The sequence below is a fragment of the Labrus bergylta genome, chromosome 5 (assembly GCF_963930695.1).
Source record: "Labrus bergylta chromosome 5, fLabBer1.1, whole genome shotgun sequence".
Classification (NCBI taxonomy): Eukaryota; Metazoa; Chordata; class Actinopteri; order Labriformes; family Labridae; genus Labrus; species Labrus bergylta.
In genome coordinates, this window is record NC_089199.1 from 25,133,149 (window position 1) to 25,200,078 (window position 66,930).

Genomic DNA, 66,930 nt, shown 5'->3' on the forward strand with positions numbered 1-66,930 from the left:
TCTCCATCGTCTTTGTTCTCCTCTCTTGATTTTTCCTCTTCCATCTCTGCCGCCTCTCTCCTCACATCTTTGTTCCCCTCCATCTTTCTTCATCTCCTTTTCCTGTATTTTCCCTTAATCCTCCCCTCCTTTATCCTGGTTCCTCCTTTAATCTCCATCTTTCCCCCATTCACCTTCTTTCCTTCACCACCCTTCTACTTTCCTTTGTCTCCTCTCTGCGGCTCTTTATACTCCACCCTGATTGGCTCAGGTGAGTTCAATCACCTCCTGCAGCCGGAAGGGAGAGAGAGCCATACCTATTCATCCGGTCTCATTTCATATTGTTGGGTTCTTATGACAAGTCCATTAATGTTCCTGTGATGATGATCTCTTCACGTCTGACCGTGGTGCAGGCAGAATGAATGTCAATGAACACTCAGAGGAAACGCACAGAGAGAGCCCTGCAGTCATTCAGACTGCTGTGAAAAGTCATTTTAAAGTCACACAAACACAGAGACACACACACAGACAGACACACACACAGAGACAGACACACACACACAGAGACACAGACACACAGAGACAGACACACACACACACACACACACAGACACACACACACACAGAGACACACACCTCAATAGCTCCGGGTCTCAGGTGAAGGTAATAAATCTCTGGTTGTCTCTCTGCGGAGGAGACAGGTGATGTATGAGACTCTGCAGGGAGGACGAGTTTGAGGTCAGATGAATTACAATGAAGTGTAAAATCCTGCAGTTCTTCGAGTGTCCACTAGAGGCTGGCTGCTGAAGCACAGGAAGTCACATACAAACCCATTCTAAAAAGTCTGTTTTTACAGCAGAGATTAACATGTTTACAGCCTGGTTCAAAAAACACCACCCGTACACACTGTACGGGTGGTGAATGTTTTGATGACTCATCAGTTTTGATTTGATGAAGGATAAGAGTTATTCACAATAAGGCGTGTAGCTGACCTGATTGACAGGTGGGTGAGGTGTAACGGTTTGTCAGGAGGTTTAAAACCCGCCTCAGCTCCAGCTCTCAGCCTGTCGTTAGGTTGACTGAAAGTTAGACTGAGACAGCATTTCCAGCATGGAGACCGCCATCGATGGGACTCCAGCGCCCCCCTGCAGGAACAGACGGGTGACGTCACTCAGGCTTCAAACATTCATACTTACAAGCCTTGAATCAGGCCACGCCCCCCGATCAATAGGGGGATAAATCTGACTATCGTGTTTTGTGTCGTCAGCTTGAGATGTAAAGAAATGGAAATCTTTTAAAAACAGCAAAGATAAGTTTATTGTTTCACGTAAACAAAACGAGAGTTAAAAACAGTTTACAGCTCTCAGTATTTACAGGAAGAAGGCGTCAAAACGTCGACATGCAGACATGAACCTTCAGGACGACAGACTGCAGCGCACGAGCTGCTCCTGCTTCATCACACAGACATGAAATCAACACAATCGAACATCTGAGGACGTTTACAATCCTTACATTCATCTCTAACTGGAGTCAGAGGGCGGGGCTTAAAACGTGACCAAACACTTCTGGAGATGAAGAGAGAGACTGTGCCGAGTTTAAATCACACCTCTGATTGTTCTGTTTCTCCTCTCTCTTCGTTAAACTGGACCTTTAATAATCAGGAATATTTGGACAATAAAGATGAGAGTAAACGTTAAAACCCGGCTCAGATTCTTCCCCCGTTTAGATTGGGTTTTAAAGGATGTTAGCTTCTTTAATCTGGAAATATTTAAAGGCGTATGTTCGATTTCTCTCCGAGTGTCTTTGAAAACATCCAGACGTTTGATTTCACTCTGATTTCCCCGGATCACAACAACATCTCTGTGATTTTCTTGAGATCTCGACGTATTTATCTCAGTATATCGACGCTAACGCTAACGAGTCGACTTCTCACGATCTTAAGAAAACGATTGAAATGAACTCATTATCAGAGGACAGAGCGATTAAACCCGACATTACAAGATAAATACGATAGAAGAAAGTCGTCATCGCCGGACAACAGAGTGAAATAAATGTTTGTCCTCTTTGACGAAAGAGCAGACGAGCTGTTTCTCCATAAAGTTAAATGTTAAAGGTCACATATTTAAAGTCCTCTTCCCCATGTTCCTCTAACTCTAATATGTGTCTCTAGTCCGTCTACAAACCCCCCAATGATGAGAAAAGTCCATCCTCTCCATCTTCTGCCTGCTCCACTTTTCAGAACATGTGCTCAAACAGGCTGTTTGGAGATTTTCCCTTCATGACATCACAAAGGGCAGTAACCCCTCCCCCAGGTGGGTGACACTCCCACAGCTAGGGGTTTGTTCTGCTCTCTGAGTCTGCCTTCTCACCATAAACAATAGGAGCGAGAAAGCCAGAGACACCCGAGCCCTTCCAGAAAGGGGGCGTGGTCAGACACCGCTCATTTACATATTTAAAGGTACAGACACAGAGACAGCCTGTTCTGAGCAGGGCTGAAATAGAGGGGTTTATAGACATAATCAAATACAGGATCAGAGTGGATTTAGAACAAGAAACTTCACACACATGTTTTGAGGAGCTCTGACACTTATTTACACTGAAGAGGAGGAAAATATGTGACCTTTAACCTTTAGTAGACGTTAATGAATCAAAACACTGAGCCGAGCTTTAGCAGAGTCTCCGTCCTCTTTATAACACTTCACATGAACCCTGATGTCCCTCAGGTTAAAGAGATATTACAGTAAATAACATTCTTATATTTCTCTGAGTGTAAACACATAAAACCATCTTTATAAACATTTCAATCACAGCCTCACTCAAATATAAATTATAATATTTCCCTTTAATGTCCTTTCTGTGCTTCTCCTCACATATCAACAAAGATCTTTTATTCACAAACTGATGAACCACCTCTTCATTATTTATACACTTTAGACTCGTCTATATCTTTAAGTGATATTTCACCTGGATGCAAAGATCTCTACCAACGTTTATTCAAAGATCTGCAGAGCTGTTCAAACCCTCAAAGATCTTTTCTGTTTGGTCCGTCTCCGTTCTGGACGCCCCTCGGTTTGTCAGATATGAGAGCAGTTATCAGGTCAAACCAACAGGTGTTGCAGCGATGGAAGCGGGCAAGAGAACTGGTTCAGACAGAAGTGATTGTACCCGACCTAAAAAGCCTCTGCATGTTTCTAATAAACTCCACGAGCAGAAACGTGCTCAAACTAGGATCAATATTGGAGATGCTTTTGAAAAATGGAGAGAGGTTAGAACGCAGAAAGGTTTACAGACCGATGCAGAGCTGGTCTGTAAACACACAGCTGTTTAGAATTTAGACTGCAGTACCCATTTTAAACACTAGGTGTCATAGTTACATACTGCTCCTTTAATTAGTGTTTGAAACTATTTCACATAAAGAAAAGAGGTTGATGATATTTTTGGGCTTTTTCTGAGCGGAGAGAGTCAGAAACCGGGGGAGAGAAAGAGAGAGAGAGGGAGAGAGAGAGAGAGAGAGAGGCGATTAATATGCAGGAAAGGAGCCACGGGTCGGAGAAGCGCCCTCTTGTAGGACAAACCTCTACGCTACAGACGCCCATGAGTCGACAGTTTTTGACAGTTTTAGAGACAGCTGCTTCAAAATGTTCCATCCAAGTGAAATATGACTTTATCTGGATAAATACACATCTATAAACTCTGCACGCTGATACAGGATAAAACACATAAACAGGAGTGTTGCCACGGCAACAGTGAGTGAGTAACAGGTTGAGTGATACTGTGCAACAGAGCTGCTCTAATACAGCGTTGATTCGTACATTCATTAAGTCTCAAAGTTAAATGCTACGGCTGTGTGTGACTGTGTGCATGTTGTTCAATCTGTAAATAAAGTTTGAATTAAGTCCAGGTGAGGCTTTCAGGTGTGAAAAGCTGTTTTTCAGGTGTTTTTCTGGTGTGAACAGCTGTTTTTCAGGTGTTTTTCAGGTGTGATCTGGAGCAGGATCCTCTGGAGTGTGAGTCTCTCTGCAGCAGCAGGATGATTGCGATTAATGAGGCTGATCTCAGGTCAGGACCTGGACTCTGCTGACGTGTCCTTCAGGTGAACTCCTGATTTCAAACAGCTGCTGGAGCAGTGAGCTGCAGCTTTGACCACTGACCTCTGACCCCTAACAGTGGAGCATAGAGCGGTTCGTCTGCAGAGGACTCATTAAAGGTGAAACTTAAAGATGTCTCTGATCATGCAGCTCTGACGGGTTTCCTTCTCATTACTCGTTTTTTAAGCAACCTACTTCTCCCTGCAGCTGGGGGAGGCTAACAAAGAACAGTGGTCCCACATTTCTCCTTTACACGTCATGTTTCAGTCTGGGGGGTTTGTGCGTCCTCTGAAGGACTTTAATGACATCTGAGAGCGGCTCGTCCAGCACTCCTCGGTATAAATAGAAGATTTCTATTGAAACAGAGTCATCGCGCCGCAGACAGAATAAAGATCGATTTTCTGAGTCTGTGGTCGAGCAGCTCGAGTTCCTTCATGACATTCCAACACTCCTCTCCATCTGCAGTGAAGCGTGTTTCAGTTTGGTTTAAAGGCTCGTGTATTTATGAGTCCACTCCTGGCAGCGTGAACGTACTTCCTGTTGCATTAGTTCTGATTTAGAGAAATGTGACGACAACATTTGGGCTTCCCACCCTAAGCGTGACATCACAGCAACATGGCCGCTGGGGGAATATATTCAAGTAACAACAAACCAAAATATGAATATAACACGTGTGCTAAAATCATAACCTGTTTTAACAAAGACGAGCGGGACTGAAACAGTCGGGTGAAATAGAAAGGGCACGTCACCTTGTGGTCTCCGTAGTTCTCCGTCTTCCCCTCTAAGAGTTTTTAAAATCAAAGTGATCTCTGATCTGCGTCCCCCTCTCTGACCGGACCTCAGACCTGGCTCTCTCTAGACCTCAGACCGTGCTCTTTCTAGACCTCAGACCAGGCTCTTTCTACACCTCAGACCGAGCTCTCTCTAGACCTCAGACCGGGCTCTTTCTAGACCTCAGACCGAGCTCTTTCTAGACCTCAGACCGGGCTCTTTCCAGACCTCAGACCGAGTTCTCTCTAGACCTCAGATCCTCATACCGGGCTCTTTCTAGACCTCAGATCGGGCTCTCTCTAGACCTCAGACTGGGCTCTTTCTAGACCTCAGACCGAGCTCTCTCTAGACCTCAGACCGGGCTCTTTCTAGACCTCAGACCAAGCTCTCTCTAGACCTCAGACCCTCAGACTGGGCTCGCTCTAGACCTCAGACCGGGCTCTCTCTAGACCTCAGACTGGGCTCGCTCTAGACCTCAGACCGGGCTCTCTCTAGACCTCAGACCAAGCTCTCTCTAGACCTCAGACCAGGCTCTCTCTAGACCTCAGACCGGGCTCTCTCTAGACCTCAGACTGGGCTCTTTCTAGACCTCAGACCGGGCTCTCTCTAGACCTCAGACCGAGTTCTCTCTAGACCTCAGATCCTCATACCGGGCTCTCTCTAGACCTCAGACCAAGCTCTCTCTAGACCTCAGACCGGGCTCTCTCTAGACCTCAGGCCGGGCTCTCTCTAGACCTCAGACCCTCAGACTGGGCTCTCTCTAGACCTCAGACCGGGCTCTCTCTAGACCTCAGACCGGGCTCTCTCTAGACCTCAGACTGGGCTCGCTCTAGACCTCAGACCGGGCTCTCTCTAGACCTCAGACCAAGCTCTCTCTAGACCTCAGACCAGGCTCTCTCTAGACCTCAGACCGGGCTCTCTCTAGACCTCAGACCGGGCTCTCTCTAGACCTCAGACTGGGCTCTCACTAGACCTCAGACCGGGCTCTTTCTAGACCTCAGACCAGGCTCTTTCTACACCTCAGACCGAGCTCTTTCTAGACCTCAGACCGGGCTCTTTCCAGACCTCAGACCGAGCTCTCTCTAGACCTCAGATCCTCATACCGGCTCTTTCTAGACCTCAGACCGGGCTCTCTCTAGACCTCAGACCGGGCTCTTTCTAGACCTCAGACCGAGCTCTCTCTAGGCCTCAGACCCTCAGACTGGGCTCTCTCTAGACCTCAGACCAAGCTCTCTCTAGACCTCAGACCGGGCTCTCTCTAGACCTCAGGCCGGGCTCTCTCTAGACCTCAGGCCAGGCTCTCACTAGACCTCAGACCGGGCTCTTTCTAGACCTCAGACCAGGCTCTTTCTACACCTCAGACCGAGCTCTCTCTAGACCTCAGACCGGGCTCTTTCTAGACCTCAGACCGAGCTCTCTCTAGACCTCAGACCCTCAGACTGGGCTCGCTCTAGACCTCAGGCCAGGCTCTCTCTAGACCTCAGACCCTCAGACTGGGCTCGCTCTAGACCTCAGACCGGGCTCTCTCTAGACCTCAGACCGAGCTCTCTCTAGACCTCAGACCCTCAGACTGGGCTCGCTCTAGACCTCAGACCGGGCTCTCTCTAGACCTCAGACCGGGCTCTCTCTAGACCTCAGACTGGGCTCGCTCTAGACCTCAGACCGGGCTCTCTCTAGATCTCAGACCGAGCTCTCTCTAGACCTCAGACCCTCAGACTGGGCTCGCTCTAGACCTCAGACCGGGCTCTCTCTAGACCTCAGACTGGGCTCGCTCTAGACCTCAGACCGGGCTCTCTCTAGACCTCAGACCAAGCTCTCTCTAGACCTCAGACCGGGCTCTCTCTAGACCTCAGGCCGGGCTCTCTCTAGACCTCAGGCCAGGCTCTCACTAGACCTCAGACCGGGCTCTTTCTAGACCTCAGACCAGGCTCTTTCTACACCTCAGACCGAGCTCTCTCTAGACCTCAGACCGGGCTCTTTCTAGACCTCAGACCGAGCTCTTTCTAGACCTCAGACCGGGCTCTTTCCAGACCTCAGACCGAGCTCTCTCTAGACCTCAGATCCTCATACCGGCTCTTTCTAGACCTCAGACCGGGCTCTCTCTAGACCTCAGACCGGGCTCTTTCTAGACCTCAGACCGAGCTCTCTCTAGACCTCAGACCGGGCTCTTTCTAGACCTCAGACCAAGCTCTCTCTAGACCTCAGACCCTCAGACTGGGCTCGCTCTAGACCTCAGACCGGGCTCTCTCTAGACCTCAGACTGGGCTCGCTCTAGACCTCAGACCGGGCTCTCTCTAGACCTCAGACCGGGCTCTCTCTAGACCTCAGACCAAGCTCTCTCTAGACCTCAGACCGGGCTCTCTCTAGACCTCAGACCGGGCTCTCTCTAGACCTCAGACCGGGCTCTCTCTAGACCTCAGACTGGGCTCTCTCTAGACCTCAGACCGGGCTCTCTCTAGACCTCAGACCAAGCTCTCTCTAGACCTCAGGCCAGGCTCTCTCTAGACCTCAGACCCTCAGACTGGGCTCGCTCTAGACCTCAGACCGGGCTCTCTCTAGACCTCAGACCGAGCTCTCTCTAGACCTCAGACCCTCAGACTGGGCTCGCTCTAGACCTCAGACCGGGCTCTCTCTAGACCTCAGACCGAGCTCTCTCTAGACCTCAGACCTTCAGACTGGGCTCGCTCTAGACCTCAGACCGGGCTCTCTCTAGACCTCAGACCGGGCTCTCTCTAGACCTCAGACCAAGCTCTCTCTAGACCTCAGACCGGGCTCTCTCTAGACCTCAGACCGGGCTCTCTCTAGACCTCAGACCGGGCTCTCTCTAGACCTCAGACCGGGCTCTCTCTAGACCTCAGACCAAGCTCTCTCTAGACCTCAGGCCAGGCTCTCTCTAGACCTCAGACCCTCAGACTGGGCTCGCTCTAGACCTCAGACCGGGCTCTCTCTAGACCTCAGACCGAGCTCTCTCTAGACCTCAGACCCTCAGACTGGGCTCGCTCTAGACCTCAGACCGGGCTCTCTCTAGACCTCAGACCGGGCTCTCTCTAGACCTCAGACCGGGCTCGCTCTAGACCTCAGACCGGGCTCTCTCTAGACCTCAGACCGAGCTCTCTCTAGACCTCAGACCCTCAGACTGGGCTCGCTCTAGACCTCAGGCCAGGCTCTCTCTAGACCTCAGGCCAGGCTCTCACTAGACCTCAGACCGGGCTCTCACTAGACCTCAGACCAAGCTCTCTCTAGACCTCAGACCGGGCTCTCTCTAGACCTCAGACCCTCAGACTGGGCTCGCTCTAGACCTCAGGCCAGGCTCTCTCTAGACCTCAGACCAAGCTCTCTCTAGACCTCAGACCGGGCTCTCTCTAGACCTCAGACCATCAGACCGGTCCTCCCTCATGCAGAGTCCCTCCCTGACTGTCCCCTCCTCCTGCAGGATGAGGACTCTGTTTACGTCTTATTTCTGTGACCTCACGGCGCCGTGCGACCTCTCAGGTGAACGCCGTCTCTCTCTGCATCAGTCTGTGCTCTCTGCAGCTCTCTGAGGTTCTTTTAAAGACACAGCGTCTGAGGCTCGTTCGGGTTCACTGCTCGTTCACGTCACTTTGGATTTGCTGAGTCAGAAAAACGCAAATGTGTGTCAGAGCGGGTAGCGCCGCAGCCGAGCGCCGAGGGCAGAAACACAGAGGTCACGTGAACACACAGAACGACTGATTTATTCATGAGACTAAATGTGGTTCAGTTTACGAGGAGGAGAAAAGGTTTGTGTTTGTGAGGAGAGTTTTTTCTGTCCTGAAGGACGCCTCAGTGGAGATGAGAAACACAACAAAGATATCCTGCTGCTCCAGAGATCACAAACACACCGAGAGATGATCACCCAGTGACCTCAAAGTCAAATCCTTTGGGCTGAAATCAAAACGTTTCTCAGATTTCTGCAGAACATTTCAGGGAAGTTTAATGTGCTCACGTTGTGAATGAGATTCTTTTCAGAGTAAAGTAACTAAAAATGGACTGTTTGTTAAAGCAGTTTGATCACTGATTCAGAACTTTGAAGACTCTATTTACATTTTGAACAATATAAATCATTTGACAGTCCTAATTTTAATTCATTAAATGGTTCCCGCGTTCTGAACTTGTTCTCACATTTTAGAGAAAAAAATAAATCAAACATTTAAAAAAACGCAGGACTAAATAAATCTATTTGTGATCCGTGACCACTTCCTGTTTCTGTGGTAACCTTCCATCTGCCAGAAGGTTCTTACTGTATTTCAAAATAAAAGCAGGGTTGTATCCAAACAGGAAGTTATGAAAACTCAGCGAAGACAATACTGATAACATTTCAAAATAAAAGCATGACAAAAACGGTTCCAAATGCAAACTAATGGAATTTATGTTAACGCTCCACGACTAAATAAAAAAAACACATTGAATAAAAAAGGTGTTTCCTGTTTTGCATACCTGCGCTGCGTATTTGGTTTGTGAGCTTCTGCTGGTCGTTTACATCCGACACGTCGACACCGAATATTTACAGAATATTTTACTGACCGATAAAAACTAGTTTTTAGAAACAGCTCGAGAGCTCGATGTCCTCACAAATACAGAGGCACCAACTGTGTGTGTGTGTGTGTGTGTGTGCGTGTGTGTGTGTCCATGTGTGTCTGTGTGTGTGTGTGTGTGTGTGTGTCTGTGTGTGTGTTTAGTACAGTGTATGTGTGTGTCTGTGTGTATGTGGCTACAATGCCCTCAGTTAACTGTTTCACAGATGTCATTACATCAGCATATTAATAATAATATTGGCGTATAGTACAGTGTGTGTGTGTGTAGTACAGTGTGTGTGTGTGTGTGTGTAGTACAGTGTGTGTGTAGTACAGTGTGTGTGTGTGTTTGTAGTACAGTGTGTGTGTGTGTGTGTGTGTGTGTAGTACAGTGTGTGTAGTAGAGTGTGCGTGTGTAGTGCTGTGAGTGTGTGTGTGTGTGTATGTAGTACAGTGTGTTTGTGTAGTACTGTGTGTGTGTGTGTGTGTGTGTGTGTGTGTGTGTGTGCGTGTAGTACTGTGTGTGTGTGTGTGTGTGTGTGTGTGTAGTACTGTGTGTGTGTGTGTGTGTGTGTGTGTGTGTGTGTGCGTGTAGTACTGTGTGTGTGTGTGTGTGTGTGTGTGTGTGTGTAGTACTGTGTGTGTGTGTGTGTAGTACTGTGTGTGTGTGTGTAGTACTGTGTGTGTGTGTGTAGTACTGTGTGTGTGTGTGTGTGTGTGTGTAGTACTGTGTGTGTGTGTGTAGTACTGTGTGTGTGTGTGTGTGTGTAGTACTGTGTGTGTGTGTTTACTCATTAAGGCATAATAAGACATTAATAACGTGTTTACATATCATACACAGGAGGGGGCGCTGTGCCACATTAAAGGTTCATTCATCATAAAACATCTTTGTGTTCGTCAGAAATCAGACTTCACGTCTTTATGACTGAGAAAAACATTTCTCATCATGTGTGACATTTACAGCCCGCAGCAGTCGAAGCTGTCTGACAAATCAGAAACTTACATCGAAATAAACGCCGATTTAGATTCTCTTGCAATGTTTGACCACAAGGGGGCTCCAAAAACAACCTGCACCTCGTGGTGGTGTGTTCAGCACCATTAAGTAAAACCTTTTGTGGTCGCACGCTAATATTAATCTGAGGCCGTGCAGCAGAGGAAGACTTCTCAAGCTAATGTTTTTGTTAGGGGAGGTACACACCGAGCCCACCGTCAGGGGGCGGGGCCTGCCAGGGCTGGTCAGAGAGAGTCGACGCACAGAAGTCCTTTCTCATGTAGCGTCAGTAAGTTGACGAAGAATTATGAACGAGTGTTCAAACGCCGCTGTTTGTGTATCCTCGAGTTCTCGCCTCTCCCACACTAACCAATCAGCAACGAGCTGTTTGGCGTTTGAACTGAGTTAGACTTTTGGCTCGACAGCGGCGGACAGAAGAGGACGCAGCAGTCGGTTTTCGTCGCACTTCGCTCGTGGTCGTCAGGGTGGCCTCTAGGGTAAAATAACGTAGATATCAAAGTAAACGTTAAAATAAACTTTGAAATCAAACGTCAGTCCTCGTTTTGTAGATCGATGACGTTTTTATTTCACGAGATGAAGTCTTGGACTTTCTCCACTCAAAAGAAACCGAAACAAAGAGCTTAAAGACGCTAAAAAGCTTCTTTTTAAAAACTCGTTGTTTCGTTTTTTTATTGCACAGATCAGATCGCAGAAACTGAAAGTCCATCTCTCTCAGGAAGGTTTAACCATGTTTGTATTTTCAGATGCTGTAGCTCATAAACGTCACACCGGAGTGAAATATCTCGTTCTGAATGTTTATCCGTGTGTGAGCGACCAGCACACGTCAACGTTTCTCTGTGTCGATGTCCCGATAAAGACGCTTTCTAGACTTATTCACAGCAGCAGGTGGAGTATGTCATCACATTAATCTAACAGCTACGTAAGGAGCGTGACAGATCATTTCAACATTTGACTTCATAAATAAAGTTTTTTCTGCAGCAGCGTGCAGCGCCGTCGCACACAATGTGCTTCAACACTTTCATAATATATTCAAACTGTGATATAGTGTTTATCTCATTAGTGTGCTCTGTTCCCACGCTGCCACATTCTTACCTCTCTTCTTCTTCTTCTTCTTCTGCCTCTTTAAGTCAGTCTGTGATTGGTCAGAATAAATATCCTCACACTCGCTCCAGCAGACTTGCGCTCGACACGTGCTCCTCCAGTCGGCACAAACGGGGGACTTGCATCGCTTTGCGTCCCCCATGGTTACAGCTTGCTCAGAGGGCGGCTGCAAAGTGAAAGTAGAGGACGCTTAGATGACTCCGTGTGCAGCATTTAAAGAAGAAGAAGAAGAAGAAGAAGCAGCAGCAGGAGGAGGGTTCCTGCTCGGTCCGGCCTGGGTTTGATTCCTTGTCTCTGAGTGTTCAACCTGAAACTCCCCACCGCCCTCCCCGCCCTCCCTTCCCTCGTCCTCCCCCGTCGCCAGCTGCTTCATCCTCAGGTTGATGGAGCCATAAGTCCTCTTGGGTCGGACGAACGCCGCCCTGCGTCGGTACATCTCGCCCCTGCAGATGGACACCATGAGCAGCACGGACAGGAACATCCCGCCCAGCGTCAGCAGGCCCAGCCCCGCGATGATGCACTTGTCCAGGTGCGCGCCCAGCTGGGCGTAGTACATCTCCAGCTTCTCCATCTGACGCGCAGACACCGAGTTGGGGTCCACTTTGGCCTCTCGGGGGATGGTGTAGGCGATGACCACGAGGACGATCCCGCTCACCAGGAACACTAGGGCGAAGATGAAGCCATAGTCTGCAGAGTGATCGTCGGCGGGGTTATACTCGGTGAAGTCCTGACTTTCCTCCTGACCGCCGCCACCGCCATCCTCCTCATCGTATGAGCGTGGAGAGAGCTCCTGACGCTGCTCCACCTGAGAAAAGAAAACAATTTTTTTTTTACACCTTCACCGTAACATCTGAAAATCAGACACACTGCGTCAACAGACAGAAGCAACGAGGCTCCACCCTCTCCAGATGTGGTCGTTTCTGCAACAAGATGGTGGCAGCTTGATGTCAAACGTGAGGCTTCAAATCAATCGATCACAAACCCATTGGGGACGCCAGCTTCTTACGAACAATCTGGCACCATAAAAAAAATCTGAGATCGTGAAACCAAACCACTGACCGAAAATAAAAAAGTAAAAAGTAAAATCATCGCTGTGTCTCGTTTACCTTGCTGTTCGCTGAAGTAGAAGGCGGACATCCTGCAGACACGGTCGCCCCCTGCTGGTAGTCGTACTCTTCGTCCTGCTGGTAGGAGGCGTTCTCGAACCCGCGGACTGAGCATCCCGCTGCGCTCGCTGTCCAGGAGGACGAGGGCGGAGTCGGAGACACGCCCCGCCCGCCTACCCCGCCCCGCAGCTCTCTGAGCTCTACGGCGTTAAAAGACGACTCCATGGACGTCGGCTCGCTGTGCTCATGTCTTCACCATCGCTCCTGTCGACATCATCACTGACCACAGAAGAAGAGACGACAGGAAGTGTGAAACTTCATAAAACACAGTTAAAGAGTCTGCGCACGAAACATTCCTCTCTGTTCACAAACGTGTTTAAATCTGTGAGCCGAGGTTATCCTTCCACCTTGACAGGTGCGGCACGTCAAGATGCTGATTGGACAGCAGGATTGTTGCACAGGTGTGCCCGAGGCTGGTCACAATAAATGGACAGTTTTATCACACAGCACAAAGACACACATGACTACGACGCTTGTTTTATATTTTTGGGTGATTTTTTTGCGTTTAAAGGATCGGACAGCTGAAGGGGAACAGGAGACGTGAGGAGGAGAGGGACGAGGTCATACATGGGGGGCGCATCATAACCGCTAGGCTATTGGCCCAAGTTTTGAGGGAGCGTGCAATTGGCATGCTGACTGCAGGCATGTCCACAATCTGTTCACTCTGTTAGTGTTGATATTTAGGTCGAGTCCAGCTCACCTTGGTATTTACTTATTCCCACATTTTGCTCCTCTCATCTCGATGATCGCTGTCACTTTCTGTTGAGCCCAATGAAAGATACAGTCAGATCCTAAATCCTAAACACACACACACACACACACACACACACACACACACACACACACACACACACACACACACACACACACACACACACACATACACACACGGTGCAAGGTGCGTCAAAAACAGGTAAGAGGAGACAGGTGTCTGTATCTCCTCTCCAATAATTAAATACCTGCAGCCAATCCAGCGCTACCTTATTATTCTATTGAGCATGAAAGCATTTATTTAGCAGAGAATCACCTGTCAGTGTTCCTGTTTCAGGTGAACACCTCCTCACAGCTCCGGGCGTGATCTTCACTCATGCACATTAAGGACTCAGGTCAAACAGCAGCCTCTGTGTGTGTGTGTGTGTGTGTGTGTGTGTGTGTGTGTGTGTGTGTGTGTGTGTGTGTGTGTGTGTGTGTGTGTGTGTGTGTGTGTGTGTGTGTGTGTGTGTGTGTGTTATCAAAGCATGTTTACAGCTGTAGTTTTCATTACCTAAGCCTTAAATCTGTCCTGCTGTCACAGTTCATCTTCACCACGTCATCATGTTTGAGTTAGCCACTAATCAACCCGGAAACATCCCGTTTTTATCTGCTTTTAGAGCCCGTTTCTCTGCACGACCTCCTGGCTGTGAGGCTGCACAACTGACACAGTTTTTTATCCGAACATGACGCCTGATGGCCGGCAGAGAGTCTGGGAGACTGCCGGCCATCAGAACCGTGACCTTGTGATGCGCAAAACTGCCCAAACACGGAGCACAAGGCTGCCCCGTGAGTGTGTGTGTGTGTGTGTGTGTGTGTGTGTGTGTGTGTGTGTGTGTGTGTGTGTGTGTGTGTGTGTGTGTGTGTGTGTGTGTGTGCGTAAGCGAGATAATATCAGCCGGGACTGATAAGCAGCACACCGTCTGACATGTTATTCATTACCCGGACCAGACGGCTGATAACCCGGACTCAGACCGGAGGGATAACCCGGGTCAAACAGGATGATCTGTGGGTCATATTTAGGCTAAATACGCGCCTGTTTCTCCAGCGGAAAACACCGGGGAGGATGTAGTATCCAGGCAGGCAGCATCCACCCCTCCACCCCGCGAAATGACGAGTAAACACGGCCCCGATCAGCGTCGATAATCTGCGGGGTGATCGATGAGAGGAGGGCAGGGGAGGGATCGGAGGGACAACCGGGTCTTACCTGGAGAGGGAGCCGCGCGGCCGGGCAGGAGTCAGGAGGACATCCGGAGAGATGGAGGCTGCTGGAGGAGGATGAGGAGGATGAGGATGAGAGAGAGCGCGAGAGGGAGAGACTGAAACTGAGCATGCGCAGAAAGCATGGGTTCTCTGCTGGTGTCAGTGGAGCGGGTGGTGATGGAGCTGATGGAGACACATCAGAGAGGTGAAGAAAATAAATAAATAAAGTTTATTTTAAACATCACCAATGACAATAATGAGATGATTTTTTTTATTTTCTGGAAAGTAAAATGATTAAAAACATTTTTTAATTTAATTAAAGACAGACGGACAGAAACATTGTCTCCCCCCGCCCCCTCCTCTCTAGAGTCGATGCTCACGCAGGTTGCCATGTGGTGGACACTGAAGCTTCAGTGTTTAGCCAGCTCTGCATCGGTCTGTAAACTTTTCTGCGTTCTAACCTCTCTCCATTTTTCAAAAGCATCTCCAATATTGATCCTAGTTTGAGCACGTTTCTGCTCGTGGAGCTTATTAGAAACATGCAGAGGCTTTTTAGGTCGGGTACAATCACTTCTATCTGAACCAGTTCTCTTTCTCTGAATGTTAATCGTTGGGGTGTTTGCAGCGTGTTTGCCCTTGTAGGCCGCTGCAGGAAGCCGATTCTTGGACTGTTTTAATGACCAAAGGACGGAGGAACTCACAACAGAAACCCTGAGGCAGAGATTGTGTCGTCAGGCAGTTTTCACTGACTTCCTTTCCCTCTGCTGCTCCTCTCTGAGCTCAGGAAACATCGTCCGTCTGTGAGATGACAACCCGCGTAAAATCATCAGCCCGTGAAAATGTAGAATAATCAGGCGTCACGGCGGCGGTGATCATTTTTCTTCAGCCTCTGGTAGATTATCTGCGCTCACCTTGTGCAGCCGTGAGGTCAGAGGAAACGTTTCAGAGGCTTTTCTCTCCTCACACAGGCGTCCTAAATACAGAGCCGGGCTAATTTTAGAGCTTTGTGTTACTGGAGGGAGAGAGGATCATGTGTTCAGGAGGATGTCAAGCTTTATGGGTTTCTTTTATTCCTCTCAGATACAGCAGCAGTCGACTACAAGTCTTTTTACATGAGAATATTAAACTGAAACGGAGACAAACCGACTGCAGGCAGATTTTAAAATGTAAAGGCATTAGTCATTGTGTCGTGTATGAGAGAGAACATTTGTCTTTTTTGAACAACTGAAGGATGGAGCATTGGTACATGTCGTTATAAGAAAATACCACATGAACTGCCCAAGCAGCAACCTCCAATGCTGAAGTGTAAAATCCTGCAGTTCCTCGAGTGTCCACTAGAGGCTGGCTGCAGAAGCACAGGAAGTCACATACACACCCATTCTAAAAAGCCTGTTTTTACAGCAGAGATTAACATGTTTACAGCCTGGTTCAAAAAAACAAATAGGTCTGATTATCTCATTTCTCGATCGACACACACTGTACAAGGGGTGGATGTTTTGATGACTCATCAGTTTTGATTTGACGAAGGATAAGAGTTATTCACAATAAGGCGTGTAGCTGACCTGATTGACAGGCGGGCGCGGTGTAACTGTTCATCAGGAGTTTTAAAACCCGCCTCAGCTCCAGCTCTCAGTCTGTCGTTAGGTTGACTGAAAGTTAGACTGAGACAGCATTTCCAGCATGGAGACCGCCATCGATGGGACTCCAGCGCCCCCTGCAAGAACAGACGGGTGACGTCACTCAGGGTCCTACAGTCTTCGGATATAACTGAGACTCTTCATTGGTTGTCAGTTTACACGGGACTTTTGCAACACGTCTGCCGGGAAAGATCCCCACATGTGAAACAGATGTTGTGACGCCGCTTATAAATGATCAGCTGATATTCTCAGTCAACAGGAAACAGTTTTATTATTTCAAAAGAGTAAATATTTTTAACGACAGAAGATCATGTTCATGCTCTTCTTACAAGTGTTAATTTATGGAGGATTTGTTTTTGAGTGCAGAGTCTGAAGGTAGCGTGCAGGTTTTAATCATGTTTACAGTATATTCACTTGTCATTAAAGATGAAGTCAGCAGCTTCCTCCTTCAAAATAAAATACAGACTTCTCCTAAAGTGAAGTTGCTCCATCGTCCCTTCTGGGCCTCCATACATGTCTGATGGTGACTGTGTCTGCAGAGACTCTGTCCTCTGACTGGATTTTACTGTTCTGCTTTGTTCTGGTTGACTCTGGACGTTTCTGGGCGGAGCTGGTGTGTTTCCTCCAGCCAATGAAAGCGCAGCAGGTGAGTTTAGGAGTGGATATAATTCAGGGATCGGACGCGATTCAAAACCGGTGAATATGACGAGTTATTAATATCGTGCTTTAAGAGCGGGCGTCTCTTCAGCTGATTAAACCGTGGGCTCAGACTTCTTCCTCCCTCTGCTGGTTTAGCTCTGCATCTGAAAAACAACAGAGCACAGTTAAAACCATTATATGGATGTTAATGTACGAACACAAAAGACACAAACAAGGAGAACAAAGCTGGAGAAACACACAGAGAAACATTGTTTGGAGGGATTCGGTTTGGTGCGCTTTGGGGCCCACTGAAGGTCTCTGAGTGCAACTGCACTGTTTTAAAGAGGACATTTCATCCCCCTTCTCCCCCTTTTCAAACAGTCCCCTGTGGTCTAAATGAAACATCTGTGCTGTGCTTTGGTCAAAATATAACATAAATCAAGCACCAGAGGAGGTTTGTGACCCTGTATAAACCAGCTCTCTCAGAACGCTCCGTTTTGGTGTGTGTGTCTCTTTAAATGCAATGAGCCCCCCCTGAGTAGACGTCACTCCTTCGCAAGCGAGAATAAAAATGACGGACCTGCTCAAAAGTTTTGTTCTAGTCTGGGGGTGGAGTCCATGGGTGGAGACACCAGGGGAGGGTAGGGTATTTATTTTTACCAGAATCCCACTGTGACATCACAAGGAGAGCACATTAGAAACTGAGCATTTTTCTCTGTGTTGTAAGACTTATGCAGACCACAAACAAAGGACTGGATGGATTTATTTCACATTTTGTGGGTCACTCAGGTTACCCAAATATATGTTCAAAAACACTGTACAAGTGGATTTTTCAGACTATATCCCCTTTAAACACAGTGTACCGACATAACCAGCTCGGCGTCAGGCTTGCAGCCCTCTGTAAAAGCCTTTCAAATATTGAATCCAGTCCAGCTTCTTGTCTGGTCAGGTCTTGTGTCCACATGGTGCCAACTATGACTTGTACCCACATCCTCCTCGCTGTGATAGCAGGGCCGTCATTATCATTGAGCTCATCATCCAGACATAGTAGGAGGTCAAACATCCAGCCGTCATCAACAGACTGTTGTCTGCCGCTCTGTGTGTGGAGTCTGCATGTTCTCCCTGTGAATATGTGGGTTCTCTCCGGGTACTCCAGCTTCCTCCCACAGTCCAAAGACATGCTCGTTAGGTTAACTGTTGACTCTAAATTGTCCGTAGGTGTGAATGTGAGTGTGGCTGGTTGTTTGTCTATATGTCAGCCCTGTGATTGGCTGGTGACCAGACCAATCCAGGAGCTGGGATTGGCACAGTAAAAGCGGTAAAGATAATGGATGGATGGAATGTCTACTATAATCTTTATTGGTGTTTCGTTAGCGTGTCAATGGCGTGAACAGAGATACAGTCTGCTCTCTCTTAAGTCCCTGACACACCGAGCAGACGGCAAAGAAATAGTGGCGACAAAGGCATCGCCTGTGTCGTTGGCAGGCGATGCCTTTTGTCTTGCCCAAAAATTGACACTTCAACACACCGCAAGACTAAAGCCGACGACCAACCACCACATACATCCTGCGCACGCGTGAGAGGCAATAACTCTCCATGCCAGCAGGGGGCGGTAGTCTGTAATCGTCATTCCAAAAAGGGGAAACCAGAAGAGGACGAAGAAGAACGTGGATAAATAAACCGTTGTTGTGATACGAGAAGACCATATTATCACCGCTGTCGCTCAACACTCGTAATATAGGAACTTCTAATGGAGAATGATGTCTGATAAAAAGTTGAATATGGCGCTGGTGTTGTCAGCTCTGGGTCTTTTATTAGTGGAACAAGGATAGAAGAGGCGCTTCCGTATTTCTTCCCGTGCACTGGCTCTCCTGTTTCGCTTAGCTGAACAGCCAATCAGAGAGATTCCTAACCCAAACCGCGCCGGCTAAACATGTGGAATTGGCCAAAAAAAGGCCAACTGGGGCCGACAGGCAGCGACGGAGCAAAAACTAGGGCAACGACCGCTCACCAGAACCGACGGCCATCTGTCTCCTTGGTGAGTCAGGGCCTTTACAGTTGTCATGATACCTTTGATATGATTCCAGTAAAAGTAAAACATCTGACAACAAAAATAGAAGTTCTTGATACCCAATATTGAGTAATTTTTTTTTTTAGTTGACAACAAATGCAGACGAACTCCTGCAACTCGGGGACAACTCACCTGTAGGGTGACGGGCTTATCAGAGGGGGCAGGTGGTGAATAGGAAGGGGGCGGAGCTTGTGCAGCCATTGATGTACTTCCAGGTGTGACAAAGACAGTTAAAAGCTTCAATACAAAAACAAAGAGAGAACATCACATCAACATATCTATGTCAGTGTTTGTTACAGTTAATATCCATGGACTGTATATTACAGTATATGTATTTACACAGTGTATTTTTAGGGCTTTTTGTGCCTTTAATTGAGAAACAGTACAGTCGATAGATTCAGAAATCAGGGAGAGAGTCGGGAATGACATGCGGGAAAGGAGCCACAGGTGGGATTTGAACCTGGGCCTCCCGCTTGGAAGAGCAAGCTCCGCCTCCTCCATGTTAACAGATGGGATATGGGTCAAAGTATGAAATCAGAATTCTCAAACGAGGTTTCTGTCTTTATCATTCTTATCACGCTGATTTATGTCACAGTGTTTGTTTTAATGAGGGTGTTTTGGCTTCACGTTTGTACAACGGGAGTAGACGGAGGTGCATCGTCCATATGACTATACAGTCAATGATGAATGGGTCTGTTTGAACTCACCTGTTCCTTACAGGTACATTCACAGGTAGCTAAGGAGGCAAACACTATGACTGTTAGCGAAACAGCCAGCTGCAAGAAGTGGAACACAACCAGGACCCCGAAGAAACCCTCAACCAGACCCTGCAACACACACACACACACACACACACACACACACACACACACACACACACACACACACACACACACACACACACACACACACACACACACACACACACACACACACACACACACACACACACACACACACACACACGCACACGCAGGCACACATGACACGTTTTATTTCTGTTTCCTGCTGGCTTTTAAAATCTGTGCAAAGGGTGTTCTCGTTTCTTGTATGACCTGATCTGATGCTAACTGCCCAGTAAAAGTTTAATGCCGGAATCGTGGGTGTAGTTTGCAGTGGGGTGGGGCCACAAGCAGTATTTGTATTCAGTGACTTTTTTTCAAATCCGCCTACTACAAAGTACTATCTAATGTAGCATGCCGTATGTACTACATACTGCGTTGGACAGTAGTCTGTAGACTGACCTCCAGATGTGGTTATTCTACACCAGGACCGGCAAAGCTGTTTTTTAGTCTTGGAATGAGGAAGTAAACAACAGCCCAGCTGACATCAAATGCCGCCACAGCGTAGCGTTCAAATACAGTCTGAAAAAAGCTGACAAGAGATTCATTTACATTTTTATGATTCAGAGACTGTTCTGATGCAGACTGAAGATTTCTCCAGAATCAGTACGACATCCAGGTATTTTTGTCACACTGAGGATCTCACATTTGTTCTCATATGGACGGACTACTAGGATAGTGGGAGGTTTAGAAAACCGCCTGTGTTCACTCTGCAGTGCAGTAAGGGGAACATTCAACCCTTTGAGTGTTTTCACCATTTCATGGTGTCTTTTTGACTCATTTGCAAAGTGGTGCCCATGAACCTGACAGGATCACACCTGGAGAATACGAACAGCTGAAGATCTGTATCTGCTTTATTAGATTTGCAATGATTATTGTGGTTCATGATTGTTAATCTATAACTGTGTTTTATACTTCTTTAGAGTCAATCATGTTTTACAAGTAATAAAAGTCATGTTTTATGTTTTTATACAAACCGATGTCCGTGAAGCGTCGACAGACAGAAGGACGGCCATTATAAATGAAGTTATAGCAGAAGATATGTTCAAGGACAAAGCAGTTTTCACCTAGAAGAGGACAGAGGACATGACAAAGGACAGAAGACACGTCGTCCCACAAAAACATGAAAACGTGAAAAAGTTCTGACAGAGTGGATAAATACAAAGTTACTCACCAGATAGATGCTGGAAAATTTCCAAACAGCCACTGTGATGGAGCCAGTTATGATATACTGAGACAGAAACAAATGAATTGTAAAACATGGACGTTAAATCTTCCTTTAAAACTTTTTTTTTAATGTTTAAGTTAAAACTGTTGATATTATTCTTTATGATGCCCGACATAAGAGTGTCCACTGAGATCATCATCTTGTAAACGTATATCACTGTGTGGTTAAAATCAAACTTTAAATAAATTAAATTCACGTTAAAGACTCACGAGCAACGCTCCCCACACAAAGGTACCGCTATACACCACTAGCAGGGGAAATCCATCCATTGCCATGGGGATCCCAAACAAAATCACCATCATGCCGATCATGATCTGAACCACCTGCAAAAACACACACACACATTATAAACTAAATTACCTGTTTAATTTAACTCACCTGAGCGGTCTTACACTCACCCCAAGAGTGAGCGGACTCATCCGGCTGAAGGTCTGCATCACGTTCACCTGCTGAGAGTCCTCCAGAGTGACCACCTGCACTCCACCTGCTGAAGCTGGCACTGATGAAGACATGGTCCAGGTGTGATTTATCGATCCAGGATGAGAAAACTGATCAAGTTGTGATAGTTGGTCCAGGTGTGATAGTTACTGATCAGGAGGTCGTTCAGGTGAGCTGACAGTGTTTTCACCTGTAGCTTCCTCATCAGACTTAATAAACGCTCTCAGGTTAATGACTGATCACTTTCTCCTCCCTCCCTGTCATTCACAAACTTACACACACAGGTGTACGCCTACTTTGTGTGCTTCTGTGTCTATATGTGATAAGAGAACTGTCTAATGGGTGATGTTTAATGTTGACCCTCTGTTTTACGTAGATCTTAAAAATTTGAGCTTTGAGCACAGGTATCTTGTATATTAAGATTAAGATTTACCCCCACAAGGGGAAATTCTGTTTTTACACTCTGTAAGTCATGCAAGACACACATAGGCTGAAATATACACACATGCACGAACAGGATCCTATGGACATGCACTAATGAAGAGATCTCAGGGTGACAGAGCCGCCTGAGCTGGTGGTGGGTGGGGGATTTGGTGCCTTGCTCACTTACTGGTGCCCTTGAGCACCAGGAAGCAAGGAAGCAATCTGGCACCTCTCCAGCTACCAGACCAACTTCCATATTTGGTCTGCATTGGGACTTGAGCTGGCGACCCTGTGGTTCCCAACCCAAGTCCCTACAGACTGAGCTACTGCTGCCCAATATCATCCAGAACATTACACTCCCAGAATGTGAGGTACAATGATCTACCAGTCAGGTCTGGTTCTGCCTCTTAAAGGCAGGCACCGGTGTGGTGGTTAAATTATTTTAAATATATTCAGTTGAAGCATTAAAGGAGGAGTAACTCTGACCCCTAGTGTTTATCATGGGTACTGCAGTCCAGATTCTAAACATTGTACAGAGCTGTCTCCCCTCGCCCCCTCCTCTCTAGAGTTGATGCTCACACAGGTTGCCATGTGTTGGACACTGAAGCTTCAGTGTTTATCCAGCTCTGCATCGGTCTGTAAACCTTTCTGCGTTCTAACCTCTCTCCATTTTTCAAAAGCATCTCCAATATTGATCCTAGTTTGAGCACCTTTCTGCTCGTGGAGCTTATTAGAAACATGCAGAGGCTTTTTAGGTCGGGTACAATCACTTCAATCTGAACCAGTTCTCATGCCCGCTTCCATCGCTGCAACACCTGTTGGTTTGACCTGATAACTGCTCTCATATCTGGCAAACCGAGGGGCGTCCAAAATGGCCGTGTCGGGGTGACTTAAAACCGCCTACCTTCTAAATCCAAGCGGAAAACATGCAGACATGATGAAGTAAGAAGTCAGATAAATAGACACAGCTCCTTTGAGTACATTTTATTTACAAATTCTTTGTAGAAAATACAAATGTACGTGAAAAGCACAAAATCACAGAGAGGAGTGAAACACGATCCCTGCTTCGTGAATTCTCCAATATTTTATTTTCTACGATTTTATTTTCTTTTTACAAAAAGTTGTTTGTTTAAACGTCTTGTTTGCTGGTGTTCTTTTATTTAATCCTGGTGTGAACATGAACATGACGGGTTCCTTGTGTAGATACTACACACAGCTGGTACACAAACACTGCCTTAATGACGCCCTCGGATTGTTAGCTTTAGCATTTAGCTTCTTATTTCAGAAATATACATCACCACAACGCTCACGTGCACGAAGACGAATGATTAAAGGAAGGAGTAAAAGTAATAAAAGAGTTAAAGTAGGCAGCAGTAAAATCTTACAAAGAGAGGAGACGAGTTCAATGCATCAGTGTGCCACTCATCGCCATGGAAACTGTGTACAAAAGGTCAGAGTTCAATAATTCTAAATGATTCATACACTTAATCTGACCTAAAGACTGTGACCTTTAACCTCTCAGGGTTTAAATGTTTTCACAAAGAGTCTCTTGATTCTGGTGTTTCTCCACTGTTGTCATGGAAACCTGAACTCTGCTGTAACGCCGTAAACACGTCTGAAGATGAAAATGTACTGACGGAGGTTAGTGTGTGTCACTCTGGACTCAAAAGAAGATATTTGTTTGAATTAAAAGGACATTTACGCATTTCTCTGATGCATACCACCGTCACATGTGCTCCTACAGAGAGTGATGCATTATGGGATGTTTTAGCCTTAATGTTGAACTTCTAAATACACGGTCTGAAATGAGCCTGCGCTTGCCGTCATCGAGCAGCAGAAGTGTGTGAATGATATCTCTCTGTATCGTCCTGGGCGTGTTTAGGTGTTATCAGGTGAGTACAGGTGTGATCAGGTGTGATCAGGTGTGATCAGGTGTCCTCCGCTGTTCTTCAGGTACACGCTGTAAACTCGTCTTATGTCACAGAAGTCAGCTGCACAGAGACTATAAAACGCTAACAGATAATGGCGTGATTGATTTGGATCCTACTGAGGCTCAAATATCAGTTTTGATATTATTTATGGCTTCAACGTCTGTATTTAGAATTTGTGATGACACTAGGAGTCAAACGAATCAACATTCTTTCGTGGCGTGCACAGGTGGATTAATGATGAGGTCATAAATATCTAAAATAAAGGATTAAAACACTTCCTGTCTGCACGCTGTCCGTCAGTGACTCTGACGCTCTGACACGACGTCCTGCAGACGCTTCAGCAGCACGTCTGGACTGCTGCCATTCTCCGGACACGCCCTCTTGCTGGGGGAGTCACAGGCTGATGACATCATCACGTCACCCTCCATGGTGAACGCCCTCTTCCTGCTGACAGAGCCCTGACGGATCATCCGGTTGATGTCCGATAACTCCTGGACGGAGACAGAGGAAATATTACACTCAGATGAATCGAGTAAAAATACTATTTTATATTGTTAGTGCATAACACGTGTGTGTGAGTGAGTGTGTTTGCATGTGTGTGTGTATGAATGTTTGTGTGTGTGTGTATGGCGCGCAGAATGGTTCATCACATGCAAGCCGGACATACGCACGTATGTGTGATTATTTCATAAAAGTCCCAGTGTGTGTGTGTGTGTGTGTGTGTGTGTGTGTGTGTGTGTGTGTGTGTGTGTGTGTGTGTGTGTGTGTATACCTTGGACGGGCTGCTGTTGATCCTGTAGGTGAACGAGTTTGGGGTGAGGCAGCCTGCAGCGTTCTTGTGAGGAGACACGTAAAGCGAGTGTCTCTGAGAAACACGACGAGGTGAGAGAGGCTGAGCACGCACCGACGGGAACGGAGAGAGAGGAGGGGCGTCGGCCTGCAGGAGGAAACACACACGCCTCCGTTACTACATGCATTTATATTTATAATAAACCTGTGTCATCGTCACACTGGGACGCGTTCATACCCGGTTGTCGTGGGAGGCGTATCTCAGCGCAAAGCTCTTCATCTTCAGCACGAAGACGTTGTTGTAGAACTGGATGAGGTCACCGCGCTCCTCCTCCCCTGATTGGTCAGAGTTCTCCTCTCCTGGAGCCTGATTGGTTTTCTCTGCAGCTGAGGAGACACACAGATCGATCATGTAAAGAAAGGTGTTTTTAACCTTCTTCTCCTCGTCTTGTGTTGCTATGCAGATTACAGGTCCCATATTATGCTTTTTCTGGTTTTATATGCCCTTTAGTGTGTTTTCCAAGTGTCCGCGGAAACACGGCTTCTCCTACCTCTTCCTGTTAGCTGTAGCATTAGCTGCATGTAACGCTCGGTTCTAGCCTCACTCGATAAAAATTTGTCAGTGCGACGTCATAGTCAGTGTGAGATCACTGATCTAAGCCCATTGGCTCGTTGTGGCAAGCCCTGCAGCTCATGTTGAAATTTCCGAGAAGCGTGCTGAGCAACTGACCAATAACGACAGAGCGGATCGGCAGACCAATCAGAGCAGACTTGGCACACGTGGGGTCTAACAGTGTGGGCTCAACAGAGTGTAGCTGACGGACTCAGAGTGTAGAGGGAGCAAGGAGGAGCAGTACATGAAAACAGACACTTTTTTTTAGACTTTAGCTATTGTGAACGTACAAAAGTAGGTACATAGATTAAATATACGAAACCCAAAAAGGGCAGAATATGGGCTCTTTAAGAAACGCTTCATAGATATAAAATAAATTAGGATATTCTTTCATTATTCAGGATGTAACGAATCAATCCAACAGAAGTGTCCAGATGTGGACCTGTGACGTAGGAATCAAGGGTAGTGTCGTTTTGTTTCAGCTGCAGAGGAGCAGAGCAGAGGCCAGCGGGAACTACAGAGACCATCATCCTTGTCGCTCCGCTCGCTGCCTCAGTGAAGACAGCGTTTACCAGCTCTGAGGTGAACGCTGTCATATCCGACATGAAATGATCGTCTTTACATCTTCAGCTCTAACAAAGGGACGGTGCCGCGGAGCAGCTTACTTAGTGAAATCAGAGCCTTTCTGATGTTAAGTGTGTGTTTCTATCCCGCCGAGAGGATGTGTGTACATTCAGAGTCCAGGCCGTGAGGAGTTCAGTATTTTAGTGACTGACTGATGTTGGCGTGTTTCACCGCTGCAGCCTTTCTAAACTTTTCTCTCCTTAAAGTCGTCGACTCTGAAACACTCACTAAAGATTATCTCAGGGTAACTGAGAGGGATCCTTCATAAAAAAACACAAAACTTCCTGTGTGTGTGTCTGTATTTGTGTGTTCTTACATTCTCCTCCTGAAACAGGATCCACCTCCATGTTCTCGTCCGTCACCTGCTCTCTGTTAGTGTGACGCAGCAACACACTGCGGTACACCTACACACACACACGTCAAAAATACATAAAGGTTTAGAAATTTAAACTTAGATTTGATTGTAGTAAAAATAAACAATATCGATACTCGTTTGTTACCGCGTCAACACACCTATAAGCCTGATGGTCATTTGTAGTTTTTGACCAACAGATATTCCAGGTAAACTCGTGCACACTGACTAAACTACACAAAAAACAACGCTGCACATTCAGACAGCTTCTCTCTCTCTCAGCAGAAAGGTGTCTGAAGATCTGAAGTTCTCTTAAAGCTACGGCAACAATTGTGTGTGTGTGTGTATCTGTCTGTGTATCTGTGTGCTTGTGTGTGTGAGTGAGTGAATGTGTGTGTGTTTATCTGCGTGCTTGTGTGAGTGAGTGAGTGTATATGTGTGTGTGTGTCTCTCACGTGGCTGTGTGCTTGTGGTTGGCTGCGGTAACACTTCATGATGTCGTGGAAGCTGTGAGTCTCTTTGGTGATCTGCAGGATAAAAATACAACAACAGGTTCTTCAGATGTTTCAGTTTCAGAATAGTTTGTAAAAGTGTAAACGTGGTGAACAGCAGAACTCCTTCTGTCAGAAACATAAATATGTGTGAGTGGCGTTCACACTGATCATGTCTGCAGGACTCAAAGACCCGGTTACCTTGGAGATGATGTAGACGCTGCAGAGCAGCAGCTGATCCAGATGGCGGCCCTTCATCAGCTCGCTGCTGTGCACCAGAGCGTGCTCGAAACACGTCCAGATCTTTCTGCGCTGCTCAGGCAGGATGTCCAGCTTCACACACAGGTCCCTGAGACGCACGCTGGCCAGGTGATACACCTGCACACACACACACACACCACAGGAAATACAATTGTGTAAAAAAGTTAAATATCAGATAGAGGGGAATATAGATTTTAAAGAACAGAGAGAGAGGATTGGTCTGGTTCTGTCCGGGCTTCTGAACGCGTTAAAAGTGAAATGACAAATATAAAAATGTGTTTAAGATCTTTGAATTCAAATCCACTTAAAGCCCATCTTTCCGAACCATGACCTTAGTGAACTCACTGAGGTCACGTCAAAGGTCTCTCACCTTCCTGAAGAACAGAGCGAGTGATCCGGTGCGTCGAGGCCGTCCACTTCCTGTCTGTGGGTCGGACACTGTGGGTACTACGGTCAATCGGCTCGGGGAAGCGAGGCGGGTCGGTGAGGCGGTGAGCAGGAACTGAGCCGTGATCGGACCGGAGGAGTCACACGACTGGACCGGGATCAGAGTGAAGGTGCGCTCGTTATTCACACCTGAAGAGATTCACACAAAACAACCATTTCAGAGAGACGCAGAAACCTGTCTGTAAACCAGTCCACTGATACACATTCACACGCCACCGATGAAACAGCGGGAGCAACTCGAGGTTAAGTGTCGTGCTCAAGGACACATCGGACATGTGGCTGCAGGAGCTGGGGATTGAACACCTGACCCAACAAAAATATAAATCCTAGACTGCGACATTCGGTAATTTATTGTTTAGTATCAAAAACCGCAGAAAAACATTGGCAGCGTATTTGTGCAGTTTAGACAACTCACTCTGTTTTTGTCATAAATGTGACTGAAAATCTGAACTTTGTTTTTTAAGTTTCTGCAGCTTTTCGATTCTATCGATATAAAAGAAAAGACTGTCAGCATCAACAGAAGATGTCTGTGAAGGTTCTCAGTCATCCAGGTCACGGTTAATCCAAAACTCAATCCAAAGGCAGCTGGTTCAGTCCGACTGAAGCCCCAGTCCCACCTTGGAGCATGTGACCCCAACGACCCTCAGACGACGGGGGGTGTCAACCGTGATCAGCAAAACTAGATGAACGACTCTGATGTGAGTCATCCTGGAGCAGTAGCATGCTAATGTTTAATAGCATGCTATTGATCCACCAGAAAGTCTAGAACTGAAGAAGACTTTTGGAGGAGGAGAGGAGGATCAAAGGTCTGAGTCCAGCTGTCTTTGGGTCAAGCTTCAAATTAACATCGATAAATGTGACTTGATGTGAAACGAGTCAGCGGATCATCTCTTTGCTGAACACATGTAAATGTGTTTCTTTTTTTATATTCAGGTCTCATTACTAATTTTCCTCAACTGTTTACAGGTTCTTCTTTAAATTACAAATGTACGGGTTATGTATATTTCTTGTATAAGTCTATTTTTTAATTGCACAGTTTAAGTTTGATTCATCTAGGGGTGTTCTTTAAATCTTTTTTTCGGGTTAATATATATATGTATGGGAGGGGGGCGTCGATTTTGTGGTTAATTTGTAACAAATGTTTCATGTCATGTACGTCTTTGTGACCTGCTACTGGATGCTTTGAATTTCCCTCGGGATCAATAAAGTATCTATCTATCTATCTATCTATCTATCTTCTTCTACCTTGCAGGGGGAAGCTGAGGACGGTGGTCTGCCCGCCCTGAGTACCGATCCTCAGCGTGCTGCTGGATCCGAATGTTAACCTTTTGGCGGGCGACGACATGGGGCTCACAGTGGGGGTCCCTCCTGACGTTTGGACAGGTGTGTCGTCACCGAACAGACGGCGTTTGGCGCTGCCTGCTGCCGGAGAGCTGTACCTGTCGTGTACCGAGAGCGGAGAGGGAGGAACGTCTGCAGAGAGAGGAGACAACGTGTTAGAGTTTACTCATGGTTAACCTGAACGCACTGACAGATACAACACACACCTTTACGAGCGCTGCCCAGGCCTGATCTGAACTCCCTGATTCGAGGGTGGATGATGGGGGAGAGGGCGACCAGAGGCAGGTGAGACTGAGCTCCTCCCGAAGAATTGGAACCAGAGCCGGGACCAGAACCAGAGTCCAGACTGGAGGAGAAATTCACCTGCAGAGAGAGAAGAAGGAGGTCGACAAGAGAACGAAGATAAAGAAATATTTAAAGGTGACATATTCTCCTCCTTTTCATCCAGTTTAAATAAGTCTCAGAGCTCCTCAAAACATGTGTGTGAAGTTTCTTGTTCTAAATCCACTCTGATTCTGTATTTGATCATGTCTATAAACCCCTCTATTTCAGCCCTGCTCAGAACAGGCTGTTTCTGTGTCTGTACCTTTAAATATGTAAATGAGCTGTGTCTGACCACGCCCCCTCTCTGGAAGGGCTTGGGTGTCTCGGGCTTTCTCGCTCCATGTGCTATTGTTTACGGTGAGAACTCCCGACTTCCTGCCTTTGCTTTGTAAACATCTGTTCTTAAAGCTGCTGTGTAAATATAATAATCCACCCATCCATCATCTATGTCACTTTTACTGTTTGAAGTCGCAGGATGCTGGAGCTGATACCAGCTGTCATTGGGCAAGGGGCGGGGTTACACCCTTGACTGGTCACCAGCCAATCACAGGGCTGACATATAGAGAAAGACAATTCTACAATTCACTTAGCAGACGCTTTTATCCAAAGCACGAAGAACAACACAAGCAAGGATCTAGCAAAAAGGGAACAATGTCAGTCAGACCAAAGGATCAGCTTTGAGTCCGATTGGACACACAGGTGCTGACAGGAAGTGACCAGAGGCAAAGCACAACACTGACGGCAGTTCTTGAGAGCTCTAATCAGTATAGAAACCATCTTATAAGTTGTCGTTATCAAACAAAGACCATCATCATTACCATCATCAATAATATCGATATCGAACCTCCACACAGAGAGACTCCTGTCAGGCGGGGAGTCAAACCAGGAACCTCCTCGCTGTGAGGGGACAGGACTAACCACTGTTAACTGTTAACTAAAGTTATTATTTTTATTATAACGAGATGTTTCTTGCTGACCTCCTCCACTGTGGGGACCTTGTTTCCTGCAGCCTGTAAGGCGCTCCACAGGGCGGAGTCGGCACTCCACGCTCGGCTCTCCAGCACCTGCTCCTCGATGGAATTCAGGTGTTTGACCATATCTCTGGACAGACCCTCCTCGGAGCGGATAAACACCTCGATCACCTGCACGCACAGAAACACACATTTACACACAAGCATGTTACAGAAATATTTACTGAAAGTTTTCTGCAGCAGGAAGTACGACTCTGTATCCAGTGGTGTGTGTGCGTGGTGAGTGCGTGGTGTGTGTGTGTGTGTGAGTGAGTGCGTGTATGTGTGTGTGTGTGAGTTCGTGTGTTGTGTCTGTGTGTGTGTTACCTTGAAGAAGTAGAAGGGTGTGAGTTTGAAGATGTTGATGATCCAGGGGAAAGTTCTCTGTGAGCTGTAGGAGAACAACACCACCTCCAGACAACATGCCATCAGAGAGCAGTGGAAGATATCCTGCTCCAACAACACCTGCAACACACACACACATACACAGGCAGACAGACAGATAGAGAGACACACACACACAGAGACAGACACACACACAGACAGACAGACAGACACACACAAAAACAACAAATATATAATTAAAAACAGTGAAACCCGTCTGACTCTGGGGACGTCTAATGACACAATTGAGGATTATTAATAAACTGAAAGTTAGATTTCTTGGAGTTAAAGGTGATTTTTCTGAGTGTAACTGAAGATTATATTTTTAAAAAACTGAAGCTGGGAAGTTGTCGGGAAAAGTAAACAAAATAACCATCAACTACAAACAGGGGGAAACTGCTTGCATATATATTATATTTTGTATTCCTTTCACACAGACACATTTATAAAACGTGTTGTAGGTCAGTCTTACACTCATGTCTTTGCCGTGCAGCCGTTTGGTCTCCTGCACCATCACGTTCTCCAGAATCTTGTAGTACAGGATCTCGGCCAGCTTCAGGCGGTTCTCTGCAAAGTCTGAGACGAGACATAATGGAAGGATTCACTTCATATTTCACAGAGATCCAGCAGAGCCTGCAGGTCGACGATCCACCAACATGTAGAGGTTCAAATATACCTGCTTTAAAAAGATAACTAACTCCTCGAGTCTCGCCATGTTTGTTTACAAACACACGGAGGCGGAGACAGCCAGCTACACGGCGACACTCGAGGAGGTGGTCTCCGAGTGGTTATATGCATATTGCATCTCACAGACTAAATCGTAAGCAAGCAGAAGATTTCAATTTATCCCCAAGCTGGAGTTGTGTGTGTGTGTTAGAGTATGTGTGTGTGTGTGCGTGTGTGTGTGTGCCTGCGTGTGTGTGTGTGTGTACGTGTGTATGTGTGTGGTACCTATATGAGAGCCGGGCATGTCCTCTGAGTCATTGGTGTAATGTTCTTTGAAAGTTTGTCCAAGTGTCTTCACTCTGCTCAGGATGGACTCTGTGGGATCTCTGGAGCACGACCTGTAAAACCAGAATAAACATTTAGAGAGTTTATTATATTAAAGAAATTATAATCCTCACACTTTGATGTTCTCAGTGATAAAACAGAGTATGGAGCCACAAATATTTTACATATCGCCTTCTTCTCTTTATTTATTATCTTATTTAAAGGTGAATCAGTAGAAATGTTTGTAAACATTCAAACATGGCCCCTCCTCCTGGGCTCATAACCCCCAGAAGCCCCGCCCCCTGCAGGACGTAGTGTGTACTGCTTGTAGCTACTCTGCAAGCTAATGCACGCTAGCACAAGCTAACTGCCTGGTGTTTGTCACCTGCCTCTCCAACAGGAAGCAGACCAACTCCACATACACGGGTTGAATCGTGCTCAAGCCCGGTACGGGACAACTTTACAGAGTGTGTCAGACAAACCATTATTCATTTCTCTTTCTCGCCTCGTCTTTCTGATTTTCCAAGTATTTGAACTAAGTCTCCTGAACGCCGCTTCTCTCTGTTCTATGGTGTGATTCAGGACTCGTTACTGTCCTCTAAGCTGGATCCATGTTTGCACAAAATGAGAGCACGCAGAAACAAACGCCGAGACAAACAGAAACTGACTTGAAGATCTGCATCATGTGTTCGCTGGGCGCTGTCCTCAGCCCGGCCACAATGCTCTGCAGACGACTGACGCTCTGTGTCGCCGAGGAGACCGGCGTGACGAGGAGGTCCTTCTCCTTCAGGTAGACCCGCCCCGTCAGAGGGGTGGAGGGGGCGAGAGAGCCAGACTGAACAGAGAGAGAGAGGGAGAGAGAGAGATTATGTATGTTTACATGTTCGTTATAGATTCATATCTGTGTGTGTACCTTCTCCACATGTTGCTGCAGTGTGTGTGTGTGTGTGTGTGTGTGTGTACCTTCTCCATGTGTTGCTGCAGTGTGTGTGTGTGTGTGTGTGTGTGTGTGTGTGTGTGTGTGTACCTTCTCCATGTGTTGCTGCAGTGTGTATGTGTGTGTGTGTGTGTGTGTGTGTGTGTGTGTGTGTGTGTACCTTCTCCATGTGTTGCTGAAGTGTGTTGTGCGTGTTTGTCCGGCTGGCTGAAGGCTCCCGAACGATTTTCCTCGGAGTCCCGATTTCCTCGTCTGCGTCCGCTCCTAGAAACACCCGCTCGTCAAAATCTCCCACCGTCAGCACGTACTCCTCGTACTCCTTGTTAATGGCTTTACTATATACACACACACGCACAAGAAACACACACTATTTAACACAACAATAAATCTGAAATCATCTTTAACTCTTTAGAGAGGGAGCACAGTCTAATAGAGTTTGGCTGCTATTTTCTGTCAACAAACAAAAATAAATTTGTGTGGGACTTCTGATTTTGTCGTTGTGGTGTTGAAATCGTTATTTTTACTAAAGTGGCGTCTGATTTCTTCACGACATTTTAGAAACCAACAGCTCAGATTAAAGCAGAGGTCAGAGTACACCATCGTTTTGTCCATCACGCTGCTCAGTGTCAGATTAAGCGACCACAGAGCCGAGACTTGACCGACAGACATGTCAGACTACACGGTGATACCCGACCAATCATCACAAGCAATGTCATGGCGTTGGGAGGAAGAGGGGGCGGGGCTAGACGCCAACAAGAAAGAAGTCTAAACAAAACAAACAAGTGTTGCCAGAGATTAAACTTCTCCTCTGTGTCCACCTCGCAGCATCATCTTCATCATTCTTCTCCCTCGCTCCGTGATTGTGTTTGTTTATACTCGTGGTTAATGTGCCTTTAGAGAACGGGTCCCGACCCCCTTGGACTTGGACCATTTACAAGCAAACAACAGACGGAGTGTCAGAGACAACAAACAACGCCTCGTGTGGTTCCTCTGGGAAATGACACACACGAGGACCAGGCGAATATTAGAGCACAGTCAAAAATAAATAAGTCAATAAAAACATAACCGAGACATTCTGGGATGCATTGCACGTTGCTGCATTAACCCTCGACTCTGATTGGCTTACTTGTTGTCGATAAAGTTCTGAGGGTCCAACAGTTCAGTCAAACTGTCCTCGTTTCCTTTCAGAATCTGATCGGTAGAAAAAAAGAAATGCAGAAACACGAGTTTACAAGTGCAGAAAATGAGACGTGACCCCGAAAGAAGCGGGAAGTCAAATCAAAACGAATGAAGTCAAAGATATGATGGTTGGGTGTTGATCTCTTTATAATTATTCTGAGGTAAAAATGTGATTTTGGTTCTGAAGTTAAAAGACGTTAAAAGAAAAACATGAAACATTTAACGATATTATTGCTTCCATGCGATGCAGGTAAATATGGTTTCATAAAAACTTCTGAAGCAGGAGAGATATTTGTTGACTTGTTTATATTTAAGCATGTGTGTGTGTGTGTCTTTGTAGGTGTGTGTGTCTGTGTATTTCTCTACATGTATGTGTGTGTGTGTGTGTGTCTTTGTAGGTGTGTGTGTGTGTGTCTTTGTAGGTGTGTGTGTGTGTGTCTTTGTAGGTGTGTGTGTGTGAGTGTGTGTGTGAGAGTGTGTGTCTCTGTAGGTGTGTGTGTGTGTGTGTGTGTGTGTGTGTGTGTGTGTGTGTGTGTGTGTGAGAGAGAGTGTGTCTCTGTAGGTGTGTGTGTGTGTGTGTGTGTGTGTGTGTGTGTGTGAGAGAGAGAGTGTCTCTGTAGGTGTGTGTGTGTGTTTGTGTGTGTGTGTGTGAGTGCGTGCGTGTCTATGTAGGTGTGTGTGTGTGTGTGTGAGAGTGTGAGTGTGAGTCTCTGTAGGTGTGTGTGTGTGAGAGAGTGTGAGTGTGAGTCTCTGTAGGTGTGTGTGTGTGTGTGTGTGAGAGAGTGTGAGTCTCTGTAGGTGTGTGTGTGTGTGTGTGTGTGTGTGTGTGTGTGTGTGTGTGTGTGTGTGTACCTGTCTGTTGAACAGTTTCTGGATGTACGGTTTGAAGTAGTGCTGTTTGATGCCTTTGGCCTCGACCACCAGCCCGTCATGAAGCTCACACAGACGCTCCAACACACACGGAGGAAGCTCGTCAGCTGGAACATGGCCGTCAGCGCGGTACAGAGGAGGGAGACCTACACACAGACACACACAAATACACACACACAACCAAGGACTCGCAGTTAAAGAATCATCGTGAAACAAAAAACCTGTTACACACAATTCACAAATAAAAACAGGTTTAGTGTTCAGTCTGAACACACACACACGCTGACCTCTGAAGGTGGGGTTGATCAGGTCCTTCCTGTTGGCACACAGCAGAGCGTTTCCAAACACGAGGTCAAGGCAGCAGAGCAGCAGGTGGTACGAGTTCACCAGGTCGTCTCCGATCATACGGAAATTACCTGAAAACACACAGAAACACACACACACAGTTTATCTGCATCCTGACTCGAGCTGCTACATTTAATTTATTACATTTATTTGAAGCCTGATAAACTCTCATATAGTGTCACAATGCAGGACGTCCAAACTAATTGTGGTCAAAGTGTCAGATCATGAGGTAAACGTTTGTTAGTTAATCCCAGGATGAGTCTGCAGAGGGCGCTAACGGCTAACCCTAACCCCTTCCCCGATATGAAACCAAGAATGTCTACGTAAGCAGCTGAAACCTCTTACATAGACCGTCTCCTCCCAGACCTGGAGAGCAGCCCTCCCCTGGCAGCCCTGCAGCGTTCTGCTTCATAATGCATATGCGTGTTTGTGTTTTGTACCTTTGGTGTAGACAAACAGAGTCCAGCAGAACTTGAACACATCACTGATGTGACACGGCAGACGCCTGCAGAGTCAGAGAGAGGACACACACGGTTAGACTGGGCTGTAGTGTGTGTGTGTGTGTGTGTGTGTGTGTGTGTGGGTGGGTGTGTGTTTCATGGTCAGGACTCACAGACACAGTGAGTTTAAGTGTCAAACAGAATCAAGTCTTTGTATGTGTTTGTGTGTTTTTCTTCAGGGTCAGCAGAGTGTGTGTGTGTGAGTGTGATTACTATGAATACACACACACACACACACAAACACAAAGCACACTCTGCTGACCCTGATAGAAAAACACACAAACACATACAAAGACTTGATTCTGTTTGACACTTAAATCACCACATGACTTAATAATAAACAGACTCTGAAGAAACAGATTCTTGACTTTTTATAATGCGTGTATGAATGTCTGTATGCGGTGTGGTACCTGTGCTTCCTGCTGCGTGGTTGCCGCGGCGGTTCGCCTCCCTGCGGATTCTGGAACATGTCCATGAAGATGGGCTCAAACTTTCGGAAAATGACTGTGGACACCTCAAAGTTTCTCTCCAGATGCTCCATCCGCAGCCTGAAGTCCTGCGAGAGGTTTGACATGTCAGCCCACTTCCTCATCTTCGAGAAGAACTGGATCAGACTGAGAGGGCGAGGAGGAGACGAGAGGGAGAAGATATCGATGTCTGTTTATGCCACATCAACAACACAAGTTGTAATTATAATAATAGATTTAACTTGTATAGTGTGAAGGATGATTCACATGTTGGAGGGACCAGACAAAGAAGTAAACTGATACGTGTTACAAAGGCAGAATTTTTCCTGCATAGAGAATTCTTTGGCGCCCCCCAAAGAGGTTTTACCCAGCGCCAAAGGAAAATCATCAGCACAAAAGAAAAAAAAAGACGATACAAATTGCAAATCATATCCTCTCTGAATGTATGTTAAAAATATCAATACATCAAACGACTGTTGAACAAGCATAGCAACATGCAACATAAACTTAAATACGACGTCTCATCGCATGCGGCTCGCGCTGGATCGTTTCTTTTGACTGGTTCCGGACACTCCGCTGCCACTCACAAGCGCTCAATGCGGGTTGATTGTCCGTTTGGCAAGTTCATTTCAAAGAGCAATCCACTTCATGGCGGTAAATATTTATCCCAACAGTCATGTTAAAACTATACTAAACCGGGTATGATGTAGCTGTGGCTACTTGTCCCCGCTCCTCTGCTGTCAGCAGACAGGTCATCGCGGGGGCAATGCTGAGACGAGACACACCAACATACATGGCTGCAAACGCGCACACACACCGGAACGCCCACCACCGTGCGCACCTGTTTACTTGTAGTGTAATAAATGTACTTAAACAAATGTGTATGTAAAACTAAAACACAATTTTAAGGAAAAGAGCAGCCATCATAAGAAGAGGGGGAAATGCACTGGCAAGATGTGACCTCCCCTCTCTCAATCTGATTACACCCCTCTCACTCAAAATCCCTCTCCTCCCCTGTTTCAATGTTGCAATAAAAATCAATTATTTACAAGATTTAATTGGGGTTTCAGTAACTTAAGCAAAATGATAATATTATTTATAAAATGGTCAGAAATAACAGGAAATGCACAGATTTTTGTTCAATACAGACTCACAGACTATACTTTAATACGCGGGTCGAACGTTTACTACAGCACGTAAAGTCACCCCCCAAAGGCCCATTCTGAGCCAGGAAAATCCCTGAATCGATGAGAGAGCGATGGAGAGGCGGAGATAGGGGAGGATGTCGGCTGTGAAGAACAGATGGAGGGTCATTGTTGATGTCTGAGGAGGGGGGGGATCCAGAGGGTGGGGGGCTGTGACCATGTCTCCATGGGTACAGAGTGTGGTGTGTGTCTCTGACAGCAGTCTGAGGATCGGAGAGCCATTTATAAGTGAGTAGGAGTATTTTGTAATCGAGTCGGGATCTAACTGGGAGCAGCAAAAATATGACCAATGAGGAGAGAGCCTTTGCAGAATCAGGTGGCTGCCCAGAGAAAAGGCGCAGCGCCAAGCGTCCTTTTGCCAACCGCTTCTATTTGAAAACTCAACTTTTCAGAAGGGCGCCCTTTTCAAAATAAAAGATATTCCCCGCATTTTTGTCTCCTATGGCTTGTGTCATGTAACCAACATCCTCCTCGCTCCGTGTCGTGATAGCGGGGCCGTCATTTATATTAGGCTCATAATCCAAACAGAGAAGGAGGACGAAGATCCTCCGTTTGATGCTCATAGAGAAGGAAAGAAATCTCGAATTTAAAACATGCAGTAAAAAGTAAGGAAGCGGTGCAGGTCATACAGCGGTCGCTGTCAACAGACTGTTGTCATGGAGACAGGATCAGTTTCCTCTTCCTGTTAACAAGTCATTAAAGAACTAACTCTTTTTTTGTCCAATGAGAGGACGTGTGTGTTGCAGCAGGAGCACACAACACAACATCAACGACATCTGAGGACACTGCTGTCATCTCCACGAGGAAAGTCTTCCAGTAGATTTGTTTTTCAGGCGCTGCAGAGCTGACGAAGACTGACCTGAGTTTGGCGGTGCGGAGGATCCTGGTGAGGGAGACGCAGTTTCCTTCCATTAAACCTTTACCCACTGTGGGAGTGGATCCTTTCCTGCAGGCTGCATAAAGAGAACAGGCCAACCAGTGCACCACCTCGCCCTGCACACACACACAAACACACAGATAAATCAATGAAAACGTGCCCATGTGCTACATCAAGAAAAAGCATGTCTTACAAAAGGAGCTTTACAGAAACGTTCAAAATCAGATATAACTGGATCTCACAGACAGAGTGAGTCTGAATTCTGCAGCATTTGAAGTTTTACTGTGAATAAAATGTAAAAAGTTTAAAAAAAGATGGTCACACATACATGTGCAACTTTCAAAGCACATGGTCAGTGTGATAAGATAATACCAGAGAAGTGTTAAAATAAACTTTGTTACGCTGATGTCCCCAGTTTTAAAAGGTGGCATCACTCACATAGGTGTAAAAGCATCCATCCATTATTTATACAGCTTTTCCTGTTTGGGATCACAGGGGGCTGGAGCCAATCCCAGCTGTCACTGGGAGAAATGCGACATCATATGACTTCTAAATCTGTTAAAAGCACCCTGTAGACTGACCCAGGATCAGATTAGCTGAGGGGATGAATAAAGCTCTGTGTGTGTGTGTGTGTGTGACTATAAGACCCACTAAACGGATCTGACTTGTCTTGCTCTCATCACAGATCTGTTTATGTGAAGCAGTCATAAGTGTCTTTAAATCACTTTTAATCCCTGCTGTCATTGATGAAAACAACGGTCATGATGATGGTGGTGATGTAATCAGTGTCACAGGGGTCGGCTGTTACCTGTCTCACAGCAGGAAGTGTGAATGTCATAACATGTCAGTTAACAAGTGAGAGGTTCAGACACACAATTCTAACAATTATTTTATGTAAGTGGGGAATATTTTTAAAAGTACCTCCAGTGTGTACATGTTTACATTATGATGATATTAAAGTATATTACGGTAAATTAAAGTACCTCCAGTGTTTACATTATGATGATATTAAAGTATATTACGGTAAATTAAAGTACCTCCAGTGTGTACGTGTTTACATTATGATGATATTAAAGTATATTACGGTAAATTAAAGCACCTCCGGTGTGTACCTGTTTACATTATGATGATATTAAAGTATATTACGGTAAATTAAAGTACCTCCAGTGTGTAAGTGTTTACATTATGATGATATTAAAGTATATTACGGTAAATTAAAGTACCTCCAGTGTGTACCTGTTTACATTATGATGATATTAAAGTATATTACGGTAAATTAAAGTACCTCCAGTGTGTACCTGTTTACATTATGATGATATTAAAGTATATTACGGTAAATTAAAGTACCTCCAGTGTGTACCTGTTTACATTATGATGATATTAAAGTATATTACGGTAAATTAAAGTACCTCCAGTGTGTAAGTGTTTACATTATGATGATATTAAAGTATATTACGGTATATTAAAGTAAACACAGTGTGTACGTGTTTACATTATGATGATATTAAAGTATATTACGGTAAATTAAAGTACCTCCAGTGTGTACCTGTTTACATTATGATGATATTAAAGTATATTACGGTAAATTAAAGTACCTCCAGTGTGTACGTGTTTACATTATGATGATATTAAAGTACATTACGGTAAATTAAAGTACCTCCAGTGTGTACCTGTTTACATTATGATGATATTAAAGTATATTACGGTAAATTAAAGTACCTCCAGTGTGTATGTGTTTACATTATGATGATATTAAAGTATATTACGGTATATTAAAGTACCTCCAGTGTTTACATTATGATGATATTAAAGTATATTACGGTATATTAAAGTACCTCCAGTGTGTACCTGTTTACATTATGATGATATTAAAGTATATTACGGTATATTAAAGTAAACACAGTGTGTATGTGTTTACATTATGATGATATTAAAATATATTACGGTAAATTAAAGTACCTCCAGTGTGTATGTGTTCCATATGGCCGTGAAGTTCTCCATAGCTTCAGCCGCAGTCTGCTCGTCCATGTTCAGTTCCTGACACAGAGTCTCTAAACTCCTCCGGACCGAGCTCTCCTCCATCCTCCCGGACTCAGAATCCGACGACTCTTCGCCCCTCATCGGTAATCCTCCCGGTACCGGCCTGGTTTCAAATCCCCCCACCGGTTAAAAAAATCCTAAAAACAAAAACACGACGCCCCCCGTGACCGCATCCAAACAACACCACCAGCTTCCCCACGACCTAAGCACTTCCGCCCCAACTAGCCCCACAATGCAGCGCGTTGGCGCGAAAACTGCAGGGCAGCGACCAATCAGAAGTGAGTCGAAGCGTCGGTCCCAAGCGCTGTTCTCCCAACCCCCTTCTCCCCTTGCGCTCGTCCTACTTCCCTCCAGCCTGCCAACCGTTACTTAGCAACCGGTTTGTAGTTAAGTTACTACGCCTACTAAAGACGAACCGTTATCTTTTTAACCCAAATAAAGCACAAAATTCATAAAAGTAAGCACAATCATACACATTTATTTATCTTAAAGACACCCAGATAAGCTTCATCACACCTGACAATTAAAGATTTAGAGTCAAATTAAAAACAGAAAAATAAACCGCTAATTAGTTGAGTACGTCTCTCCGCGAGTGGGCGTGGCTTCGGCGCATTCCATGGACACGCCCACATCATCCCAGAGGAGAGAGAACAGCTACATTTATCATGATTTTGAAGCTTAATTTAATAAACTTATAAAAGTTTTTTTCATTGCTGAAATTTGGCCTGGTGGTTAATAACACATTCTTCTTTTGTATAAAAAACTAAAAAACTTTTTTCTTTTTTTTGGTTTATAGGGACTTTAAGCAAATCAAAAACTATTAGGCCTACAGTTAGCGCTCTTGTGTTGTGTAAAGTAGCCTTGTCAAGATCTCATGCAAACAAGCGACATTTATGGAAAAAAACTGCAGTGTTATTCTGTGATAATGACTTAAATTAATCTGATCTCAGGCAGACAATCGTTAATTCCCATGATACTCGCTATCATTATTAAGTGAGTTAAATAAAATGTATGGCTACATGTCACCTTAGGGCTGCTATAATTCTGATTGTGATGTTTAAACATTAGACTGTGAAAACGTTTTCAATGCTTCTTTTACTATTAGAGTGGAATTGTAGAGTAGCTTTAGTCGTTTTCTCCAGATCTAGAGAAATTAAGTTGTTATCACGGTAAAACCATCACTGTTATCTAAAGATAACGAGATAAATAAGTTGAGATCTCAAAATTGAAGGGTTATCAGGGGAAAAACTAGTGAAATACAATGTATGGAAGTATGTCTCTTAAGAGCTTCCATATATTGAACTCTGTGTGTTATGGACTGTAATCCCTGTTGCAAAGAGAGCCGATTGAAAAATTGAAAAATTAGTAAAGCTCTGTTTCTGAGTGTAGTGCACTGAGTAAACTCAACCACCAGAGGGCAGTGTTCACCAATGACTGCAACAAACACCGTTAACCCAGAGACAGTCTGTGTTAGTCCAAACTTTCTCCTGAGCACTTGGAGCTTGTGTAGCCTACTGTTCTCATATAAACCAGAAAGAAGCAGCAGGAAGAAATGATAGATTATGTCGCTGGGAGAGGGAGAGTCACTCGGCCCCCTCACACTCCCCCCTTCCCGTGTAGTTGGTTGGGACAGCAGCAGGGGGAAGGACCCCGATCACTAAATTTAAGATTGACATGAATTGGTACTTTTCTTGTTTCCCTTGTAAAATATACGCTTTGTATTTGTATAAGTATGTTTTGATAAACTTTGGACTATGTGGATGAATATGTTATGTTTGCATGTTCTAGTTTTCATTTTAGGCTGTGACCCGATGTAGTTTTTATAGTGATGGTTGGTCATGTGACCGTTTGTATTTACCTGTGGACGGCCTGTGATCGTGCTGGGCGAACCTGAGGAAGCTACAGGCGAAACACGATTTTCAGTCACAATAACACACAGTAAAGTTATTTTCAGTGTGCCGGAGATTTTTATTTTATTTTTCATTAATAATGTATAGTGTGATGAAGGCATAAAACCAGGAGTGGCATGTTTAGTAACAGCATTGAAACATTCAAACCTGTAAATAAATATCTCTGATTAAACGTTCTCATGAATCATCTTTATCTCTAAACTAATTACATCTTTAAATCAATGAACAGAGGTAGAAAAAAAAACACTCCACAGCTTTGTTGTTCTTTTTAAATTTATTCAAAGCAGAAGCCGTAACATAACACACAAAATGAAACCCGGAGGCAACGTGTCGATTAAAGATAGTTGACCCTACCATACATTGCACAGCGTTGGATTCAACATGCAGTGTTAATGAAACACACCTCGAGCAGAAAAACCCAAATCATTTTCCAAACATGATTTCATTTATGCTTTATTATCTTTACACAGATTAAAGGCAGGGTTGGTAATTTAAAAAACAAGCATTTTGAAAGTAGCATTCCCTCGGTGCCCTGTCTGCACCCCCTCCCCCCTGTGCTCCCTCTAAAGCCACACCCCCTTCCCCTCTGTGCTCCCTCATAAGTAAACTGTAAACTCACAGAATAAACTCCTGAAGTCATCGGTGACATGCTTTGAGTGTGGGCTAGTGCACGCAATAGGTAGAAAGCAATCAGGGAGACAGGGAGGCGTCTGATTGGTTCATCAGATTGGCACCTCGTGGCAGACATTGGTTGAAGCTTTTACAGGCTTACAACTGATACAGATGACGGATTTTCTTTGTTCCTTTTTCAGAGAACATGAGTTATTAACTTCTGTCAGGACCTAAAGACATTTCAACCAGAATTTGAAAAAAGTGGATCTGGAGGAAATTACCAACCCTGACTTTAAGAGAGTTAACTAAATAATCTATCCTCTAATTTAAAATTGAATTCAGTGTTTGTTAGAAAGACCGGAGCGTTGAAGATTTAAGGACAGAAAAAATAAAATCTCAATAAAAGAGCAACATATGTAAAGACATTCCCAGAAATAGTTCCTCCATATTGAAGTTTCTCTATGATTATAATTCATGTTTTAATATTTCTACAGTTAGAAAATACAGATCACTAAATGTCCCCGCCCCCCCTCACACATGGAGACACCTTAAAGTCAGTGAATCTGTGTTTCTATGTGAGGCGTTCATGTTTATATTTACGAGTATTTTAATCCTTTATGAGAGTTTGAATAGCATGCTGATAAAAAATTCAATCTGTGACGTTAGATAAAGAAATGCAGGAAACTAAAGAGGAGTACTAAAGGTAGAAAATGTGATCTTTAGATAACTGTATGTATGAAGCAGCATGCATGCTGTGTGATGGTCTCAGTGAGAGCTGTATCTGCTGACGTCTCGGGTCTCTGTTGTCTTGATCAGCAGTTTGGGAGCTGGAGAGCTGCTGTTGCTGTGGTAACCGTTGGAACTCTTTGTACCTGCACACGGAGAGAGAGAAGGAGAGACTGAGGGAACAAACCTGAACCCTGGGCAGCTGGGGCACACATCAGGGGGGATAAAGGGGAACGCTTTCTGGGGCCCCGTCGCATGAGCAAACAATGATGACCACATTTTATTTTACACCTAAATACTCACCATGACCTCTTAAAGCAACAGGAACACATTTTATTTGTTGTTGCTTCAGTAAATTTCGCCTGTTTCAACATGTAAATCTCCTCTTCTTAAAATGACATAAGACTGTTTAAGAACAGAATGTAGCAAATTTGCCAAGTGTGAGCGTATCTACAGCCTCCTGCCTGTAGCTGTGAGCTCCACCTTTTTGAGTTTGATACTCACTGTAGTTGGAGACGGCCTGGATGTTGAGGATGGACTGATGCCCAATTCTGCAGAAGAAGAAGGGACAGGGTTTTAAGTTTGTTATATTATTAATCACTCAGACCTCCTCCTCCTCCTCTTCCTCTTCCTCCTCCTCCTCCTCCTCCTCCTCCCCCTCTTCTTCCTCCTCCTCTTCCTCCTCTCTTCCTCCTCTTTCCTCCTCCTCCTCCTCCTCCTCCTCTCACCTGTCCTCCTCCCTCCCTCCAGCAGCTTCCTGTAGGTGGCGATCTCAATATCCAGAGCCAGTTTCAGGTTCATCAAGTCCTGCATGTGAAGTAAGAATTTTAGATCAATTGGCTTAAATTAACTGACTGGTACTCTCTGACTGTCTCACCTGGTACTCTCTGAGCTGTCTCACCTAGTACTCTCTGACTGTCTCACCTGGTACTCTCTGACTGTCTCACTTGGTACTCTCTAACTGTCTCACTTGGTACTCTCTGACTGTCTCACCTGGTACTCTCTGACTGTCTCACCTGGTACTCTCTGACTGTCTCACCTGGTACTCTCTGACTGTCTCACCTGGTACTCTCTGACTGTCTCACTTGGTACTCTCTGACTGTCTCACTTGGTACTCTCTGACTGTCTCACCTGGTACTCTCTGACTGTCTCACCTGGTACTCTCTGACTGTCTCACCTGGTACTCTCTGACTGTCTCACTTGGTACTCTCTGACTGTCTCACTTGGTACTCTCTCACTGTCTCACTTGGTACTCTCTGACTGTCTCACCTGGTACTCTCTGACTGTCTCACCTGGTACTCTCTGACTGTCTCACTTGGTACTCTCTGACTGTCTCACTTGGTACTCTCTCACTGTCTCACTTGGTACTCTCTGACTGTCTCACCTGGTACTCTCTGACTGTCTCACCTGGTACTCTCTGACTGTCTCACTTGGTACTCTCTGACTGTCTCACCTGGTACTCTCTGACTGTCTCACCTGGTACTCTCTCACTGTCTCACCTGGTACTCTCTGACTGTCTCACCTGGTACTCTCTTAGCTGTCTCACCTGGTACTCTCTGACTGTCTCACCTGGTACTCACTGATTGTGTCACCTGGTACTCTCTGAGCTGTCTCACCTGGTACTCTCTTAGCTGTCTCACCTGGTACTCTCTGACTGTCTCACTTGGTACTCTCTGACTGTCTCACCTGGTACTCTCTGACTGTCTCACCTTGTACTCTCTGACTGTCTCACCTGGTACTCTCTGACTGTCTCACCTGGTACTCTCTGACTGTCTCACCTGGTACTCTCTGACTGTCTCACCTGGTACTCTCTGACTGTGTCACCTGGTACTCTTTGACTGTCTCACCTTGTACTCTTTGACTGTCTCACCTGGTACTCTCTGACTGTCTCACTTGGTACTCTCTGACTGTCTCACTTGGTACTCCCTGACTGTGTCACCTGGTACTCCCTGGCTGTCTCACCTGGTACTCTTTGACTGTCTCACCTGGTACTCCCTGACTGTGTCACCTGGTACTCCCTGGCTGTCTCACCTGGTACTCTCTGAGCTGCCGGGCCATGTCCTGTTTGGCTCTCTGCAGGGCGTCCTCCAGGTCTCTGGTCCGTGCTTTGGCTTCTTTCACAGCGAGCTCTCCACGCTCCTCAGCCTCAGCCAGCTGGTTCTCCAGACCGCCACGCTGAGGGTGGGCAGAGACAGAGACACAACCCGCTCAAGAACTATATCAGAAGAATCAATGAAACATTCTGCTTTTTTTTTCCAGTTTCTGCACCTGAGCTTTGACGGCCTCGATCTCGCTCTGCAGTCGACTGATCAGCCTGTTGACCTCTGCGACCTCTCCCTTCACGTTGCGGAGCTCGTCTCCAAACCGACTCGCCTGATCAGACATCTGGTCGAACTGCAGAGGGAGCAGAGAGAGAGAGGTCAATGTTAGCGTGATCATTGCTTCCTAAAGAGATAGGAGCCAGCGAGTATGATTCTAGTGAAAAGTATTCAACACTTTTTGACAATCTTAACTTGAACACTGAGTCTTTGCAAACTAGCTATTTGTTTGGACCAGAGAAGGTAGGCGGTTTTAAGGCACCCCCACACGGCCGTTTTGGAGGGGGGACAGCTCTCTACAATGTTTAGAATTTAGACTGCTGTTCCACTTTTTGTTCTCCTGGCCGTTTTGGACGACCCTCGGTTTGCCAGATATGAGACCAGTTATCAGGTCAAACCAACAGGTGTTGCAGCGATGGATGCGGGCAAGAGAACTGGTGGAACTTGTTTGTTTCAGTGAACATGATGGGCTGATTTTAATCTCTACAGGATGTCGTTGCTTCTTCTTTTCCAGGTAAAGTCCGGTTCTTACTTTGCTCTTGTACCAGGCCTCAGCGTCCTCTCGGCTGTGGGCTGCGATCTCTTCGTACTGAGCTTTGACCTCGGCCACGATTTTCTCCATGTTCAGGCTGCGGCTGTTGTCCATCTGTACCACCACGGACGTGTCTTTGATGCTCGCCTGCAACTCACGCAGCTCCTGCAGCAGGTGACGGGGGAAAAAAACGGTTAATTACAGAATATATAAGTCTTGGAAGTTTACTCTGCAATGAGTCTTTAAGGACTAGTTCCTGGATACCACAAAGTCTGCAAATACAGGAAAACAGGAGGAGGAAGAACATCAAAATGTTCACAGCATGAAAAAGGTTGGATACCTCCTCATAGATGTTGCGCAGGAAGTTGATCTCATCAGTAAGAGATCCGACCTTATCCTCCAGATCGGCCTTCACCAGGTAGGCTGAGTCTACATCCTGGAAACACAGAGGATCAAACACCATACCCAGACATGATCGAAAGCTCTGTGAGGCTGCTACATGCTAATGCTAATGGAAACTGTCTTTAGTTGCTGTTCAGCAGCAGGAAGTTGCCGATGCATTTATGGTCTTTGGTTTACGTGGGAATCTAGAGAAATGAGACAACCTGGACAATAGAAAAGGACAATAAAGCGCTTCATCTTACTAACCACACCTGTACGTATGAATGTGTGTGTATGTGTGTGTGTGTGTGTGTGTGTGTGTGTGTGTGTGCTGACCTTCTTTAGGATAACAAAGTCGTTCTCCAGGTTGTTTCTCTTGTTGATCTCGTCCTCGTATCTGTGACAGAGAACAAACATGTGTCATCTTTCTGCAGATATTCCTGAACTAACTTCAGAGACTTCATGATCGACCACAGAAAGATTATTCACTTGTGCTTGTAGTCCTCCACCAGGCCCTGCATGTTCCTCAGCTCTCCGTCCAGTTTGATCTTGTCGTTGTTGACCAGGTCCATCTGACGCCGCAGACCCGCCATGTAGGCCTCGAACAGGGGCTCCACGTTGGAGCGGCCCACCCCCTGACCCTGCAGCAGCTCGTATTTGGTCTCCAGCATCTTATTTTGCTGCTCCAGGAAACGCACCTGAACAACAAGGAGAAGTAGAAGGAACACATTACTGCTAAAGGAGGACATATCGGAGTATCTGATCCAGATTAAGCAGAACAAGTTTCTCATAATCAGGGTGTTTAAATGAAGTTGTCTCATAAAGAATCCTTCTTTATCCCTCTGTTACATTCAGGAACCTTAATTTTGAGACACCTCCACATTTAATGACACTCCAGAGGAGGACAGAGATTGTTTTGGCTATTAAACGTCTTCCTTTAATGCTGATTTATTCTGCCCCATTTCCCTCTATTGATCAGCCGTCCCCGGGTTTAGGTAGGGTTCGGTTTTAACCAGGGAGCAACCTTTGATGTTGAAAAATGAAGCCGATGCTGAAATGTAAAATCCTGCAGTTCCTTGAGTGTCCACTAGAGGCTGGCTGTTTTGGATGTTTTGATGACTCATCTGTTTTGATTTGATGAAGGATAAGAGATATTCACAATAAGGCGCCTAGCTGACCTGATTGACAGGCGGGAGCGGTGTAACGGTTTGTCAGGAGTCTTAAAACCCGCCTCAGCTCCAGCTCTCAGCGTGTCGTTAGGTTGACTGAAAGTTAGACTGAGACAGCATTTCCAGCATGGAGACCGCCATCGATGGGACTCCAGCGCCCCCTGCAGGAGCAGACGGGGGACGTCACTCAGGCTTTGTCCTTTAATACTTACAGGCTGTGGTTTCCAAATTACGACTCGGCAACACATCCAAATTGTTTAAAAAGTCCAACCAGGGAAGTTGGAGCATCTTTACATTTTCTCAGCGAGTCCGTTTTGGACTCTCTTTCCTACCCCCCATGGAAGGCAAAGCTGAGTCCCCTGATGAACAAAAGGACCCTTCAGTCACCAATGAAACCCAAGCTGAGCGGTCTCTAACTCACTGAAACTTTAAAGAGCTGCTCCCCTCATGCAGAGAGGTAATCAGCCTAATGCACCGAGGACACAACGCTTACTTTCAGGATCACAATGACCTAAAGAGGGCTCGATAACTCCAGACCACAGAGCGATGGGAGAGTGTTTATTTGTTCTCATTGCTGCAGGAACGATCCCTGAGGAGTTCATTAAAGGACAGAGATTTAAAGAGACAAAGAGTCGGTGAATCTCTGGGGATTCAAACGTCCATTTATACCTGGATTCCGTGGTTTTGGATCGCTGATATTTAAACTCTCTGTCCCATTTCGGGCCGCTGGGTTTGGTTGTAACCTGATAAAGCGGGTCAGATGCGACGTGCTCATGTGAGTCTCATTCAGCTCCCAACAGAAGACAGGCTTTGTGTTTGGAAGAGGATGTCTGAAAGGTGAAGGATAGATTCACCTGCTGCAGGCGGGTAACTTGAGCCCAGCAGATAATCAGGTGGTGACTTTCACATCCAGAATACGATAACTGGAGCCTCTAAATATCCACACAGGGACATCGACGCTTACTTTATAACAAACCAAGACGACAACAAAGAAAATAAACAGAAAGTTTTATCGACATTCCAGCTGACAGACGACCGACTCTAAAAACTGAAGTACAGCTGCTCCAGGGGTTTTATCCCCAGACTGCAGCAAAATGTCCGCTGTGGGCATGACTCTTAACAACAAGCTGCTCCCACTGCTTCGGCGGCAGCGTGTGAATGTGTATGAATGGATGAGTTAATACTGACAGAGTCTTGAATGAGGAGGATTAGTCTGCTGACGTCTTTGAGTTTATAAAATGTTTGATGGTCTGGACGGATGCCCATCATACCTTCAGGTAGCCCAAAGTGAGGACTTCTAACGGCTGCTTTTATCAAACCAGTCAATTAGTGATTGTGACTTTGTCTCTGCAGCTGTCTCACCTTTACATCCAAACCTTTCAGATTAAGAACCCTTCAGTGTGTAAGGCATCACATTAACCCTCGGCAGGAAGTGGTAACCACCAGCTTCCAAATATTCTCATTATTATCAAATCTTTGACAAACAGACCTGAATGTGTCTGTGAACGTCTAAAGTGACTCTGAGACTCCAACAAAGCCTCTTTTGTCAGAGCGCGTTACGGACGCCGTGAGAAAGCAGGATGTGCCCTAAGTACGGTATCAGTGTCGGACATTATGAGAGCTGCTCTCTTTATTCCTGTGGAAGAAGAAGGAGACATTTTAACCCTGTACTCCCAGCCCATTGTACGTACTGAAGATTAAAGAATATAAACTCCATGTTGTATTTCAGAGTCATCATGTCCTCGTAAAGGTCTTCATTAAATCATATTCACTCCTTAAAGACGCTTCAAGAACCTCCTGAATTCAGACTTTCAAAAGATCTTCATCATGATGAAGTTATTTCAGCATCCTTCCAGCCGTTTGTTGTCATTAAATCTCAGTAAAACATGTTTACTCTGGTTTATAGAGCTACAGATTTCATGAACGTTTGACCTGTAACGACTAACTTCCACCGTCTTCCCTAATCTGTCAGTCCTCTGCAGCAGATACACAAGGCTTCTGTTTCTGCAGGATGACGGAGCACGGAGTATCAATTTACCACAGAGCAGATCGAGAGGGAAGTCAGACACCGAAACATCAAAACATCCGGTTTATTTTCAGAATAAAAGACTCCGTATTAATGGATCAGAAGTGAAGGAAGTGAAGATAAACCTGCAGGAAGTGAAGATAAACCTGCAGGATGTGAAGATAAACATGCAGGAAGTGAAGATAAACCTGCAGGAAGTGAAGTTAAACCTGCAGGAAGTGAAGATAAACCTGCAGGAAGTGAAGATAAACCTGCAGGAAGTGAAGATAAATCTGCAGGAAGTGAAGATTAACCTGCAGGAAGTGAAGCTGCAGGAAGTGACATTAAACCTGCAGGAAGTGAAGATAAACATGCAGGAAGTGAAGATAAACCTGCAGGAAGTGAAGATAAACCTGCAGGAAGTGAAGTTAAACCTGCAGGAAGTGAAGATAAATCTGCAGGAAGTGAAGATTAACCTGCAGGAAGTGAAGATAAATCTGCAGGAAGTGAAGATAAACATGCAGGAAGTGAAGATAAACCTGCAGGATGTGAAGATAAACATGCAGGAAGTGAAGATAAACCTGCAGGAAGTGAAGATAAACCTGCAGGAAGTGAAGATAAACCTGCAGGAAGTGAAGATAAATCTGCAGGAAGTGAAGATTAACCTGCAGGAAGTGAAGCTGCAGGAAGTGACATTAAACCTGCAGGAAGTGAAGATAAACATGCAGGAAGTGAAGATAAACCTGCAGGAAGTGAAGATAAACCTGCAGGAAGTGAAGTTAAACCTGCAGGAAGTGAAGATAAACCTGTAGGATGTGATGATAAACCTGCAGGAAGTGAAGATAAACCTGCAGGAAGTGAAGCTGCAGGAAGTGAAGATAAACCTGCAGGAAGTGAAGATAAACCTGCTGGAAGTGAAGCTGCAGGAAGTGAAGATAAACCTGCAGGAAGTGAAGATAAACCTGCAGGAAGTGAAGTTAAACCTGCTGGAAGTGAAGCTGCAGGAAGTGAAGATAAACCTGCAGGAAGTGAAGTTAAACCTGCAGGAAGTGAAGATAAACCTGCAGGAAGTGAAGATAAACATGCAGGAAGTGAAGATTAACCTGCAGGAAGTGAAGCTGCAGGAAGTGACATTAAACCTGCAGGAAGTGAAGATAAACCTGCAGGATGTGAAGATAAACCTGCAGGAAGTGAAGACAAACATGCAGGAAGTGAAGATAAACCTGCAGGAAGTGAAGTTAAACTTGCAGGAAGTGAAGATAAACCTGTAGGATGTGATGATAAACCTGCAGGAAGTGAAGATAAACCTGCAGGAAGTGAAGCTGCAGGAAGTGAAGATAAACCTGCAGGAAGTGAAGATAAACCTGCAGGAAGTGAAGCTGCAGGAAGTGAAGATAAACCTGCAGGAAGTGAAGATAAACCTGCAGGAAGTGAAGCTGCAGGAAGTGAAGATAAACCTGCAGGAACTGAAAATAAACCTGCAGTAAACCTGCAGGAAGTGAAGTTAAACTCTTTACTGCAGCTTTAGAGATTTATCCACACTGATCATCGGCCTGTCACTTCCAGCTGCTTACCTTGTCTATGAAGGTGGCAAAGCGGTTGTTGAGGCTCTTGATCTGCTCCTTCTCGTGGGCTCGGCTCATCGACAGGTTGGGGTCGATCTCCAGGTTGAGGGGGGCCAGCAGGCTCTTGTTAACGGACAGGGACGCCAGCGGGGAGGCCAGCCCGTGGTGATGCCCATTGGTACTGGCATACAAAGAGCTGCTGCTTAGAGAGATCCCGCTGAAACCCCCCTGAACCGGACCGAACCCGCTCAGCCTCCTGGAGCCGCTGCTGCTGCGCACAGAGCTACTGGAGCTGATCCTCTTGGTGCGACTCAGACTCATGATGGAGGAGGAGAAAAAGAGGGCAGGTGGATAAACAGGCTGTGCTGAGCAGAGAGCAACAGAGTCAGTAAGAGAGGAGTGAAACAAGTGAGCTCAGTGAGGTGTCTCTCCATCTTTATATACCCCCCCCGTGTGGGGAGGAGCACAGGAGAGCTGTGTCAGGTATCCAAAGGTTTGGTTTGGAATGAAAACAGGTTACCTGAACACACAGGTGCTGGAGGTCAGAAATATGAGATGTAGAATCTAAAGAATGAACAAAAAAACTTGACTTCAACGGAGAGAATTCACCTTGGAAAATTCTCTGGAAACAAAATGTCTCTTAATCTTTAAGAGATTTTTTAAAATATGTAATCTTGAGTTCCTGACACACATTTTACAGACGTAACGATACCTCACAATAAAATGAAAAACCTACAGAAAGATGAAAAATAGAAATCCATGCTACAGAAATATTGCGGCGCTCTTTCTTTTTTTTATGACTTTCCATTTTTATTTTGCAAAAAAAAAACAAAAAACAGCGATATCATATGGTATACATCTGTTTGTTACAAATACCCTCTACCCCACCCCCACGCACCCACACACAAAACCCTAACCAAGAGGGGTCATCTGCCTGCTAATCACATCAAGATACACACCCCACTTCAGAAGATATTTTTCTGTTCTGTCCTGCATCCTATATGACATTCTTCCGTATGCAGCTACTGTGCCCAGTTCAGTCAACCAGTTCAGAAAAATGAGGTTCTCCCGATGTCTTCCAATTCCTGAGGATAATCTGTTGTCCAGTCATAATAGCAGTCTGTATCCATTGGATCAGTTGTTTTGAAAAAGCAGATAATACCGTACAGTCTCTGTTTTTATGTATTTTCATGAATTCATTCATCATGTGGACATATCTTTAAATTGTGTCAACCATCTAAGACTAATTCTTCTTTTAGGTTTGTGAAGCTGTAATATGTATGTGTAAGAGACCTCATAGCAGCAGAGTTATATTTGGTTTGGAGCCAAGTGTCTGTTGTGAGCTGAAAAGGAAATGTGACTCTGAGACTGAAGAAATGTATATGTCTGATATTTACGAGTCAAGTGATGTCTTCTTTCTAGCCTTTTAGAGATGAACCGAAGCAGCCAGGAATTTGTGGGCTCTACCTTCTAGCAGAATTTAAGCAACGCTGTGAAGATGAAGACTTGGCCAATGATTGTCAGCGATTGTGAGATCCTGGTCAGCATGGTTCAGCTATGGTCTGCACTTTGTCAGCCATGTGTGTTGTGTTTCTATGTTGTCTGACCATGGCTGAATAAATCCTAAGATGATCCACAGTCTGTTTCACAATTTCATTATTGTCCATTTAATACAGAAACAACCCCCACCTAACAATCTCCTAGAATGTAAAGCTTAGGACACAGCACAAACTGCCTTTTTACAGCTTTGATAATGTCACAATGAATCTTCCTCCAATACTGATTAATCATGGGGCATGACCAAAGTAAGTGACCCTTCATCTACACCACACTTCCAACAAGTAGTCGAATGCTGCAGCGCTCTCTTTTTAACCAGCAGGGGGGGGCTGTCTGCTTTTGGCTTCTCTTATTGGCTGTCAATTGCTGAAGAAGAAAAACAAGTGAAGATTTTGAGGTTAAGAATTTTCAAATGGAGGGTTTAGAAGAGACTGAGGAACGGCATGAATAATGACAAACATGATGCAGCAGTCAAACTGTCAGCAGGACTCTGAGGTCCTCTGATCAGGATCTCTACAAACCCCAACATAAAACAAGGCTTTAAGAGCAAGGATGATTGTTTGATTACATTGACGTACAGAAAAAAACACAGTATCTCTTACAATTTCATTTTTTCAGGTTTTATTGCAGAAAGAAATAAGATGTCCTTTTTTAGCAGAATGGTTGATCTCTTTCTGAAACATATTTATTAACACACACGAGAGGAGGGGGACATTTGAGACCCCCTCATTTGTCCTCTGGGTGGCAGTGTGTGCTAAGCCTCTTCCTTTTAACAACCAGCCTCAAATACTCTTGATCGGTACTAAACCTCCTCCTCCTAATAATAATAATAATAATACTAACAATAATAATAATAATAATGATAATAATAATAATAATAATAATAATAATAATAATAATGATAATAATAATAATAATAATAATGATAATAATAATAATAATAATAATAATGATAATAATAATAATAATAATAATAATAATAATAATAATGATAATAATAATAATGATAATGATAATGATAATAATAATAATAATAATAATAATAATAATGATAATAATAATAATGATAATGATAATAATAATAATAATAATAATAATAATAATAATAATGATAATAATAATAATGATAATGATAATGATAATAATAATAATAATAATAATGATAATGATAATGATAATAATAATAATAATAATAATAATAATAATAATAATAATAATGATAATAATGTCATAAATTTATAAAGCGCCTTTCAAGGGACCCAAGGACGCTCCACATCAGAACACACAAAACAACACAGTTAACCACGTCCTGAAGAGGAGGTCATCAGGAGGGTTTTCAGTGAGTGTTTCATGTCCAGATATCTAATCCTCTGGGTCTACCCCGGGGTCTCCTTACAGTTAGGCATGCCTGGAAAACCTGAAAGGGAGGCGTCCAGGATGATCCTGATCAGATACCTGAACCACCTCAACTGGCTCATTTAGAAGGAGTAGCATCTCTACTCCGAGCTGCCTCCCCCCTTCTGGTTTGTCTTTAGTCCAGGATCCTCTCTGGTTTGTCTCTAGTCCAGGATCCTCTCTGGTTTGTCTTAAGTCCAGGATCCTCTCTGGTTTGTCTTAAGTCCAGGATCCTCTCTGGTTTGTCTCTAGTCCAGGTCTCAGGTCTGAGATGTTTGATGGAGGACGGGGATGATGAGATGTATTTTTTATGCACTTTGACGGCAGCTTTAATTCTTAATGAAGTCTGAATGTGAAGAGAAGAGGGAGGGGGGAGAGGAGTGGGAAGAAACTGATCTAATGGACTCTGCCCCTCCTCCCCCCTCCCCCTCCCCCCTCCACCCTTCTGTTCTACAAGGTCACGTCTGAAAGCTTTTAATCTCCAACACTCCTTCTGTCCTCCTCCTATCCTCCCTCCTATCCGCCTTCCATCCTCCTTCTATTCCTCCTATCCTCCCTCCATCCTCCTTCTGTCCTCCCTCCTATCCTCCCTCCTTTCCTCCCTCTATCCTCCTCCTATCCTCCCTTTCATCCTCCTTCTATCCTCCCTCCTATCCTCCTTATATCCTCCCTTCATCCTCCCCCCTATCCTCCTTCTATCCTCCCTCCTATCCTCATTCTATCCTCCCTCCTATCCTCCCTCTATCCTCCCTTCATCCTCCCCCCTATCCTCCTTCTATCCTCCCTCCTATCCTCATTCTATCCTCCCTCCTATCCTCCCTCTATCCTCCCTTCTATCCTCCTTCTGTCCTCCTCCTATCCTCCCTCTATCCTCCCTCTATCCAGGAGGAGGAGACGGGCAGTGCCATTGCTGACCCACCAATAGGAGAGTGTTTGGGTTTAGGGTCGAACAACCCGGTGAAAGTTGGTCTGACAGCTACCCTGAGCTACAGGTGAGTGAAGGAGAAGAACCTTTAGATGTGGAAACAGCTCAAATGTATCGGCTGAACTGAGCTTATAAATCCTTAGAGGTAAATGATTGACTGTGGATCCTCTGAAACAACATCAGTCATGAGACTGAATGAGTCTTATGATGATATAACAGGTAAACTTCAGAGGGGGATGGGAACACAGAAGAACAAGTGAGTGTGCAGGTGTGATCAGCATTCATTATCACCTGAGAGCTGTTGTGTTTAATGATGTGTGATTAATCTCTGCAGTGTTTGTTTGTGATCAACAATGAGTCAGACATTCACACCCTGTCCTTACAGCTCTGATTCAGACTCTGCTGTTCAATGCTAAAACCTGGAGTTTAAAACATTACGTCTGTGTCCGGATGTTCAAGTTTCTCACAGACTCAGATTAGCTGCTAATTGTTGCTAACGCCTCCTAATTCTACATCTAGTGAGTCAGTCATGGGGACTGTCATGGGGACTGACTCACTGCAGGAGACAGACTCTAGTGGACACTGGAGGAAGTGCAGCTGTAAAATTGGACATGTAGTTAAGTTTGACACCATGTCGGACCTCTAAATTCTGCATTTCTTTTAATTTTCTAAAAGGCCAGCTCATGAAGTTGTAAATCTGCAGCACACACACTTTAAGATGAATCTTGAGGTCCTCTGTGCAGACGCAGGAACCTGAGGAGCCTTTAATGCGGATGAAGATGTAATAATTCCCGACTCTTCCTCAGAGACTCCGGGCCTCGCTGCTCCTTCCTGTATCAGGTTACTAATGGATTTCACCTGCTGACGAACGAGGCGGAGGGTCTGTGAGGCCTGACACATTAATATTTACCAGGAGAGGGTCGAGGCAGCGACCACTCCCTCCTCTCCGTCACCCTCAGATTAACTATCGGTGTGTTTTATTAATCTGTGAGTGTGTGTCGTCCGTGTAAAACGAGCTCGGCGGTCGGTCGGTTTAATAAAATCCACTTCATCTCAGAGAACAGGGGATAAATCAATAGACTATAAAGATCTGGTTTGGTTACTTAGCAGGCTGAGGAATGAGTGAAAAATGAACAGGGTTGGGTGTGGGGGTGTAAAAGCTTTTAGGCAGAATATCAAAGTTTAATACTAAAGCTTTCAGACGGGGGGGGGGAGGAGGGAGGGAGGGGTCGGCGGGGTTCAAAACACACTGAAGTAGTCAGCAGACACACGAAGAGCTCCACCTCGTTTGTCATGCCTTCTGAGAAAGCGCTCCTCAAATAAATAATTATTATAACAACATTTAATCACCCGTCTTTAACTCTCGTTCCTCTCTAAGTCATCCTTTATTTCTCCGTCTTTAAAATCAGTGACAACCTGCAGAGTCCGCTCAGATTTCATTCCCTCACTTTTATCCTCATATAAGTAGTTTTTTATAAACGTCTTCTCCTTCTCTTTGTTTTGACCTTTTGAACACAAATTGTGTTTCAGGTCTCTGTAAACTCTCCTTCAGTAAAAACTCCTTCCACGGTGAAGATGTTCAGAAACTCTGTTTAAGGTGTTTCTGTGTAGACGGGGGAAAACGCGATGCGCCGGTTTCTCCTCCGTGTTGACGTCATCGTGTGACGCTGTCACTTTAGTTTTCATGAGATTAGTGCGATGGCAGACGTAACCAAACTAGCGCTGGTGCTAACAATGCTAACTGGACTTTTTACACGCTCACACATACACACACAGTTACTCTCCCACTATGTTGACGAGCAGCGACGCCTGATCGGACGACGGAGGTCACTGCTGCTTCATACGACACTCCCACCACACAAACCCCGCCCACAACGTATGCAGTTAAGGACGATACTGGGTCAGACTTTGGGTTGGTGGGACGACTTTGTGAATGAAATGGTCATTGCAGAGGAATGGCGTCGCTGTCTTGGCGTGCTGATGACAGCCGTTACGGTGCGTTTTACGATGTGCACGTAGATGTTTCTGAGAACTGAGCGTGTGGACGACAGGATTCTTTTAAAAACTGTGTAGGAAAACTTCCTCCTCAAGTTATACTTCAGGTAATCTGCCTCCGTGTGGACGACTGGGCCTGAGAGTAGAGGTAGACGATGATGTCAGACGGACATGAAGGTAACGTCTGATCCATTAAAAGACTAAAGTAATGGGGAGGAGTCTGTAGAGCTCAGCTGCTGAGAGAGGAGATTATTCTGCTGCAGAGACTTTTAGAGCGTTGATGAGTCCCAGAGGAGGAGGACACAGACACACGTGAAGAAGAGAAACTAAACACTCTGAGGTCATCAGGTGAACACAATGAGGTTCACACAACCAGATTCGTTTCACGGTCACGTTTTGGGCAGAAGAATGTGTGAACCTCGACCCGCTGACAAAGTTACATAGTGCTGAAAAAAAGGTGAGCAGGGGCACTCTGTGGATGCCATGAGAGAGACGCCATTCTCCCAGTTGGAGGTTATTGTTCTATAAGATCGACTGTTTGAAGGAGGAGAGAATGGTTCAAATGACGTCTGTCACTTTAAATAAAAACAGAGTGTAGGACAAACAGTTTGAATCTCCTCCAGGAAACACAAACGGGACAGATGCTCTACAAGCTGCACGCAGACAACCAATCACATCTACCTGTACACACACACACACACACACACACACACACACACACACACACACACACACACACACACACACACACACACACACACACACACACACACACACACAGGGGAACTGATTTAATCTTCTGGAGTGCTCGTCTCAGATGAATCTCTTTAAGAGAGGAGGTGAGGTCATTGTCAAGATCTCCTCCTCCTCTTCCTCTTCATCTTCCTCTTCCTCCTCCTCTTCCTCTTCCTCTTCCTCCTCCTCCTCCTCCTCCTCCTCTCCTCCTCCTCTCCTCCTCCTCTTCCTCTTCCTCCTCCTCCTCCTCCTCTCTCTCCTCCTCTTCGTCTTCGTCTTCCTCCTCCTCTCCTCCTCCTCCTCCTCCTCCTCCTTCTCCTCTTCCTCCTCCTCCTCCTCCTCTCCTTCTCTCCTCCTCTTCCTCCTCCTCCTCCTCCTCTCTCTCCTCCTCTTCATCTTCGTCTTCGTCTTCGTCTTCCTCCTCCTCCTCCTCCACCTCCTCTTCCTCTTCCTCTTCCTCCTCCTCCTCCTCTTCCTCTTCCTCTCCTTCTCTTCCCCCTCCTCCTCCTCCTTCTCCTCTTCCTCTTCCTCTTCCTCCTCCTCCTCTCCTCCTCTTCTTCCTCTTCGTCTTCCTCCTCCTCCTCTCCTCCTCTTCCTCTTCCCCCTCCTCCTCCTCCTCCTCTTCCTCTTCCTCCTCCTCCTACTCCACCTCCTCCGCCTCCTCCTCCTCCTCTTCCCCCTCCTCCTCCTCCTCTTCCTCTTCCTCTTCCTCCTCCTCCTACTCCACCTCCTCCACCTCCTCCTCCTCCTACTCTTCCCCCTCCTCCTCCTCTTTTTCTTCCTCCTCCTCCTACTCCAACTCTTCCTCTTCCTCCTCCTCCTACTCCACCTCCTCCTCTTCCTCTTCCTCCTCCTCCTCCTCCTCAGTGTTTGTTCCGTCCTGACCTCCTCATCCTGTAAACTCGTCCTCCTGGACACAGAGGAGCAGAATGAGGATAAATGACCTCACACCGCCTGTACCGCGGGGAGACGAAAAACATGTTCAGACTGTTTCTGCAGATTGTCTGGAAGCCGAGCAGCCAACCTGCAGCCAGAGAGAGAGAGAGAGAGGGCGAGAGAGAGGAGAGAGAGAGAGAGAGGGCGAGACAGGGAGAGAGAGAGGGCGAGAGAGAGAGAGAGAGAGAGAGGGCGAGACAGGGAAAGAGAGAGGGCGAGAGAGAGAGAGAGAGAGGGAGCGAGAGAGAGGAGAGAGAGAGAGAGGAGAGAGAGGGCGAGAGAGGGCGAGAGAGAGAGAGAGAGGGCGAGACAGGGAGAGAGAGAGGGCGAGAGAGAGAGAGAGAGAGAGAGGGCGAGAGAGAGAGGAGAGAGAGAGAGAGAGAGGAGAGCGAGAGAGAGAGAGGGTGAGCAAGCGAGAGGAGATAAATGACATCGTGCAGAAACACCTGCTGCTCCTCTTAATAGCTCTGAAAATCCTAGAAATGTAATCCTAGAACTCAGAAATGTACTGGATCAGAAATATTGGAGCAATATATCCCATCATGCATTGTGGTTTGAAGATGTTAACGAGCAGAGAGTGGCGTTTGACAGCGTGAACACTGAAACACAGTAAAGTTCATATTTGTGGTGTTTTTACAGAAACACTAAACTAAACTGAAAGGTACCACAATGCACTGCGGCTCTCAGACTGTCCAATCACAGAGCTCGCCAGCCAGCCGACGAGCGCCTGAAATACATTTCATGCTGCCAAATAATATTAAAATCACTACGTAGCTGTTTGATGAACGTTTGCAGACTGTTGTTGGATTATGTTAACGGACTGACGGCCGCGCTAGCTTGATGCTAGCTTAGCGGACGGAGCTCAGACAGGAAGTACGATGTGTGACCCGCATCCTAGCACGTTGCTAACGGCATGCTAATGATAGGGTTGGTCTGCTTCTCCTCCTCCTCCTCTTCCTCCCCTCTCTCTCTCTCCTCCTCTATCTCCCCCTCCTCCTCCTTCTCTCTCTCCTCCTCCTCCTCTTCCTCCCCTCTCTCTCTCTCCTCCTCTATCTCCCCCTCCTCCTCCTTCTCTCTCTCCTCCTCCTCCTCTTCCTCTCTCTCTCTCTCCTCCTCCTCTTCCTCCTCCTCCTCTTCCTCCCCTCTCTCCCCCTCCTCCTCCTCCTCTTCCTCCTCTCTTTCCTCTTCTTCTCTCTCTCTCTCCTCCTCTCTCTCCTCCTCTCTCTCTCTCTCCTCCTCCTCCTCTTCCTCTCTCTCTCTCTCCTCCTCCTCTTCCTCCTCCTCCTCTTCCTCCCCTCTCTCCCCCTCCTCCTCCTCCTCTTCCTCCTCTCTTTCCTCTTCCTCTCTCTCTCTCTCCTCCTCCTCTTCCTCCTCTCTTTCCTCTTCCTCTCTCTCTCTCTCCTCCTCTCTCTCCTCCTCCTCTCTCTTAACTTCATTCCATCAGTGGATCATTTCTGCTGTCACAGATCTCTCCTCGGTCGTCCTCAGTCCGTCTCCTCGTTCTGTCGGAGGAAACCTGATTAGCAGCTTCCTGTCTCTGGATTCCTGAGCTCACCTTAAAACCATCTATCTGACTTATTTGTCTGCTGCTGTTCGTTATTCACAGAGAGAGAATAATGAAACGTCTCACAGCGCGCCGTGTCGATCCATTAATGTTAATTTGGAGGGAGGGCGGGGGGGGCGGGGGGGGGGGGGGGGGCAGAGAGAGAGAGAGAGAGAGAGGGCGGCTAATAAGAGTGCTGCTACAGGCTGACTGGACTCAATTATTAATGATGGTTAAGATGTCTGGACAGAGAGAGAGAGAGAGAGTCAGAGAGAGAGAGAGAGAGAGAGAGAGACAGAGAGACACATGTACACATTTATATTAACATTTTAATTATTTATTTAAAGACTATTCTTTGTTCTTTTGTTGTTGAATAAATAAATAAATATATACATCATATTGTCCAGGAGCTTTTGGACGACTCTGCTGGACCTCATTCCCAGTTTTACAGTCAATCTTGCAGAGTTCTGCAGCTGGGGTCCAGCCAGCTCCACCACCTGGCCCAGAGTCATGACCCCTGCAGTCTGGAACAGATAACACAGCTAGGGGCCCGCCCAGCTGGGACAGTCCAGAATTGTCCCATGAAGGACCGGTTCCTGCAGCAGCCAGTGTAGGGAGTCTGCCTGGTCCTGTCTCTGTTTTGTCACAAGGTTGCAGACCAGAGGGCTCAAACTGCCGGCCCGCGGGCCATTTACGGCCCCCCTCCCCCCAATACCCGGTCCGCCCTGCATGTTAAAAACATAATGTAGTCAGGCCCGCAAAATATTTTTTTAATTAAATGTATTTATTTTATTTTTTCGTTTCTTCATGCTAATTAAAAATACAATTTCTTATGAAATTAAAAAAAAAAAAAAAAAAAAACGTAATTCAATAAAAAATATTTTGACAAGGTTGTAAGTTTTTAGGTAAGTACCTTTGTAAGGCCAAAGGTACCCGCACATGCCCAGAGAGGTTCACGGAGTGAGAGCAGTTGGTGCAAAAGTGTTGTGTTGTTGTTTGGCTGCTTACGACCAAGATGTCGCTTTCTAAGTCAAAAAGGGAAGTTGACAATGAACACAGACAGTTTCAAGAACGAGGGACATTACAGTATTTTTTTGTGGAGTTTAGTGGACATGCAACCTGCCTGATATGTCAGGAAAGAATTGCCGTTTTAAAGGAGAACAATCTCAAGCGTCATTACTGCACTAAACACGGAGAGCAGTATGAAAAGTACCAGGGAGAGGAGAGGAAACAGCGTGCCACGCAGCTACAGAGAGGACTTCTTTCTCAGCAAAGTCTTTTCCACAAATCCAAGAAGGAGGCCGATGCTGCTGTTGAAGCAAGTTGAACGTGTTGAGTGAATTAATTGCCAGAATGGGGAAACCATTCATGGAAGGACAGTTTTTCTCTATCTCTCTATCAACAATATTTCTCTATCGGCAAACACTGTGGCAGAGCGAATTAACAGTTTATCAAGTGACATTTATGACCAGTTATGTGACAGAGCAAAACGTTTCACTGCATACTCTGTGGCGCTTGATGAAAGCACGGATAAAACGGACACTGCCCAGCTGTCCATATTCATCAGGGGTATTAATGACCAATTCGAAGTGACTGAAGAGTTGATGAGTTTGTGCGCAATGCACAGCCGCTCTACAGCCAAGGACATTTTTCAGCAGCTATCTGACGCGATGGAGCGTTTGCCATGGAATAGACTGGTTGGCATCACCACTGACGGAGCCCCGTCCATGACAGGCAAAAAAAACGGACTAGTTCTTCTGCCTCAAACTCCAGATTTCTCAAAGATCGGGTTAAGTCTTGAGTGACATTGCGAGTAAACTGCTGGCATAACTGTTTAATCTGAGTTTTCCCAAAATCCCACCACTGCTGAATGCTGGGAAAGGCAGGCCTGCTCTCTCTGTGGCTCTCCCAAAAAAACTTAAAAGCAGTTCTAAAAACCTGGTTGTTTAAAAGAGCGGTGTTAAAATGCCAATAGGCGCTCTTTAAACGACTGTTTTTAATAAAAACAGAACAGGAAACTAAAGAGTGATCGCTAAAACCCACAGGCTGAATGTGACATCTTTTAAAAATATTTAAATGATGATTAAAACAATAGAGGCAATCCAGTCCAGCTAATGATAAAAAGTTGTCTTTTGAATGACTCCAGGTGTATTGTCTGTGATTACTGTTAAAAACCCTCCACACATCACACAGATGGTGTGTTAGAATGATCTGTGTGATCCTGCTAGAGGAAGCAGGGTTGGGCTCTAAATGATTGCTGTCTAAAAGAGGTGTTTCACTACAGTTAAAATCACCTCCTAAAAACATATACTCATCATCATTACAGTCTTTAACAGTATCATTTAAAATGTTTAAAAATGCCATCCTGTCCAACCTGTTGGTTGGTGCATAGACATTTAAAAACACAAGCTTCAGCTTTTACTTTCATTAAAACACCTGGGATGATCTCCTCTAATTAAAAGAAACTGGTAAAAAACTCCTGGAAAATAAAATCCCCATCCCTCCTCTAAGACTGGACTTGTGACTTAAAACGACCTCCCCATTAAAAGCCTGCCTCCATTCACATTCATTATCTGTTGTGCTGTGGGTCTCCTGTAAAAACATAACATATATCCTCTTAATTTCCATGAATTTAAAAAGAGCAGCCCTTTTAAAATCAGCCCTGGCTCCGTTCAGGTTTAAACTGCTGAGATTAAAATCACACGTGGATAAAAAAGAGAATATGCTAAAACAGGTCAGAATAAAAGTGGAGCAGATTTTAAAACTCATCATCATTGGAGATGATTTGGGCTCTCACTTTTACAATATGTTTTCTCAGTCTGTATATTTCTTGATCAGACAACACGTCTTCTGAGTTGCCTGTCTTTCTGGTGAGGGATTTAGCGGATTTTAAAAACATTTTTAAATCCTCGACTGTGATAAGTCTCTGTCCTTTGGTTTGCTCTAAAAACCTTTTTATCTCAACAGGAGAATAAAAACGTGACTCCTCCTGTGAGAGGAGGACATCATTGTCCCCCTCCTGGCTGCTTTTAGCTCCTCTCAGGTTTTTACATTTAGAGTTTGAATTGCTAGAGCTTTTTCTTTTTCTTTTATGTGGCATTTTCAAAACGTCATCGCTCAACATGTCTTCATCTAAAATCTCACACACAGACTCATCTGCTTTCATCGTTTCTTCACAATTTTCACTCTCGTTTTCAGTCGCTTTATTTTTTATCATTTGCTGCTTCTGCAGTCTCACTCTCAATCACTGTCTGAGCACTACATGTATCAATCACTGTCCCCTCACATGAGGATGAGACTTCCCTCGACAGTAGCCGGCTTCTGCCCGCCGTTCTTCTCTGGGCAAGAACAGATCAGGTGTCCCTCCCCTCCGCAGCCAAAACACTTCATAGTGTCCGATGAGACAGACACCATATAATTAAACCCTTCTACACAAAAAGAAAAAGACAGGTTCAAATCATGGGTAGAATCTTTGAAGACCATGTGAACCTGTCTACAGTGACACACAACATGTTTTAACTTTAGTGACTTACAGCCGAGTGACACCATTTTAATTTGTGAAACAATCTGCCCGTACCGGGATAAAGGGGGTGCATTAGAAATAACAATTTTAGTGGATGGGTTAACGAGGGGGAGAACAGAAGTAAATGTATCTTTGATGACAACACCCTTCTCCACTACCTCACTGACTTTAGCCGTCGCATCCAAAAACATTACAATGACCCGTTCAGCCGATTTCCCAGCCTCACAGCCCACCACTTTCCCCACAGCCAGCCCGGCTTCCTCCACACTGCACTGCACCAAGGGCACCAACTTGATGCCATGTCGGCGAGACAGCCGTTCAAAATCAGCTGTAGCCTCACCTACTGGCATGGTGCCAAGTTAGCACACACACCACACACACAGACGGGTAGCTGAGTTTTTATACACAGGTGTCTTGTGACCCTGTATAAACCAGCTCTCTCAGAACGCTCCGTTTCGGTGTGTGTGTCTCTTTAAATGCAATGAGCCCCGCCCCCCCCCCCCCCCGAGTTTTCCCCGCAGACATTACTCCTCTGTAGCGAGAATAAAAATGTCCGACCTGTGGAAAAGTTTTGTTCTAGGCTGGGAGTGGAGTCCATGGGTGGAGATACCAGGGCAGGGGAGGGGATTTTTTTTTATCAGAATCCCACCGTGACATCACAAGGAGAGCACATTTGAAACGAAGCATTTTTCTCTGTGTTATAAGACTTATGCAGACCACAAACAAAGGACTGGATGGGTTTATTTCACATTTTGTGGGTCAGTAGAAACTCAGGTTACACAAATATATGTTCAAAAACACTCAAGAAGTTTTCATTATATGTCCCCTTTAATAAACAAAAAAGCATTTTAACTGTTTTTGCGTCGTGTCCTGCAGACAGAGCTGACATATCCAGAATTCAGACTTTTTATGAATTCTTATCATGATTTAGAATCTCAATCTGAACTAAAGAGTGGAGAAGAACATAAACTGGAGAACAGGAAACATAATGCAGCAGGTTCATTAGAGCACGGAGATGGTAGAGGTGGCGTGCAGACAGTCTATGGTCGTGCAGTGATCACAGGGAATAAACGTCAACCCCCCTCCCACTTGCTCCAGGTGAATTCTCCTGATTATATCCTGCTGCGTTCTCACATGAGCTCACTCTGACTTTCTGCAGAATGTGTTCACACATGACGCTCAGCATGAACACGATGAGTTAAAACGATAAATCAGATTTATTAAATTAACACGGGACATTTCCTGTCCTGATGACGAGGATCAGCTGATCACATTATCGATTATTTTAACATTACTTTGAGCGTCATCGATCCATTCTGACTAATGTGTGTGTGTGTGTGTGTGTGTGTGTGTGTGTGTGTGTGTGTGTGTGTGTGTGTGTGTGTGTGTGTGTGGTCCCTGTGGGTCTGAAAAGTCAATAAAGTTGATCCTCATCAGGAACTAAAGAAGAGATCTGATCTTCGGTGCAGTGATCAATCACCTGTCTGCTTCAGGTACGTCTGCATCCATCCTGTCATTGACACACACAGATACTAACAAGCTGCTAATCCCGTTAGCCTGTTAGCCCATTAGCCTGTTAGCCTGTTATCCTGCTGAGCCCTGCAGACGGACGGAGCAGATTCTTTAATAAACTCAGAGTATCATCCAGTTTCTGCCTCGGCTCATATCAAATAAATCTGTTTGTTTTCACGAGGAAGAAATCGAATGAAGCTGCAGCCTTTCTGCTAACGTTCCCCCCCCCCTCCATTAATAAAACATGTTCTGGTCTGTTAACCACCCCCCCTACCCTCCTCCTGTCCCATCAGACAGACAGGACTCAGAGGATCCCCCTCTGGGACTCTGTTTGGGCCGAGAGTCTGCTCAGAGAGGCGGGGGGGCTGGCGGCCCTCAGTCATCAGGGTGAACCAGGACTTCATCTGAAGGCAGCTGGACTTTAATATCTTAAAGATATTTCTCGCTCCGTCCACTGGTCTACAAGTGAAGAATCCTGGGGCGCCGGATAACCTAGCGGGCATGTTGCTCACCCCGTGTACAGACGCTGTTTCAGCTGTTGTCTCTAAAGAAGGCCAGAAAAATACAATCAAACAACGAAGCGTGTCAGAGGACGAGACGTGAAGTGTCTTGACGCATTTGTTCTGTAGAAACACACACGGCGCTGTGACCACACTGGATTATTTATGATTGTTGACTTATTTATCAGACCCCCATGACGGGCCCTGAGGGTCCCCGAGGGCCCACTGGGGACACTTAATGTCTCACCCACTTAGACCTGTTTGTCTTAGATCTGAATGCATCTTATTTACTGTTTAGTTAAAACATAGATTTAAAATCAATAGAAGAGAATCCTGAAGAGCTGAAGATCGTCTGCAGCTTGAAAGTTATTATTCCAGTTACCATTCATCCCTGCTGGTGCTTAACACAGCAAGGGGTCCTGGGGGGGGGGGGGGGTTATGTGTGATGTGTGTGTCTGTGACAGGGCCTGATGTGTGTGTTTTGGGTCGGGGGGTGTTTCCCGCTCTGTGATATGAGCTAATGTTCCTCCTCTGGCATCTGGCTGCTGTGAGCACGCAGCTCATTACAGATTCACAACCCCTCAGAGACGGGAGGGTGGGCTTGGGTACAATGGGGGGGGCATGGGGGTAAACTGAGGGGGTGTTTAATGCAGCGTGAGTCGTCACATGACGATGACAGCAGCAGCACATTAGCTCAGTTTCCTGCTCAGCGGGACGGTATGTCTCAGTGATCTCTGCTCGCTGCTCTTCTTCTTCAATCATCATAAATAATCAGCGAGTTTCTGTGCATCATATCCAGAGTCCAGAAACCAGGATAAGATCTTATTCTGATTTTAAAAACTCAGATGTTTCTACCTGAAGGACCGTGAAAGTACCAACCAGCTGTGATTCTCATCGTCCCAAGTTTAAGTCGCCTCATAATCCATGTTTCTTCCTGCCAACCACTCCCTGTATTTTTCATCTTGAATTTGCATCCCCTTGATCTTCTTCTCTATCGCTCTGTCGATGGCGGCCTGTGAATGTGGAGCTAACATGTACGACCTCTCACATGTCAGAATCAGACGTTTGAAGACTTTTCTTGAGCTTAAACCTGGAGAACGAGGAGAGGATGGAGAGAAGAGGAAGAGGTGCTGACAGAGAGATTGATGAAAACACAACGAGCTGAAGATGATGGATGACTGAGAGCTGAACCTGCAGCCCAAACACACTGTTAAGATGTCCCATGATGCTTAGC

The 66,930-nt window shown here is 45.6% G+C and overlaps 3 protein-coding genes across 7 annotated transcripts; all 3 read right to left on the bottom strand.

The window, feature by feature from the left end:
* Window positions 1–8,773: 8,773 nt before the first annotated feature.
* On the bottom strand, window positions 8,774–20,787 carry tmem74b (transmembrane protein 74B). 4 transcript variants are annotated; one of them, XM_065955272.1, is made up of 7 exons: window positions 20,769–20,787; window positions 19,657–19,776; window positions 16,165–17,042; window positions 14,607–14,785; window positions 13,350–13,408; window positions 12,590–12,868; window positions 8,774–12,288 (listed from the first exon to the last, which is right to left on the bottom strand). In XM_065955272.1, exons 6-7 carry the CDS (start codon window positions 12,812–12,814, stop codon window positions 11,674–11,676), a joined length of 840 nt encoding a protein of 279 aa, XP_065811344.1. In that variant the 5' UTR covers window positions 12,815–12,868; window positions 13,350–13,408; window positions 14,607–14,785; window positions 16,165–17,042; window positions 19,657–19,776; window positions 20,769–20,787; the 3' UTR covers window positions 8,774–11,673. The 4 variants fall into 4 exon arrangements, with proteins under 4 accessions (XP_065811344.1, XP_065811343.1, XP_065811345.1 ...); XM_065955271.1 differs by having other exon boundaries at window positions 13,350–13,447; XM_065955273.1 differs by lacking the exon at window positions 13,350–13,408.
* A 2,062-nt stretch (window positions 20,788–22,849) lies between these two features.
* Window positions 22,850–40,072, bottom strand: rbl1 (retinoblastoma-like 1 (p107)). Of its 2 annotated transcripts, none has more exons than XM_020654309.3 (22): window positions 39,777–40,072; window positions 37,800–37,933; window positions 35,679–35,882; window positions 35,209–35,273; window positions 34,711–34,839; window positions 34,406–34,569; window positions 33,501–33,565; window positions 32,535–32,709; window positions 32,106–32,272; window positions 31,399–31,511; window positions 30,920–31,023; window positions 30,391–30,528; window positions 30,031–30,195; window positions 28,936–29,092; window positions 28,634–28,861; window positions 27,312–27,517; window positions 26,882–27,058; window positions 26,645–26,716; window positions 26,154–26,241; window positions 24,839–24,987; window positions 24,584–24,748; window positions 22,850–24,302 (listed from the first exon to the last, which is right to left on the bottom strand). In XM_020654309.3, exons 1-22 carry the CDS (start codon window positions 39,936–39,938, stop codon window positions 24,108–24,110), a joined length of 3,222 nt encoding a protein of 1,073 aa, XP_020509965.1. In that variant the 5' UTR covers window positions 39,939–40,072; the 3' UTR covers window positions 22,850–24,107. The 2 variants fall into 2 exon arrangements, with proteins under 2 accessions (XP_020509965.1, XP_065811349.1); XM_065955277.1 differs by lacking the exon at window positions 39,777–40,072 and adding an exon at window positions 39,537–39,548.
* A 1,950-nt stretch (window positions 40,073–42,022) lies between these two features.
* si:dkey-222f2.1 (intermediate filament protein ON3) lies at window positions 42,023–51,486 on the bottom strand. Its single transcript, XM_020627578.3, is given in 11 exon segments — window positions 42,023–43,251; window positions 43,610–43,656; window positions 43,834–43,844; window positions 43,847–43,912; window positions 45,137–45,280; window positions 45,374–45,499; window positions 45,956–46,120; window positions 46,296–46,391; window positions 46,673–46,733; window positions 46,826–47,034; window positions 51,085–51,486. Coding segments are annotated over 11 exon segments (1,344 nt in total). The 5' UTR covers window positions 51,397–51,486; the 3' UTR covers window positions 42,023–43,144.
* Between the last annotated feature and the right edge of the window lie 15,444 nt (window positions 51,487–66,930).

Excerpts from the sequence above, each read along its gene's own strand:
- tmem74b (XM_065955273.1), bottom strand. The coding sequence starts at position 12,814 with ATGGAGTCGTCTTTTAACGCCGTAGAGCTCAGAGAGCTGCGGGGCGGG. Across the intron at positions 12,289-12,589 it reads CTACTTCAGCGAACAGCAAG|GTGGAGCAGCGTCAGGAGCT; the intron begins GTAAACGAGACA and ends TTCTTTTCTCAG.
- rbl1 (XM_020654309.3), bottom strand. The coding sequence starts at position 39,938 with ATGAGGGGCGAAGAGTCGTCGGATTCTGAGTCCGGGAGGATGGAGGAG. Across the intron at positions 37,934-39,776 it reads GGAACACATACACACTGGAG|GGCGAGGTGGTGCACTGGTT; the intron begins GTACTTTAATTT and ends GTGTGTGTGCAG. Across the intron at positions 24,749-24,838 it reads ACGCCTCCCACGACAACCGG|GCCGACGCCCCTCCTCTCTC; the intron begins GTATGAACGCGT and ends TTCCTCCTGCAG.